This window comes from Mixophyes fleayi, chromosome 4 (assembly GCF_038048845.1).
Source record: "Mixophyes fleayi isolate aMixFle1 chromosome 4, aMixFle1.hap1, whole genome shotgun sequence".
NCBI classification, from domain to species: domain Eukaryota; kingdom Metazoa; phylum Chordata; class Amphibia; order Anura; family Limnodynastidae; genus Mixophyes; species Mixophyes fleayi.
This window is the reverse complement of record NC_134405.1, coordinates 298,823,080-298,895,168: the sequence shown is the minus strand read 5'-3', so window position 1 is coordinate 298,895,168 and position 72,089 is coordinate 298,823,080. Positions and strand designations below refer to the sequence as shown.

Sequence of the window (72,089 nt, the reverse complement as noted above, 5' to 3'; positions counted from 1 at the left end):
TTACATTACCTTTATAAGCAGTGGGGTGCAGAGGAAAATATGTTGTACTGTACCTCTCATGATTAAAAATACAGACAACCATTGCAGCTAGTGAACACAAGGCCTGCAAATGTTACAAAGACTATATGAAATGGTGACAGAGTAGCAGGTGGTCACATAGTGTTAAACTCAATACTGATTAAGCCATCTTAATTTCAATTTTTACAAATATTAGGTTATTTTGTTGTTACATTGAAGTGTAGTACGAATTAACGATGATTTAAACACCGACAGTGTTTATACCTACATAATTATTACAATACTGAACAGAGCGACATGTAAGAAAGACCTATTTAGCTGTAAACAGACACAGGGCAGATCCGATGTGAGGAGATAGACACCCTACACTTCTAGCTAAATATCTAAAGAAATGGACAAAAGCAGTTTGGTTTCTGTCTCTATAGCCCCCCCCGCCCTCCACTTGTAGTTGAATAGAAAAAAAGCAGCCTGCATAGACTGTAGAATTAGAATATAAAAAGAAATGGACAAAGGCAGTTTGGTATCTGTCTGCATCAGCCCCCCCCCCCCCATCCACTTGTAGTAAAATAGAACAAAAGCAGCCTGCATAGACTGTAGAACTAGAATATAAAAATAAATGGACAAAAGCAGTTTGGTATCTGTCTGCATCATCCCCCCATCCCCCCCATCCACTTGTAGTAAAATAGAACAAAAGCAGCCTGCATAGACTGTAGAACTAGAATATAAAAAGAAATGGACAAAGGCAGTTTGGTATCGGTCTGCATCAGCCCCCCCCCATCCACTTGTAGCAAAATAGAAAAAAATCAGCCTGCATAGACTGTAGAATTAGAATATACAAAGAAATGGACAAAAGGCAGTTTGGTATCTGTCTGCATCAGATATCCTCTCCACTAGGAGTAAAATAGAAAACTATTCAGCCGTTATATAATCTAGAATATAAATAGAAATTGAGAAAGGCAATTTGGTATCTGTCTGCATCATAATCATCAACATCATCATTAGCGCCCTTGTTGCTTACACAAATCACCCCCTCATCATCTTCTAATTCCAAAGTGGCATCCTCAATTTGTGTATCACCGGCTACACTCGGGCTGTTCAGGCACATATTAGCAGAACTGCTGAAAGGGCCCCTCTTTATGGGTACACTAACAGAATGCTCACGATTAGACATTGCACTGTTGGATGGACTCTCCACAGGGATTGGTGTCATTTCTGATTCAGAGCAAACATTATCCTCTAATGCCTTACTGTTATCTTGCAGCTCGGCTTTGACGCTTAACAGTAGTTGTGCACCAATTGTAGACTCGGTAACATTTTGGATCTGCCACTAATAGAGAAAGGTGAAGGCCTCATTCTCTCATTGCCACTGCGTATGTAGAATGGCATGTTGGCAATTTTTTTTTTATCAGCACTTAACTTTTCCTCAGTTACATTTCTTTTCGCTTCAACACGGTAATTTTTTTTTGGGTGTGTGTTTTTTTGACTGATTTCAAAAGACTGTGTAGTTTGACATCGCCTTTCCCAGATGACGTACTGGGAACACTACCATCAGGACTGGTTACAGAACCTGGTTGCTCATTCTGCTCATATGTGGACTGCTTTGAATCCATTCTGAGCCCAAAGGACTTGTAGTGCTACAAATTGTTTTAGACACTGCTGACAAATATGACTTTTGACCGCCACAAAAATTAATGCGAAAGATTGGGGGACACCCCAAAAGCACTTGGGAGTGCTAAATATTATTTTTTTAGACTGCTGACAAATATGACTGTTGACCGCCACAAAAATGAATGCCAAAGAATGGGGGGCACCCCAAAAGCACTTGGAGTGCCAGAAACTGCACAAAAAAACCCTCCTCTATCCTCCTCTTACTGCTGGAACAACTGGAATTAATATTACAATGGTATTGCATACAAACAATAATGTGTCCAAATACTGATCTGTCCCTGTGCTGATCTAGCCAGTGTGACCTAACCCTGCTCTCTCCCTCTGTCAAATGGCGATGGATTGCTATGGAGGCGGGTATTTATGCTTTTCAAATCTCGCGAGAACCGAGCTCAGAAATACGAATACGTTACAATGACGTTTTGCCTTGATTTTGAATCTGAATGGGCGGGAGAGTACCGAGCGTGCTCGGCTCGGTAAACGGATAGGCTAAATTCGGATGAATTTGGATCTCGGGGAACCGAGCCCGCCCATCTCTACTTATTAGTAAAAATACTATTTCCAAAAGGGGAGAACACATGTGGTTTGAGCTATCTCGCCTCTCGTAAAGCAAAAAAATAAAGAAGTACAATAAAGAAAGATTAAAAAAATGCCTCCTCCCTTACATTTTTGAGTCTGACATATTCAGCATCTGGCCGGTCCACTGGGGGAACAGGGGTGTGAAAAAACTGATTTAAAATATAATACAAGCTTTTGTTGCACTACCACTGCCAGCATGTACATGGGCTCCAGTGTATACAGTGCATACTTGCATACTTGTTAAAAAATAAATCATGCTCCCTATTCCTCAATAAATCATGCCCACGTTCCTCCATAAATAAATCATACCCTCATTCCGCAATAAATTCTGCAAGGACAAGTATTTCTCAGTGAATGCTGGCACTTGTAGTTCCAAAGAACTTGGACTATATTTTCAGAGTATTTTCTTAAAGACCAATGCCCAGGGACCACAGGAGGACCCAGAAATTGTTTTCAGGCTGCATCGTAGAGGTCTGGGCCCAATGCTGAGTAGGCTTGGCTTGGAAATGATAGGGAGGGGACTTTCTAATCTTATTTATATTTAACACATGACATCTGATTTTACCATGTGGTTTGGCCTGAACTGCAGCACTTTATGGATTTTGTCGAAGTCGTATAATTGGATGAACGAAAGTATACTGGTTAATATTGTTTTATCGTGCGATTGCACTCAGTATGCCACGCTACACGTGGCATGGCGCGATCATGCGGTAAAATACGCACGCACACACTTGCACTACAACATTTAGTTATTTATATCTTTCATATTCATTTTGATATATTCATATTGATTCCATACCACAGTGAATTATGAGCAGAAAATATTTAGTATATTATTAGTTTATATATTTTGATTATATGTACACTTTAGTGTTATTTAAGGTCTAGGTTACAGGAAACGTGTCATGTCTGGTATCATTTTAATCCCCTATTCATCAGCAGTTGTCCGGTTCTTTGCATACTCTAGTTAGTGATGTTAGAGAATAAAACACTTAAAGTGATACGACTATAAAATGCTAATAGACTAGTTGTAACTGGATTCTTGGCGGGAAAGTCAGAGCACGACCTCTGGAGAGATGACCCCCACCTTTGGATATTTTGGTTTGAACTGGCCTATGACCTGCAGCATTCTGGACCTTCCTGATACCTGGACCAATAGAAGCAAGCCACACCATCTGCATTGTTCTCACTGTAACACTGAGTGTATATAATAACAGCTCTCACTGACACTGGCCTCAGTCTTGTCTGACCACAGTATTCTGGAGTGAAGTACTGTGCGCTGGTACCAGTTAGCGCAAGCGAGCTCAGCGGTATGTATTTATCTTTTTGGTATTGGCTGTACTGTATTATAATTATGTATTGAACTGTTAAATTTTACATCTGCTAAAATAAATGTCTTTGTGCTTTGGAAACACTATACAATCGCTTATGCAATGCTTATTTGAAAATGATAGAATTACTTTAATAGTTTCCAAACCGCCACAAATTGGATACGGTTTAGGTTTTCAGCCTCCAAACTGCAAATAGTAAATCTACCGCCTGGTGTTTGTTATTATTACTGGAGCAAGAAGATTGGTAAGTGTGTATGAAATCTATATAGTCATTACGCATGTGGTCGACCTATGCAAATCGTATGGCAGACCCAGCAAAACTTTCTTCTTTAACTTTTTATTAATAAAGATTTTTTTTTAAATTTGGTTGATAATGGCTATCTCATAGCATATTAGCATATTATACCCTTTGCTGACATTTTACACACGTCTTGATGATATAATAACAGAAAGTCATTATAAATTAATTTGAATAAAAGAAGATAATCTCACCTACCTGTGCTCCCTGATCCTCCAAATTGGTGGGTCCCGCGCTGCTTGTACCATTCTCAGCAGCAAGTACTCACTTGTGCTCTGTGTGGGCTATTTCTGAATGTCATTGCATGAATCGCTGGATTAGGTGAGCGCCCGATAAGATATTCTACTTTTATTAATGTCACATAATTCCACCAAGTACTACATTTTTTGTTTTGGGTGGAGCTATCCTTTAATGTTAATGAATAAAAACACAAAGCAAAGAAAAGGAGTAACTTTGCACCTGGGCAAAACCATGTTGCATTAGAGGGGGAGGTAAATTTTAACTGTAGGGACAGATTTATATTTGCCATACGGCATGTTATAGATCAGCTTTAATTTCAGTGTAAAAATAAAGCTATCAAGTATTTGTATTTGTGCGCTACTTGAAAAAACAGCCAATATATCCTTATGTGCAAAAATAAGTCAAATAAGTCCTTGCATGGTAACATGGTTTGTCCGTTTGCAAAGTACATCCACGTAAGATATTGAAAACTAAGGTAAGTTCTGATGCTCCTGGGATGGATGGGCCGAAAATATTATGAGGTTGTCTATATATGTGCTTAATAATGTAAAGAAAGTTGTTCCCTGCAACCAGTTGTGTTGTCCTGGGCTTCTTTACTGATGTATATATTTTACTACACTTTTGTAAAAAAAAAAAAGAGCAAAAATAAATTACTAATAATAACTTTTTTTATTCATTACATTTTATTGATTTTTTAAATAAAGAGAAGGGTACAGCATAAAAAAGTGAGCGAGGAAGAGTGCACCTATTATGCATAATGGGCCGGAGTCATTCAGGAGAGCAAGGCAAAAAAATAAATAATTCTGCACAAACCATGTTACAATGCAAAGGGTACAAATTAGTTTATTATTTTGCATGTAAGGAAAATACTGGCTTCTTGTTCATGTAGCACACAAATACTTGATACTTGAAAGTTGATCTAGGACATGCCCTACCCCAACTATAAATTTGTCCCCATATTTTAAATTTACCTCCCCCTCCAATGCACAATGGTTTTGCCAAGGTGCAGAGTTACTCCTTTTTTTGCTTTGCTCACCTTAATGACTCAATAACTACATTACAATATGAGGTTCTCAGCATACAGTTGTTAAGGTTAACTTAAAATGAATATATGGTATAAATGTATCCAGGGCCTGATTAAGGGTTCTGGCCGCCCTAGGCTAATACGGCCGCAGCGCAATCATGAGATTCTGCCCCCCAAAGCTGCTGTATTTTTTAAATACCCCCTGCAGCCATTTTCCTTAACCACAACCCCCCCCACAGCCATTTTCCTTAACCCCTGCTGCAGCCATTTTCTTTACCTCCCACCCTGCATCCATCCCCCTTGCAGCTATTTTCCTTACCTCCACTCTGCTAGCTAGCTATCCCCCCCGTCACATCAAAACTCCCCCAGTCACATATATCAGCCCCCCTCCTCTGCCCTCCTTCATACATATCAACCTCTCTCCCTCCCTATAGATTTTCATGGCAGCCCCCCCCCTCCCACCCTATAGATTTGTATGACAGTCCCCCTCTCCCTCCCTATACATATGCATGACAGTCCCCCCTCTCCCTCCCTATAGATATGCAGGGTAGTCCCCCCCCTCCCTATAGATATGCAGGATAGTTGCCCCCCCTCTCTATAGATATGCAGGGTAGTTCCCCCCCTCCCAATAGATATGCAGGGTAGTTCCCCCCCTCCCTATAGATATGCAGGGCAGTTCCCCCCCCCTCCCTATAGATATGCAGGGTAGTTCCCCCCCTCTCTATAGATATGCAGGGTAGTCCCCCCCTCCCTATAGATATGCAGGGTAGTTCCCCCCTCCCTATAGATATGCAGGGTAGATCCCCCCTCCCTATAGATATGCAGGGTAGTTCCCTCCCCCCCTTCCTATAGATATGCAGGGCAGTTACCCCTCCCTATAGATATGCAGGGCAGTTCCCCCCCTCCCTATAGATATGCAGGGCAGTTCCCCCCCCTCCCTATAGATATGCAGGGCAGTTCCCCCCCTCCCTATAGATATGCAGGGCAGTTCCCCCCCCTCCCTATAGATATGCAGGGCAGTTCCCCCCCCTCCCTATAGATATGTAGGGCAGTTCCCCCTCCCTATAGATATGCAGGGCAGTTCCCCCCCTCCCTATAGATATGCAGGGTAGTTCCCCCCCTCCCTATAGATATGCAGGGTAGACCCCCCCTCCCTATAGATATGCAGGGTAGTTCCCCCCCTTCCTATAGATATGCAGGGCAGTTACCCCTCCCTATAGATATGCAGGGCAGTTCCCCCCCCCCTCCCTATAGATATGCAGGGCAGTTCCCCCCCCCCTCCCTATAGATATGCAGGGCAGTTCCCCCCCCCTCCCTATAGATATGCAGGGCAGTTCCCCCCCTCCCTATAGATATGCAGGGCAGTTCCCCCCCTCCCTATAGATATGCAGGGCAGCTCCCCCCCCCTCCCTATAGATATGCAGGGCAGTTCCCCCCCTCCCTATAGATATGCAGGGCAGTTCCCCCCCCTCCCTATAGATATGCAGGGCAGTTCCCCCCCCCTCCCTATAGATATGCAGGGCAGTTCCCCCCCTCCCTATAGATATGCAGGGCAGTTCCCCCCCCTCCCTATAGATATGCAGGGCAGTTCCCCCCTTCAATTACCTGTGCCAGCGTTGCTCCTCTCCTCAGATCAGCAGATAGGAAGTGAAGACGTCCTGCTTCCTGTCTGCTACACAGCAACAGGCAGCCTGGCGATTGGCTGTGTGTTGCTAACCACTGACCACCATTGCTTTTGATTGTCGAGCCCTCCACCCCCCCCGCGGCGACCCCCCCTCCCCCACCCCGAAAAAAAAAATGAATGAAGAAAAAAAATGTAAAAAAATACCCACAGGGCAGCGCCCCCCGGGACCCAGCGCCCCAGGCTGCAGCCTGGTCAGCCTAGTGGTTGATCAGGCCCTGAATGTATCCCATATTTCCTAGACTTTAATTATGTGCCATACACCAGCAAATGTGGATTGGTTTTCCATCTCGTGGCAGTACTATACCCAGGGCCGGATTAAGACACTGTAGGCCCCTGGGCTAGGGGTACTGTGAGGCCCCCATTTGTCAAGCGGCTTATGCCTAATCCAATATTTTTGGGGGCTCCCCAGTATTATCGGATTGGGCATAAGTAGTTTGAGCTGTGTTCCTTTTAATATACCAAATCAGTATTTTCAAAATGGCAAAAATAAGTTAAATACAAAATTAAATTTTTCCTTACAGTGCCAGCCATTACCCAGCAATGATCTCCCACCCCACCCTATCCAGCCATGATCTCCCCCAGCAGTGCCAGCCATCACCCTGCTGCAATGCTCTCCCACCCCTCCCTCCCCATTCATGATCTCCCCCAACAGTGCCAGACATCACCCTGCTGCAACGCTCTCCCACCCCTCTCTCCCCAGTCAGGATCTCCCCCAACAGTGCCAGCCATCACCCTGCTGCAATGCTCTCCCACCCCTCTCTCCCCAGTCATGATCTCCCCCAACAGTGCCAGCCATCACCCTGCAATGATCTCCCACCCCTCTTTCTCCAGCCATGATCTACCCCAACAGTGCCAGCCATCACCCTGCAATGATCTCCCACCCCTCCCTCTCCAGCCATGATCTCCCCCAACAGTGCCGCTGTGACAGCCTCCCCCTTCCCCCCACCTTCGGGCGCTTACCTCCGTCTTCAACTGGTGTTCTTCATTCAATCACTCACTCCCTGTTGCCTGTAGTGTCCTTCCGCGGTGCAGAGCAATCTCCTTACTGAGGAGATCTCCTCAGTAAGGAGAATAATAAGCGCTGTGGACGGACAACTGTGCCTGAAGCCTACCATTTGATGTGACGTCACGTTCATTCAATGGGATTCGCCAGCCACGGTACAGGCTGTAGCGCGGCCGACGGCTCGCTACAGCTGACTTGCTGAAAATAATTTTAAAAAAAAATAATTAGTAGTTTCAAGGGCCCCATGGATGTCCGAGGCCCCTGGGCTGTAGCCCAGCTAGACCTCGGGTTAATCAGGCTCTATTTGTACCCTTGATATGATTTTTCTCAATGAAGGCAGGTTGTTCCATTTCCAAGCCTTTACTTTTAGTGCTTTTGTGAAGAGAAATATGTGGCCATTAGGTAGGTGACGTGACCTCCCCAGTTTGCTGGCTATGTGTCCCCTCTAACATGGACTTTTCTTTTAAAGACATTGCTTGGATAAATTTGATCACATTTTGATTGCATTAATATTTGTGGTTTTTTCAAGAACATATTGTCTAATGTAACAGTTGTATCTTAGCAACAAACTCCTTACTACTAATAATAGATTTCTAGAAATATATTGAAATTTGACATGAGGTTTGCTCAGTCCATAATTTCGAGTCCTTGATTAGTTTGAAATGCAGCAAAACAGTTATAGTAAATTATTTATTTCAACTAATTATCTTAATATAATTGAATGACTGTACAAGAGAAACTTAGACACATTGAGGGGGAGGTTCTGTCAACACCTAACCTAATAATAAAACAACCAATCTTTTCATTTCCAGAGAGAGGTTTTTAAATATTTAGAATTATGCATATGTTTATAGCGTCAAACTTTACTGTATTTTGTCATGGATAATTGAAGTGAGTTGGACTCCTTCATGTTGCATTATTTAATGGCATCAGCAAGGATAGATTGAAACTACCGTGTTTCCCCGATAATAAGACACTGTCTTATTTTTTTTTTTGGTCAAAAAAACACCATAGGGCTTATTTTCAGGGTAGGGCTTATTTTAATTAACATTGACAGCAATTTCAATTAAACAAAGGTAAAGGTAAATGCGAACAAAAAAAAATCTACCTTTATTCAAAAATGGTCATGTCATCTTCTTTAACAACATCATCATAAGTGTCCATACCCTGGATTTCTTGCGCCTCCATTTCCTTCAGAAGAAGTGGACCCAATCTGTCATGTCCAGCAATATAGCTCTCCTTAAATGAGCATGTCTTGTCCAGGTAGCCTGCTCGTAGTGCATTGGCGACACAGCTGTCAGTAATTTTATCCCATGACTTCTTCACCCAAGTCACGACCTCTTGCAGACGGGGCTTCACAAAGTTTCCACGCTAATTTCTTTCCATTCTATTTTCAATGTAGTCATTGACTTCCATGCGCAAATGGTCCTTGAATGGCTTGTTTATTGCAATATCAAGGGTCTGGAGATAGGCAGTCATTCCTGCGGGAATCATTACTTGATCTATTCTTCTCTCTGCAAGGAAGTTCTTCATGTCTTTAGCGCGGTGAGTGCTGGCTGAATCCCAGACTATCAGACCTCTTTGGTCACCTCGCATAACAAGTGGCAGCATTAAATCGACCCACTTCCTTATAACGGCTTGTGTGCACCAGGCTTTTTCGGTTTCAAGAACGTAAACGCCTGCAACACGTTCAATCTTATCTTTCTTGCCCTTACTGATGATAAGAGGTGTGGCTTTCTTTCCATCCAAAACGAATTGCCAAAACACAGGTAACCCGTGCAATTTCATAGCCAGTGGTGGGAATGTAGATTGACGTCGCACCCCTGTGATGAACTGTCGTTTGAGATTCTTGACCCATAAACACTGCAGTTTCATCCATAGCAATCATATTGCAGGTTCGGTATTTAGAAAAGTTGATCCTATCAAGAAAGGACTTGAATGCAAGTGCTCGTTTAATAACTTTAACATCTTCCAGCTTAAACAGTGTTGTTGATCTTCTTAGAGACAGTTCATATCGCTGAAGGAAACCGTCCAACCAGTGCTGTGATGCTTTGAATCCTTCTGGGACCATTTGGAACTGTGGTGCCGTCGCAAGGGCAAAAACTTGGATATCAGCCCTGCGCACAACCAACGCCTTTGCTCTCCTGTCTGCAATCCATTCACCAATGAGGTTCTCCAAGTCAGGATATAAGGGTTGCCGGCCTGATCCAGACCTACGCTTTTTACCTTTTCCCTCATCCACCTGTTGATTGAGATTATTATAATCTGCTCTCCATTTTCTGACCATTCGAAGATCCAAAAGTTTTTCTTTATAGAAAACTGAAAGATTATTCCCTTGTGACTCCTCTACAATTGCTTTCTTGTAACCAACAGTATAACTCTTCCGTTTTGTACTCATGTCTGGGGGTCAAAACAGACAGAATAATAAAATGCTGCTTTTATCCTCCATCATGCCCCTCAGTGCTGCTTTTATCCTCCATCATGCCCCTCAGTGCTGCTTTTATCCTCCATCATGCCCCTCAGTGCTGCTTTTATCCTCCATCATGCCCCTCAGTACTGCTATGATCCTCCATCATGCCCCTCAGTGCTGCTTTGATCCTCCATCATGCCCCTCAGTGCTGCTTTTATCCTCCATCATGCCTCTCAGTGCTGCTTTAACCCCATCATGCCCCCTCAGTGCTGCTTTGATCCTCCATCATGCCCCTCAGTGCTGCTTTTATCCTCCATCATGCCCCCTCAGTGCTGCTTTAACCCCATCATGCCCCTCAGTGCTACTTTGATCCTCCATCATGCCCCTCAGTGCTGCTTTTATCCTCCATCATGCCCCTCAGTGCTGCTTTTATCCCCATCATGCCCCCTCAGTGCTGCTTTAACCCCATCATGCCCCCTCAGTGCTGCTTTTATCCTCCATCATGCCCCTCAGTGCTGCTTTTATCCTCCATCATGCCCCTCAGTGCTGCTTTGATCCTCCATCATGCCCCTCAGTGCTGCTTTGATCCTCCATCATGCCCCTCAGTGCTGCTTTGATCCTCAATCATGCCCCCTCAGTGCTGCTTTAACCCCATCATGCCCCTCAGTGCTGCTTTAACCCCACCATGCCCCTCAGTGCTGCTTTGATCCTCCATCATGCCCCTCAGTGCTGCTTTGATCCTCAATCATGCTCCCTCAGTGCTGCTTTAACCCCATCATGCCCCTCAGTGCTGCTTTAACCCCACCATGCCCCTCAGTGCTGCTTTGATCCTCCATCATGCCCCTCAGTGCTGCTTTAACCCCATCATGCCCCTCAGTGCTGCTTTGATCCTCCATCATGCCCCCTCAGTGCTGCTTTAACCCCATCATGACCCTCAGTGCTGCTTTGATCCTCCATTATGCCCCTCAGTGCTGCTTTTATCCCCATCATGCACCCTCAGTGCTGATTTAACCCCATCATGCCCCTCAGTGCTGCTTTGATCCTCCATCATGCCTCTCAGTGCTGCTTTGATCCTCCATCATGCCCCCTCAGTGCTGCTTTAACCCCATCATGCCCCTCAGTGCTCCTTGTATCCCCATCATGCCCCTCAGTGCTCCTTTTATCCCCATCATGCCCCCTCAGTGCTGCATACCTGTTTTTTTCTGTGTCCTGCCTCGCGTCTCAGCTCTCCTCCACGGCTCTCAACAATGGCACTGGCACATCAGGGGGAAGGAAGAGGAGCGCGCTCACTGCTGCAGCCTGTGATTGGATGCCGGCGCAAAATCGCGGCATTAATGTCAGGAAAGGTGGGCGGATAGGGTACCAGTGTGTACCGTAGCAGAGCGCAGGGAAAATGGTGCTTGTGATAGTGCTTAATTTCCAGGTAGGGCTTATTTTAGCCGTTGGAAAGGAATTTAGGGTAGAGCTTATAAAGTGACTAGGTCTTATTATCAGGAAAACACGGTAGGTGCTATGTCACTTGATGTGAGGTGATCACATGACATTCTCAGCCAATACTGACATGCCTTCTTTTGATATATGGATTAATAGCTCCTTAGACATAAAAACATATAAGAGAATTTATATTAATAGAGATCAGCGACCCTTTTAAGATTCGCTTCACAAATTGATTTGCACTCTCAAATTTAAAAGTTTATGGTTCATGTACATGTTTATCCGAAACAAGACACAATCTCTTTTTTTCCTGAGTAAACTTTTTCTACACTACACAGAAAAACAAGGAAAGAGAGAGGATGTTTCTTTAAATCTCCTGTTTGCTTTTTTTATTATTATTTATTATATTGATGCGCTGTTACCACTCTGTGATGACTAAACCTATATTTATATTTTCAATTTGCTGCTTAGTAGAGCAAAATAACTTGCATATATTGCCTATGTAGCATCTTTAGAATGGAGTGCTGAATACACATTGAATACCACTGGACTTACTGAGTATATACCCTTTATCTGCAATATTATGTGGGGAAAATAATTGTACATTGTTTACCTGTCACCAGTGTACATTGAAGTTAAAAAGAAATAATGCATAGGGAGTAAGAAGTTATTTATATCTGAGATTATTATTATTATTATTATTATTATTATTATTATTATTACTATTATTATTATTATTATTATTATTATTATTATACATTTATACAGCAGCAATCATATTATGGAGCGCTGTACAGAAGATTTGTAGTCCGTCCCTGCCCCATTGGAACTTACACTCTAAGTTCCCTACCACACACAATACTCACAGTCTAGGCTCCATTTTTGCTAGAAGCCAATTAACCTACCAGTATGTTTTTGGATTGTGGGAGAAAACTGGAGCACCAGGAGGAACCCCACACAAACATGTGGAGAACATACAGACTCCACACATATAGAGCCCTGGTCAGAATGAAACATGACCCCAGTGCTGTCAGACAGCAATGCTAACCACTGTGCCACATTGCAGTCCATATGATGATACTCTGTATTCTGATTGGTCTTTAAAAAAAAACATTTTCAACTTCCCAAATACAAAATTTTAAACAGTTTATTTAACCATTTTTTGAATCATCTAAAGTTGTATAACTCTAAAAGTCTCAAAATGATTTGACTCATTTCAAAATTTACAGTGTCTACAAAAGCCTTACTTATACCAAATCATAATGCTATTCTTTGTCATGATGAGCTTAACTGTTATAGATGTAATGCTTTCTACTAAAGAACAGTAAGGAACAGTAAAGAAGTGACAATACCAGGATCGGACTGGCCATCTGGCATTTCTGGCAAATGCCAGAAGGGTCAATGGTCAGATGGGCCGGTCCGCATGCCCGCCGAGCAGCAGCACTCTGCACACTGCTCGGCGGACGGAGAGTCAGTGATTGCCGCCTATGCAAGTAATTACCTGGGACGGCACTACGTGGCAAGTGCCATCCCATGTGATTACTTGCATAGGCGGCAGTCAATGACTCTCTGTTCGCTGACCAGCACGCAGGAAGGAGGTGCTGTTGCTCGGGATTGGATGTAGCAAGGTAAGTGTCTGTGTCTATAGTTTATGTCTGTGTGGCTATAGTGTGTGTGTCTGTCTGTCTGTGTGGCTATAGTGTGTGTGTGTGGCTATAGTGTGTGTGTGGCTATAGTGTGTGTGTGTGTGTCTGTGTTGCTATAGTGTGCATGTGTGGCCCCATGTTGCTATAGTGTGCATGTGTGTCCCCATGTTGCTATAGTGTGTGTGTGTGTGTGTGCGCCCCATGTTGCTATAGTGTCTGTGTGTGTGGCCCCATGTTGCTATAGTGTGCGTGTGTGGCCCCATGTTCATATAGTGTGCATGTGTGTGTGTGTGCATGCAGTATTTTATTATAATATGTGAGGGAAGGGAGGATCCTAATATAGTGTGGGAGGTAGGCTATTTAATGGTGGAGTGTAAGTGGGGGCTAATTATTTATGGTGAGGTGAAGGAACCTTTAATTTAATGCTGGGGTGGTTTAGGGCTATCAATTGAATATAGGACTGATTTTGGGGAGGAGGGCTATTTATTAAATATGAATATGAATTATTGCTGGGGATGGTTGTGGAAAATGGCTATATTTTTTAAACTTTAATGCTATTGAATTTATTGCTGGGACTGTTTGGAGGGAGGGAAATATGTTTTGAGTAAATAGGTATACTGTTAATTTAATGTTGAGGCTGGTTGGAGGGAAATAGGTCTACTTATTAAATGTGAATATTATTATTGTGGGGACTGGAGGGAGGACTAATTATAAAATGTGATTGCTATTGTTTTAACACCGGAGCTGGTTGGAGTCTTCTAAATCTCAAGTAATTTTTTCTTCCAAATAGGGCATCCAATATTCCAGGATCAAGACAACGATTAACTGAGCTAAAGAAACCAGTTGCTACAAGTGGTGAAAGTGACCAAGACAGGTAGGAGAGAGCAGGACAGTCTGCCAACTCTCCTGAATCTGGTGGGGCAGTCCTGAATTTGGGTTACTGTCTCACTTAGTCAGGATTTGGTCCGACTGCAAGGACAGTTAGGAAGTATGTCCTGCTTCACAATGTACTGGTTGTGAAGGCAGAGCTGTGTGCTTCTAACAGTAGTGCCTGTGTATATGTCTAAAATGATAACCATGTTACATAATAGGGGCCCTGCTGTCTTAAATACCCTGGGCCCCTGAGCCTTAATCCACCTCTGGTTAGGGGATGGGAACTGATAGCTGCTCCCAATTCCCGGACAGGACACAGACTGCAGAGCAAGTCGAGGAGCTCTAAATTTCACACGATTTGGTAATCTCGTGAGACAAAGAGCTTCCCTGCTCACTCTACAGGAAATTCCCACCCTTATGGATGTCAGTAACACCGGAAGCATAGATAAGTACAGTGGGCTGGGGGTGTCATAATGCGCCTCAGGGGATGGCGGGATCTAGCTGGGAGGGCGTGATAAATGTAATGTTTTATTATAATGTATGTATCAATTCCCAATGTTGGCCACACCCACAACACAATGTGGCCACGCCCTTTTCGGCGGCACCGCCGTGCGGGGGCACATAGTTTCTTTCCTACTGGAACTGAGATGAGCCTGTGTACTTTAAATGCCAGGTCTGATTTTCAGACCCAGTCAGGCCCTGGACAATTCAAAAGACAAAAGTAAGCGGTTTTACCAATTTGTATATGCCATAATATATATATATATACTTTAGATTAATTTGATAATTGCTCATGTGCTTCTTTTTGTTTAGTCATAAATAAATTCTTTTGTTTTCAAGACCCACAATAGTAGTTATCCTGTTTACATCCACTTTGAGATGGTGATTAAATGTTAATTTTGTCTGTTTTCAGATTTACTTTTACTTTTTAGATATCTCAAAATAACACTTAACTAAGCAAATGAAATGCTCTTGACTTTACCACATCTTATAATTTACATGCTGTCAGTGTAAATAAACTGATATATTTAGTTAAGTTTCTGGGAAATACTAATATCTGCTTCATATCTAGATGCTGCTCTGATGCCTATTGACTGTATATCACATTCTCTATTCTCCACAATATCATTTCTAGCTGATTTACTTTAACCCAAGCAGAAGGGCTCTGCATTTTGCATCATTAATTGAGTCAAATGAGAACAAATATTTGTCTGATTTTGCAATGGGCTATATGTAATAACCCAGTTACTGAACTATGTGATACTTAATGATTTAACGCTCATTTATCAAGCCTTACACATCATGACAAATAGACATGATAATTGACAGGGATATGTAATTGATGCAAGTTTTAATCATCTTATATCACTTTACATTGGGTTAATGGCTCCACTTAGTACGGTTTAAGGGATTAGTGCAATGGGAAAAATAATGAATCCATTATTTTATGTTGAATAACATAATGGAACATGCAGACCTTAAACAATATTTTCTGTTTAATTTGCATTCCAACTGCTGAAAATGCTGTAAAAGATCAGAAATGAAAACATTTTTCTTTCTTTTATGTGCAGCTTTGAAAATATAGCATAATAATATTATTATACAAATCTCCTTCAATACACATGACAAGAGCAAGGGCCATTTCTTTATCAGCGAGATACCGTGGCTTGTCCAGATTTCCTAACGGGTCCCTGCTAATTCTATGCCAAAACTAGCTGTGGATGTCTTCCTTTTAATCTCCCATAATGCCTTATTCGATCATTGTCAATGCTCTCCAACCGTGTACTGTCCCTTCAAACATCTAATTCCCTGAGCTGAGCAAGTCAGTAGAGTCTTAACCGTGATAGGGGAATCAAAGAGCAAAAAAAGTGGAGAAAACCTCCATCTGCACTATGCAGCTCCACATCGAATTTTAGATGGATTATTGAGAAAAAAAAAAAAAATACAAAAACCTATGGCATCTGAATCTTACCACGGGTGACTGGGCAAAGGGATTTTACTGGAAATTCTATCAGCACAGAGGCATGGCTTGGATGATCGTCTGGTTATACTACATCGCTTTATGGTAAGTATGCAATTTGATCACATATATAATATATTCCAAATCATGCATCCTGTATAGTCCTTCTTAGCCAACATAAATAAATAAATAATAATTAAATTAAAAATTAAAAAATGAAAGTTTTATGCTTAAAGAAATGGACACATATTTTATGTGTTTACAGGACAAGCAACGGTTTTGGAGTTTATACCGTCTATGACAATGTTTACTCTGAAAATATAACACGCATCTTGGACAGACTACTGGATGGCTATGACAACAGGCTACGTCCTGGATTTGGAGGTAGATATTTTGAGAATGAAAAGTTGCTATTACACTATGCTTCCCATATAAAATGTCGCACTGTTTTTAATATGATAATTATATACTCATTTGTTTTTCCTGCAATGCATGACAACAGAAGGTATTTTGCTTTTCATGATTCATGAATAGATTATTTTTTAAATGTCTGTCAGGTCCTGTAACTGAAGTTAAAACTGACATCTACGTAACGAGCTTTGGTCCAGTTTCAGATGTTGAAATGGTAAGCTTTATATTCAATTGCCTATTTTTCTTTGAAACCATATCTGTGAGACATGAAGTGTTATATGATAATGTATGGTACTTATGGTTCCTGTCAGTGTTGTTTATTTTATTTTATGTTACCTTAGTTGTGTGTAGGCAAACTGATTACAACAGATTACTTAGTATAATCTTCTTGTCAATATATGCTACATAAGATACGTGTGCCCTATTTCTTCCAATGTGCTGTATGTGCTGTAGACACCTGTTAAATCAGAATATAGGAACGTTTTAATGGCTAAAAAACAGTTACAAAGGTAGTAAAGTGAAATAACTAAAATGAATTGCAACCCCTTAAAGCATCTGAGTCACACATGAAATTTGACATCTTACTAACTTATTTCTGAAGATGTAACACAATATATCACTTATAGTGTTACAATCACCTATTCCATTACAAATAATTAATTCATGATTCAACTGCTCAATGAACTAATATCTTGAGACCTAGTAACTAAAATACACTTTTTCCTTCTTTCCTTTTTTATATTATGCATTAATTCTAAGAATAATTGAACATATACAAAACAAAGGAGAAATGTAATCTTTTATATTTAAAATATTTTTTAAATATATATATTTAAATTATTAGCTATACCAACTTTTATTGTAAGCGCCCCAAAACTGTCAAGAAAATGAATAAGAATTCAAACTGGTGCACAAGTCAATGTGCAAACAAGGTGCTGTAACCAATAGCAATCTATCCGACATTTATTTTAATTTTCAAAACTATACTAGGGAAAGCTCATTTATAATCTAATTGTTGTTACTGCGCATTGCACATTTTTTGCAGTAACCTGGGCGCCAAAATGACCGACTTACTGTCAACAAACCATTGTACACCTTCTATGATGACACTTTTAAATTAGAATATTTGCTCTGTCAGCATTTACATAAATTGAGGGACACACACATGTCAATTAGATATGTATGTATAGTTAAATAAGTTAAAGTTATTTAAGTAACATCTTTTTTTTTTTTATGATGAGGATGATAATGATATTGGGGATGGATAAAATGGTTTTGACCAACACCTGTCTTTGTTGTTTATGTTAGCTAAGGTGCCAAAATAAGGTGTCTTGTTTCATAGAAGAATAAAGACCCTTTCAATTAATTATTTGAAAGTTAATGCGGTTTACTAAGGCACACATTCATCAAGTTCACTATTCACTTACTCTCAACACATAAATCCTGCTCCGTCACATGCTCTGTTAATATGTATGGCAGTTTATGCAAATTAAATGTGGTTTATGCAAATGAGACAGAGAAGCTAGATTCAGCAAACATTCTAGTATTTTAAAAATAAAGCTAACCCTGATAATGCATTTTTCCATAGATAGACATAAAGGTAACTGGGATAAGTATTATAGAACACTTTTTTTTTAATCAACTTAATAACATCAAGAAGTAAAAACAGCATCTACTAGTATCTAAAAAAAATACTGCTTATAATCTAGCAAGTCCTTCAAATGTAATGTTATGAGAGTGACTAGTGACAGGGCAGAGATCAGAGAGCGCTACCATAGGCTTCTGTTCAAGACTCCTGTGATGACACACTCCATAATAACATTTATGTTAAAGTTAGGTAATTTGTTGTTCTTTTTTACATACAAGGTAATGCTCAAAATATAATTATATAAGAGAATGCTATATTATATATCGGTTGTACATGTATAGGACATTCATTTCCACCACACTGGGTAATGCTGATTCCCTGTGAATCCTCCATATTATTATGTTGGAAGTGCAGGCAATCTGGATGCCGTAACAAGTTTTGAAGGACATCATAGGATTACAGGCATCTGTTTCTTATTAGTGTTTAACAGAAAGACAAAACAAAATCTGGATAAGCCAGTTTGTTAATCTATTCTGCCTTTTTCAATGCATCCCATGGGTCAGGATGATTCTTATAAATGTATTAATATTTGTGTAATTAATGTTTTAAAATAGTAAGAATTAATAGTAAGGTCCACAGTTTAATGAAATGTAAAGGAAGATTTTGATTGCAATCACTCATTACCATTTCTGAGAGACATGTAAATGTATCCAGTGTACTAAACTAATAACACAACTATATCTAAATGTCAAGAGTGGACATTTTACCAGCTCCAATGCAATAATAAATGTCTGAAATCCACAGCTCAAATTCTGTGTGGTCACTGGACAAGAATGGAAATAAATGTTAGGGGTATATTTACAAAATTGTGTGTATATATATATATATATATATATATATATATATATATATATATATATATATTTATATTTATATCCCCTGTGCTTAACTCTGACGGGTATAGTTACTAAACTGCGGGTTTGAAAAAGTGGATATGTTGCCTATATATATATATATATATATATATACACAAAAACAGACATAGGTCCTCTGCACTCTCCAAGTATAGACTGAGGTGCAAGAGGGAGTTGCCCACATTGTATAGACAAAAGGCAGGGATAATCTACACTCAACCAAACACAGTACTAACTCCTTCTCTATATTAAAACAAGGGATGCTAGTATCACATATTGCAATATATGTTAAGCTGACCAACTCACCCCAAAGTCTTCCCATATATAAATAAATATATATATATATATATATATATATATATATATATGTATCCAAAAACGTAATGAACAATGGCGCTCACAGCAGTATTGTATTAAGTTAGTATAGAGAAAGTCCACACATACACCTCTTCCACATATGGAGGCAGCCTTCCTTATAATAGGTGGGTAAGTCCAGAGTCAAATGGAAAGTCAAACAAGGATACGGCGCACAATGGTGTGTTACTAGGAATTTATCCCAGGTTCAGTGGGTAAATAATGATATAGTCAATGAATCAAAGTTCCACGTTTGCTGGACGGTCTTATAGGACCAAGGGTATGAGTCCAGTTTGCACATATAAAAGACAGAATGATATAGGCATAGGATTAGTAGAAGCAGTGTGTTAGTGATAGCCCATCACCATAGTATTACACACCCAAAGGAAATTATATCGCTTATCTGTATGATTAATCCAAAGACTGGAACACAGCTTAACAACCACTTCACTTTCAATATTATGTGGTCAGCATACTCAGCAACTGCAAGTCTGGTCTCCAGTCAAAAACATCAGCATACTGTAAACATATCTCTCTTCCACTAAAAATCAGCTTTAACAAAACAAACGTCTTCATCCAAGAAGGAAACCAGAATCCGCGCTCTTTCCCTGAACTCACGCGATAACGTACACAGGAAATTGAACTCTGGCCTCATGGGACATGTAGTCATCTCTGTTAAGGCATGCCTTAACAGAGATGACTACATGTCCCATGAGGCCAGAGTTCAATTTCCTGTGTACGTTATCGCGTGAGTTCAGGGAAAGAGCGCGGATTCTGGTTTCCTTCTTGGATGAAGACGTTTGTTTTGTTAAAGCTGATTTTTAGTGGAAGAGAGATATGTTTACAGTATGCTGATGTTTTTGACTGGAGACCAGACTTGCAGTTGCTGAGTATGCTGACCACATAATATTGAAAGTGAAGTGGTTGTTAAGCTGTGTTCCAGTCTTTGGATTAATCATACAGATAAGCGATATAATTTCCTTTGGGTGTGTAATACTATGGTGATGGGCTATCACTAACACACTGCTTCTACTAATCCTATGCCTATATCATTCTGTCTTTTATATGTGCAAACTGGACTCATACCCTTGGTCCTATAAGACCGTCCAGCAAACGTGGAACTTTGATTTATTGACTATATCATTATTTACCCACTGAACCTGGGATAAATTCCTAGTAACACACCATTGTGCGCCGTATCCTTGTTTGACTTTCCATATATATATATGTGTATATATACATATATATATATATACTGTATATATGGAAGCATCAACTTGTCTTTTATTACACTGGTCAGGTGTACAGAGAATCTGTGAAGTGGAAATAAGTGTTAAAATAATGATTCTGAGGTATACAGGCACAACCCTTGTTTCCAAAAATCTCATATTATATTGAGTTTATTTAACCAAGCAATCAATATAGCACCTTACCGTTTTAGCGTGGAACTCCTCGCTCCATCACATGTGTATGTATAATAAGCATGGAGGGGAAGGGATCAAACTGACTTCCTTATACATGTAACACATTCAATCAATGTCTACCAAAGCAAACAATGTCAGTCAATGTCTACACATGCCTAAGAATCACAGCATTAATGTAACATACAAAGATAATATAACAAAATTCATAATGAAACACATTGTGGGAATAAAACATAATTATTAGTAAACAATTACAAAGTGTTAACTGTACAATATGATTTATTATCACTGTATCCACATGTCTGTGATTTACCAATACTTATACAGGATACATTATTGCATATGTAACACATTTGAGCAACAATGTACTATAAGTCAATCTTTAATTTTGCGTTTATTATGTGTTAACCATAGAGAAAAAGTCATTGTTGGTGTGGTTTGTCCTGCAGGATGCAATGTTTGCAAGCCATATATCTAAGAATGTTTGTGCTGTACTGCTCCAAAATTTTCCCCCATAGTGTGGAGTCTCATGATCAATTGTCATCTGACATATTCTTATGTGCATCTGTATAAGAATGAAAAAATATTTTCTTGTAAACTTGTGCTTACTTAATCTTAGTTTTATGCATCTGCTAGTTTATGCGGCATAGCAAAGGCAACATGGATACTTAAAGAGATATATTACTCACTTCATGTGTGTAATTGTGTGACCTTTATTTTAATGCCATGTTTAGGATGAGTCACAAAAAGTGTTTTATAGCCCATACGGACAAGTTGGTAATGTAGATATGGGCAAGTACTTATTTTCGGGTCACTATTCTGGTGGTCCTTTGCGAGATGCACCATAATACACATTTATTGTCTATTAGATACATGGCTTTAATACTTGCACCATATTAATCTAATTAACAAATAGCCCACAAACTGGGGCAGGCTGGGCTAGGGGGCACGGGGGCATCTGCCCCCCAGGCCAGCCTCATAGCGGGCTAACTTGGACTTGGTCACCTGCAATTTTTTTTCTTTAAAATGTTCCTAATAGGCTGCTGAGTCGAGTCTTGCCCCCTGATCCAAAACTTGCCAGCCCTCCCCTACCCACAAATACAGTTAGACATGTCCCCGTAACTGTCATTCTATGTCTCACAGTAGATACAAGCAGTCACTATTTACCTGTGTACATCTAGACATTTACATTCCGTAAATGCCAAAAAGGAGACACAGCTTGGGAGAAATAGATGGGGTGGAAGAGACACTGGCAGGAGCAGGGCGTAAACATGTTAATTGAAGAAGAAAGGGAAGCAGAGTGTTTTATTATTATTATTATTATTATTATTATTATTATAATACACAAGTTATGTTAATATATGTAAATACTCCTGCAAATAAAATCAGTGTAGAAAAGTGACCTCTTATATCACAGCTTATATAATTGAGTACTGATGTCATCACTTCACTGCTTCATTAGGGAAACTTTTGTATCATAAGGAGTATAACCTACACCTTTGTGCTTTTACATGCTTATAGAACTCCTCTGCGGCTTCTTATAGCCACATTATCAGATCCTGATTATCCAATAGGCGGACTAGGTTTCAGCCAAGGGCACAAGGCTTTTAGGGGGTGCAAAAGTGTGAGAAGGAGAGGTATAAACTGAAAACCGCGTATTAGCCTTGTGTGGAATGCGAGGGCCCTGCATTGTATTTACTTTGGGAAGTGGAATATCCCCTATGTTATTGTTGTTATCATTATTATTACTACTATTATTATTATTTTTATTTATATTATTATTACTTCCTACCACGGTATTAATGACGTTTCTTGACAGTCCATGTGGGACAATAATTTGAAACACTGTCAGCTAGATAAGAACTAAAATAGCAAATAGTCTAACTAAAGTCATGGCCGAAAGTTTTGAGAATGACAAAAATATTGGTTTTCACAAAGTCTGCTGCCTCAGTTTTTATGATGGAAATTTGCATATACTCCAGATTGTTATGAAAAATGATCAGATGAATTGCAGTTAATTTTAAAGACCCTTTTTGCCATGACAATGAACTACCCCAAAAATAACATTTCCACTGCATCTCAACCCTGCCACAAAAAGACCAGCTGACATCAGATCAGTGATTCTCTCGTTAACACAGGTGAAAGTGTTAATGAGGACAAGGCCAGAGATCACTCTGTCATGCTGATTGAGTTAGAATAACAGACTGGAAGCTTTAAAAGTAGGGTGGTGCTTGAAATCATTGTTCATCCTCTGTTAAACATGGTTATCTGCAATCAAACACGTGCAGTCATCATTGCTTTACACAAAAAAGGGTGTCACAGGCAAGGATATTGCTGCTAGTAAGATTGCAACTAAATCAACCATTTATCAGACCATTAGGAACTTCAAGGAGAGAGGTTGAATACTCGTGAAGAAGGCTTCAGGGCGCCCAAAAACATCTAGCAAGCGCCAATCTCCTAAAGTTGATTCAGCTGTTGGATTGGGGCACCACCAATGAGAGCTTGTTCAAGAATGGCAACAGGCAGGTGTGAGTGCATCTGCATGCACGGTGAGGCAAAGAATTTTGGTGGATGGCCCGGTATCAAGAAGGCCAGCAAAGAAGCCACTTTTCTCCAGGAAAAACATCAGTGACAGACTGATATTTTGCAAAAGGTACAGGGATTGGACTGCTGAGGACTGGGGTAAAGTCATTTGCTCTGATGAATCCCCTTTCAGACTGTTTGGGCATCTGGAAAAATGCTTGTCCAGAGAAGGAAAGGTGTCATGCCAACAGTAAAGCACCCTGAGACCATTCATGTGTGGAGTTGCTTCTCAGCCAAGGGAGTGGGCTTACTCACAATTTTGCCTAAGAACACAGCCATGAATAAAGAATGGTACCAAAACATCCTCCAAGAGCAACTTCTCCCAACCATCCAAGAACAGTTTGGCGACAAACAATGCCTTTCCCAGTATAATGGAGCACCTTGCCATAAGGCAAAAGTGATAGCTAAGTGGCTTGGGGATCACAACTTCGAAATTTTGGGTCCAAGACCAGGAAACTCCCCAGACCTTAATCCCATTGAGAACTTGTGGTCAATCCTCAAGAGTTGGGTAGACAAACAAAAACCCACAAATTATGACAAAAACTCCAAGCTTTGATTAAGCAAGAATGGACGGCCATCAGTCAGTATGTGGCCCAGAAGTTGATTGACAGCATGCCAGGGCGAATTGCAGAGGTCTTCAAAAAGAAGGGTCAACACTGCAGATATTGACTCTGCATAAACTTAATGTAATTGTCAATAAAAGCCTTTTACATGTATGAGAAGCTTATAATTTTACTTTTGGCTATAACTATGTTTGTAGACACAATGTGTATATATATATATATATATATATATATATATATATATATATATGTGTGTGTACATATATATTAAATGCAAAATTCCCAAGATGTTCCATATTCTACTCCACTCTTTTCAAATTGGCGCTTTAAAAGGAGTATGGAGTAGAACATTATTCACTTGTTAACTAAGCATGAATATTATCATATGGATCAATGCATGTTTAAAATAGATCCATTATCATTAGCATCTTTACAAGATATAAGACACATGTCCTATAGCATGTAAATAGTTACAAGAGGATAGATACAATAGGAATCAATTGCTTACACTTTTTAGCAGGGGGATATTTACTCTGTGCACTCGGCACTTTGAAGTAATTTTTTGAAACAGCATTTTTTATTAAAGACAAAGCCCATCAGGGTTTATCTTTAATAAACTGCAGTTTGAAGAAAATGACTTCGAAACGCTGGGAATCTGTGGTTCTACAGGACTGCCGCATACTAAATATACTAAATATACCTTTGATACTGTTATTATTATTGTTGTTGTTGTTGTTGGTTGTAGTAGTAGTAGTAGTACCCTTTATTTACATAAATGTTACTTTTATGGCACTGTTCTAAAGTGTGGTAATATATTAATATAATATATTACTTTTCAGACTGTACTGTACATTAGAAGGAAAAACCTCTTTCACACCTAATCTATTAAACTGACACAAAATCATTAGTCTGCTACTGTGCATAACATTGATATTAATTAAAAGTAATGTCATTTAGCTTCCTAATTCCATCTTCTTAGTATTTTTTTTCTTTACCCAAATTATTTTCAAAGTATTTGCATATAATTTTTCTAGAGGTTTCAGCTAATTTAACACAGAACACGCAAGCCATTTCATACTGCATGATTAAGTTCTTGTTCAACGAGACGTTAAGTAAAAGGCCCTTTCCCCCTCCCCCTATAGTAGCTTTTTTAAGTAACTGCTTAATGGTAATAGGATTAAAATCATTAAGCAGTGACAGAAGTGTGGCTAACATGCTAGTTAAAATGTCTATTAAATTACTGGGTCTGGTGTTTTGGCCTGAAACCTTTAATGGTCTTAATTTTCCTACAGGAATACACAATGGATGTTTTTTTCCGGCAGACATGGATTGATGAGCGGCTGAAATTTGACGGCCCTACAGAAATACTTAGGTTAAACAACTTAATGGTCAGTAAGATCTGGACTCCGGATACCTTTTTCAGAAATGGGAAAAGGTCAATCTCTCATAATATGACAACCCCCAATAAACTTTTCAGAATCATGCAGAATGGAACAATCCTCTACACTATGAGGTGAGCGAAATGGGAATTGTTCTAAGCAATAAATTCCAAACAGCTTTACAGACCTGTGTTATAAATCATTTCTAAATACTTACACATTTTTGTCTATTTTTATTTGACATTTTCACATGGTAAATACCAAATCACCCTTAAATGTCATAGCCTAACAGGATTTTAAACTTTAGTTGACCCTGATAATTAGTGTAATAAGGGAGAGCAAAAATAGGTCAACTGGAATTGCTTTGGATATTGCGGACCTACTGGTTAATTATTGTTGCAACCAAGAGTTTTAGTGCATTTTGTGGGACTAAATAATAGTGATAGCTAGTAATAATCACTGCCATAATTGCAGTGCTGCTGCATTGAATCCTGTCATTCAAACTCTATATTTAGTATATAGTTTATATTCAGTATAAGTACTTAAGGAATCTAATTTTAAATAACAATTATTTTTAAGGCCACCTATTTCTATGACCAGTTTCATTATGTTGAATACATAAGGTCAACTAACACAAAACTAGAGAAGTATGTCCTAAATACATGCATAAGTAAAAAATATGTTAAGGCCAACTCCACTTCAAAATTTCTACTGCACACAGCAATATATTGCTTCCCATTGGGGAACCAGGAAATCTGTAACAGAGAGCAAAAACAAATACTTTGGTTTATTGCCTTGTGAAGGGACACCAAGGGTACTGGATATTAAACGTCATCAAGGAGTAACCATACATAAGCACAAGGACACAGGTTAGGTGCTTTTATGCAGGTGCTGCTTTATTCCTCATAATACACATGTTTTCCTAATGAAGACTGAATTGATTGCCATCACTTCAGTCTTCATTGACTGAAACAATGGCATCATAAATTCACCAGCTATAAGCAAAGATATCAGAAGTCACTGATTGTACTGATATTATTTATAAGAGGTAGTTTTGCTGTTGAAACATAACTTCAAGATGAAAAAATCTTGTGCAACAAAAAATTTATATCTTGGTTTCTGGCTCTTATAACTTTGTCAGACCTTTTAAAAGGTATATATATATATATATATATATATATATATATATATATATATATACATACCTACATACAGTATGTGGACAAAAGTATTCGGACACTTGACGATAGATATATATATATATATATATATATATATATATATATATCTATCGTCAAGCGTCCGTATACTTTTGTCCACATACTGTATGTAGGGGTATATATATATATATATATATATATTAGCGTATTTCCCCATGTATAAGACAAACCTTTTTCCCAAAAATTTTGGGTCCAAAACCTGGGTGCGTCTTATACAGGGGTAGCGATACAGGGGTAGCATTACAGGGGCAGCGGGGGGGTAATACAGGAGGAGGGGGGCAGGCAGCATGTCAGCGGGGATGCAGCTGGCAGAGTGTCAGCGGGGATTTAGCAGGCGGGGACAGGCAGCGTGTCAGCGGGGATGCAGTAGCCAGCAGGCAGAGTGTCAGCAGGGATCCAGCAGGCAGAGACAGGCAACGTGTCAGCGGGGATGCAGTAGCCAGCAGGCAGAGTATTAGCGGGGATCCAGCAGGCGGAGACAGGCAGCGTGTCAGCGGGGATGCAGTAGCCAGCAGGCAGAGTGTCAGCAGGGATCCAGCAGGCGGAGACAGGCAGCGTGTCAGCGGGGATGCAGTAGCCAGCAGGCAGAGTGTCAGCGGGGATGCAGTAGCCAGCAGGCAGAGTGTCAGCGGGGATCCAGCAGGCGGAGACAGGCAGCGTGTCAGCGGGTATGCAGTAGCCAGCAGGCAGAGTGTCAGCGGGGATCCAGCAGGCGGAGACAGGCAGAGACAGAGGCACAGTGGCAGCGATTGCAGGGAGAGTGTGCTGCCCGGCTGCTCTGATCACTATCAAAGCAGCCAGCCATTACACTCTCCCTGCCTCTTTTGACAACTACCGTAATATTTTTTTTCCAAATTCCGGGCCAAAAGTAAGGTGCGTCTTATACATGGGAGCGCCTTATACATGGGGAAATACGGTATATATATATATACCTACATGCAGTATGTGGACAAAAGTATTCAGACACTTGACCATTACACCAACTGGTACTGTGATGAAATTGTATTCAGGTACATATACTTTAATATGGAGTTGATCTCCCTTTTGTAGCCATAAAAATCTTCCACTATAACTAATCCCGATGAAGGAAGGAGCTGGCGCCACTTCATGACGTCACTGACAAAGGCGACGGTATTATTGCTGCTGTTAAGGGGTAATGTAAGTATGCGGAAATGTACAATGTAGTTTACAAAGCCTTCTATATTGCACATGGGCGCATACTTTCATTACCCCCTTAACAGCAGCGATAATACTGTCTCTTTTGCCAGTGACGTCATGAAGTGGCGCTGGCTTTTTCCTTCATCATGATTGGTTCAAGTCGCTTTGCAAAACATTCGGCATCCATACTCATGGAAGGAGGCGTTCGTATCGATATGCTGCACCCCACCCTTCTGGAGATGAGGGGCCAATCCCAAACCCTGAAGAACAGCCCCATACCATTATCCCTCCTCCACCAAACTTCACAGTTGGCATAATGCAGTCAGGCAGGTAACGTTCTCCCGGCATCCGCCAAACTGAGAAGCATTTATCTGAGTGCCAAACAGAGAAGCGTGATTCGTCACTTCCAGTGTCGATGGGCTTTACACCACTTCATCCGATGCTTGGCATTGGTCTAAGTGAAGTGAGGCTTGCATGCAGCTTCTCGGCCATGGAAACCCATTCCATTAAGCTCACGCTGCACAGTTTTTGTGTTTACATTAATGCCAGTGGATGTTCGGAACTCTTCAGCTATGGAATCAGCAGAGCATTGGTGACCTTTACGCACCATGCACCTTAGCAGTCGTTGACCCCGCTCTGTGATTTTACGTGATCTTCCACTTCGCGGCTAAAATTCATGAACCGTCTTATTGCAAAGGTGGCATCCTATCATAGTACCACGCTTTAAGTCATTCAGCTCTTCATAATGACCCATTTTGTATCACAAATGTTTGCAAATGGAGATTGCATGGCTAGGTGCTTAATTGTATACACCTCTGACAAGGGGTCTGATTGAAACAGCTCAATTGAATAATTAACAGGTATGGCCAAATACTTCTCTCTCTCTCTCTCTCTATATATATATATATATATATATGTATATGTGTATAAAGTACATATATATATACTTGTGTCTGGTCATGAGAAATCGAAAAAATATATGTGCTGGAAAGGTAAAAGGAAGAGATACTCCAATATGTACCCTTAAACCTAATACAAAATAAGGTATTATGAAGTTGCCGGAACCTGAAAAAACACCCTTCACATCAACCACTGAATTCAGCGTCGGCAACTGCACTAGGAATTTAAGTGTGAAGTACAAGAGTAAATTAAGTTGGAAAGGACATTTTGTACTGGATTTAATGGGTAATGTTAAACGGTTTGATGTACTCACTATTTGTAGGTATGTTTTGCCAAAGACCAAAAGACCCTTTTAGCTTGCCTAATGCTGTTTGTAGTTTGAAATAAAAAAACATGCTCCCTTGTGTCATGTGGCTCATTTAACAAATGAGTGTCAGGAAGGAATAACACCTAGATGAGGATCAACAAAGCAGCTATAGAGTGAAGTGATTATTGTACAAGTTGAACAATTAGTGTTGTTATCACTTTAGTAATCAGTTTGTGGGTTTATATTTTGCTTTTGTTTTGTCTAGAGCTGGGTGCCCAGAAGGCTAGAGTGGCATTTCCAGGGCCCTGCCCTAATTATGTTATGCAGCCCAGCACTGTTCCACCTCTAGTGGCGTATGTGTTATTTGTTTACAGTTTTCTCTGCAAATACTATGTACAGTATACAGTATATACAACTTGTCCATGCTAAAATTAATCCAGCTTTTTTTAAAATCAGCGCCTTTCAAAATATACTTGCAGGAGTACAAATTAACATAGAAATATTCTTTAATGTCTGTTCTACAGTTGAAAGCAATGGAATATCAATAGTAATTATAATAGTTAGATTATTAATAATAACAATAATAATAGTAGTGTTATTTTTATTCCAGACTGACAATTAAAGCAGAATGCCCAATGAGGTTGATGAATTTTCCTATGGATGGACATGCATGCCCTCTGAAATTTGGCAGCTGTATGTAAAATTATAACTTCATCTTTTGGTTTGATGGGATATACTGTGATATCACTAAATGCTCCATATATGCATGCTCTGATGATGGGTGAATGGGGAAGAATCAGGACTATCTAAATTCTGGTCTGCTCACTGAAACTGAAAAAACAAGATTTAGTTGTGAAAAAAGTTGGGCAGGAAAAGTGAATATTAAAAGTGTCAATGTGTGGTCAAAAAAAACTTTACTTAGAATAGTAATACATTGCCTGGGGATTTTTACTAATAATGACAAGTACAAAAACAATTTGATTTTATATTTACTACAGTCCTGACCTAAGTAAAAGAAGAGGAGGTAAAGTCTAATAATAGAAAAAAAGCATACATCTATACCAAGTTAATTGCTAATAGCCTAAACATTGCTAACCTGGTAATGTCACGTAAAACAACTGGACATGATTTACCTGCTAGACTGACTCAACTGAACCACATGGCACGTTGTCTATCATGCCCCAGGGCTCCTGGCAAGGATGTTCAGGCCTGGTTGCATGGAGTTTGCAGGTTGCGGCCCTCGTATACCAGTTCTAGCAAGGTAGCTGGTGGTAAATCGGGGAGGAGAGTGGTCCAGGCCAGTCAAAACCAGAGCGGACAGAGCAGGTATCAAGAAATAAGCAAAAGTGTAGTCAGGAATAGCCGAGGTCAAAACCATTAGATGACAATTTTTCAAATCATAAGGAGATAACGTTGTCAGGGCAGAAGCATGGGTCAAAACCAGAAGACAATCCAAGAATAACAGTAGTACTGAAATGTAGGTGCAAAACCTAAGCACTGGACAATAGATACTCCGGCACTGGAGAAGTGCCAGAGTGAAGTTTAAATTGGCTTGCTATTGGGAAGGAACACGGTCACCGGAGTGCCCTACTTGAATCTGTGTGGAAGTGTCCCTTTGTCTAGTTTGCCTTTGAAGATCCTAGAATCCAAATTGCAGGTGGATGTGATGGTTCCTTACAGAACTTATTAAGGACCAGAGGTTTTAGTAAAGAAATGTGAAACACATTCTGGATCTTGAGGGAAGGTGGTAACATGAGTTTAAAAGTTACCGGATGGATGACTTGCAAAATGGATAATGGAGCATTGTAGCAAGGTGCAATTTTCATGGAGGGTACCCAAAGAAGAATATTTCTAGTGGAAAGCAAAATCTTGCCTCCCCCTTTCAAAATCGGAACTGGTCATCTCCTATTGTCAGCTCTTCAGCTCTGTCAGTTGTTCCCTTACAATGTTAAGAAGCCTGAGATAAGTTAGACTTGGTTTAGGACCAGATCAGAGAAAAGTTATGAACTAAAGTGTTTACGGCTAGCATTTCGAGGTGACAAGGAGAGTGGAAATTAGAAAGTAAAGGATAGAAGCCAGAAACCACATTAAAAGGAATGGCACCACTGGACACGTGTAGGTGGATTTGGTGGGCAAATTCAGTCCAGGAAACTAAATCATTCCAATTATCTTGATTTACAGAGCCATGCATTCTTAGGAAAAGCTTTAAAGGAGGGTGTATCATGTAAAGTCCTGGTTCACCCTCTCAGTCTGGCCAATAATCTGAGGGTGGTAATCCGAGGAGAAATTTAAGTTAATACCTAATTGTTTGTAGAAGGCTCTCCAAAAAGTGAAATAAATTGGGTAACACACTCAGATATTAGCTCCTCCGGACAGGCATGGAGACAAAAGAACTCCCTGATAAATAAGGAGGCCAGAACTGAGGTGTAAGGTGTTGCCTTTCCCGTGTACAATGTGCGCCATCTTGAAAAAGCATCATCTTTCACCCAAATGGTATTGAATCCTTTACTAAGTGGCAGGTCAGTGATAAAATCCATAGAAATATTGGACCAAGGTGTATCAGAGATTGGTAAAGGTAGTAAATGACCTAAGGGTGCTTTGCGCATGTGATGCGCAAGGTATGCCCGGCACAGACCGGGCATGCCTTGCACATCACGTGGGAGAAAAGCCACCAATAATATCTACCAGACATAGTGTATTTTTAACTCCAACATAACCAGCTAATTTAGTCAACTGCAGTATCTTGGGGCAGAATCAGGGATTTGGGAAAGAATATCCCAATGGAAGATTTTTAGGAGTGGTGGTGGCCTGAGCCAAAATATTCATGGGGTGCATAGTAGATTTGGCCTTTTTGAGGACTTGGAGGTTCATGGGATCAAAAGACCAAGCTAAAGTGTCTGCTCATTTATTCTTGGAGCCTGGTCAAGAAAGTACAGACATTCCGCCAGGGCCAGCTTGATACCAAAAAGTTCTTGACCTCCGATTCCATAATTCTTTCTGCAGGGGAGAATTTATTGGAGAAGAAACTACATGGGAGTAATCTCCCTGAAGTTTCCTTTTGGGACAGAATTGACCCAACATCCTTAGGTGACATTGACCTCTACATAAAATGGTTTATATGTGTCTGGCTGAAACAGAACAGGAAAAGATGAGAAGGCTTGTTTTAATGCCTGCAGGGCATGATGTAGCCTCTGGGGACCATTAATTGTAAGGAGTATTCTTGTTGGTAAGGATACTGATGTTGGTAATAAGAGTGAAAAAGTTCTTTATAAACTGGCGGTAATAGTTTGCAAAGCCAATAAAACTGGCCACCGTAGGATTGAGGCCATCTTCTCAGGATCCATCTGCAGACCCTGTCCAGATACAATATAACCCAAGCATGGCATCTTCTCCAGCTCAAAGGAAAAATAAAAAAATCAACTATATGTGTCTACCAATAACAGAAGGAGGTTTAGTATTCTCCAGTTTGAAACATTATCAATTATCTTTCCTATTAGGCCATCTAAAAGATTGGTACTCGCCACATTCCCAAAAATGTGGTTTAGATTGGAAGAGGACATGAACACAATGTTCCTGATATAAGACATTTTATGCTTATCCCCAAAAGACAAGTGAAGATACTTCCAAAGCTACCATAGACTACTCTAAGCCTGGAGGAAAATGATTGCCAATACAAAGAAATTATCAATATCTTCACTTAATCTCTGCATATCTCTCCTTATTGGATTTGGCTATAGTGATCCAGAACTTAAACATAAATTATTGTCATAAATATGGCATTATAACTCTTAAGTACTTAATTGATTGTAGAAATCTCATGTCATTCACTCAAATCCTGGACAAATTTAAAATTCCACCACAGGATTTTTACAAATATTTTCAAGTATGGCACTGGAGCCAAAGTCATTCCACTCTTACTATATAAATTAATTTGGCCCCACTTTTAATAATGTTCAAACTTCTCTCCCAAAATCATAAGTGGCAACTTACATTTTGGTACAGCTTTATTTAAACATTGAAGCACCCCAGGAAATTTTCTTTACAAATAAAATACCTCTACAAAATAAATATTCAGAAATAACCACTGAGTATGAAAATATATTAATCTCTAAGAAGTGTTAATAAAAATGATTTATGGAATGTGCTTAATGCAAAGTAAACTCCATAAGATCTGACATAATCAGTCGAAATTCTGTTGGAGAAATTGTGGATTTATATTTGTTCATGTATTTTGGGACTGCCCATTCAAAAACTTCTTTGGACATAACTATCCAATTTAATTACACAAGTAACAGGGAATGATGTTGTGCTTATTTCCAATACTGCTCTTTTACAAAGCTTTCCTGTAACTTCCCCTCTCAGGATATATATGTAGTAAGTGGATGCTTATTGTCACTCGAGCATCTATAGCGCAACAGTGGAAAGATCTCTTTCCTCCTCACTTAGCCAAAATAATAGCAGACATACCAAATAGTTTTGAGAAGGAAGCTGTAGGACTTGAATATTCAACTTCAGCCGTATCACCCCAAGTTAATTAGCACAAATGGCTTGTCCACAGTACTGATTTAGATTACTAAAAGAGACAGACAATAAGTTTGTAGTTTGTTTTATTAAGCACACCTTTAATAGGCTATTCAAAATTAAATTTTATGTGTGGTCATTCAACCCTGGTCTTTGTTCTTCATCAGAAGTAATTCACAATGTATCTGAACTGAAGCCATTGATCCTCTCTTGGTATAACAAAGTCCGTTGGGATTTGAAAAACAATCCAGAAACCTTATCCTCCTATCCTGTCTATCTGAGGCAACATGAATGCTTTTAGAGAGATTCTAAGAAGAGAGAGAATATATAGACTCCTCTCTGATCTTTGAGAGCTTCAACAAGACCAAAGTGTTAAAAACATATGTGATAAGATTTTTTTGCCATCACATGGAGTTATTTATATTTATTTTTAACCATACTGCACAACTTTAGCAACTGGATGACTTGGTTGAATTCTAAAATTTGTTACATTCCTAATTTTGTGGCTGTTACTCTCTTTTGTCTCCTGTTTTCTAAAAGAACCATTGATAACACTTTTGTAGGTTAATGTGTACTGTTCAAACTCACACTATCTGTTTTCATTATCTTACCTGCACAGATGCATACCCCAAAAGTGAAATTGTTTATACCTGGAAAAAAGGACCGTTATACTCAGTTGAAGTACCAGAAGAATCTTCAAGTCTGCTCCAATATGATCTGATTGGACAAACAGTTTCCAGTGAAACATTGAAGTCTAATACAGGTAGTGTATGTTCACTAAAGTATATCGTAAACTTAGAGTTCGCGTGATGTTTACCAAAATTGAAAATGTATTTATGTAATGCTATGTTTGTTAAAACAAATAGACTATTTTCAAATTGGATTTCCTTAAACTTATTAATTAAGAGGTTAGGCAAAATTAGGACATGCATACAGTACATATTAAAATCCACTATCATGTAGATTGTTTATTTTGCTTTTGGTATGTAATGTAGGGTTGTTTTTTCTGTATAGTTGATTTGGAGTTGCTATATATGCATTATCAAATAATTATCAATGTAAGTCTTCCTAGCAGTCAGGTCTAGATTAGGTGATATATCTTTATTCACTCAAGGAATCTGTCACAGACTCTGAGCTTTAGTCATCACTAACACTAGTAGTGGAACAGCTAACTAATGTTTTGCAACATGGTAATTGTACATACTAGCAAGTAGTATCAGAGTCTCCAGTGATATGTTGCCCTGTGTTCACCAGGAGATTAATACAGTGGTAGCAGACCTAATAATCGTGATGCCTTTATTATCATGAGGATCACACTGTCAATAATCACAGTGCTAACTTTAAATGCTAGATGGACCAAATATATAGTCTGCTACATGCAGGTTCTGTATGACAAGTAAAGTCAGTACTATGAGTCAATAGACCACTATTTTGAGGTCCACTACCTGTGCATTCACCTTTGTTGAGTCCATTGATGAACAGCATGCCACAGGTGACTCTACACGCACACATGTGTATGAGCCTTAATACGTGGCATGGCATTAAGCAGAGGGTGAAAAGTTACAGGCAAACTTCATCTCTAACAGGGAATGTTTTTCAAATAATACAACTGAGTAAAGGTTAATAGAAAATAGACTATATCTTAATTAAATTTATGAACAACATTCATAGAAGCAATCAATGCAATCAATACAAATCTATATACTCCACTCACTAAAGGTTACAATTCAAAAAATTGTAACCCAGAGATTGATTTCAGTATTTTTGCTGTGACGCCAATGGGTGTAAATTAGATCACAGTTAGTTTTAAATATAAGCATTTGATTACAATAAATGAATAAAACAGTGAAAATATTGTAATAAATCTTTTTTTTTTCCAGTGGTGTTACTTTATTTAGTTATTGCAACAAAATCATTATAACTAAAGCAAATTGTATTCAATTAACTCATTAATTTCCTCCATGTATGACTGTCGGTTACACAGCAACTTCAAATATCCCATTGACTTCAAAGTTTTTATCCGCTGGTTATTAACATATGTTATTTCTGACATTTACCAAAATAATTACTGACATATCTAACTATCAGCACTTTTAAGTGTTCGTTTAAGTTCACTCAAACTTATATTTATTCTTCTTACATACTCTGACCTCAGAACCAACACTGCTGTGTGAATGGATCACATAGCCCCAATTTATCTTGACCAATATGCAATCTGTGGCACTTAACCTCCTATTTTCTATAGATTATAAACAGGACCCTTTTTGTCTGTTGCCCAGTCTTGTTTTATTGCCATTATTGTTCCCAATTGTAAAGCACTGCAGAGTATGCTGGTACTATATAAGTAATTGTAGATAATAATAATAATAATAATAATAATAATAATTAATAATAATATATGTGCCTTATGTACACTTAATATACATTATACTTTCATATTACCAATTTATAGGTGTTAACTATTTTGCTAATATTTGTATACTAGTAGTATATTTTGTATGATAGTCTTACTATGAATTTAATAATGAACAAAATGATTTTGATAGATTTGCACTAAATCCATTTGCCTCACTGCTTGCAAATATATTTGTTAACACAAACTGTTTTATCACAGTATCGCTTTATGCAAAATATGCTATTAGTAATGTGAAACATCAGTTCTAAAGCAAAGAAAAATATTTATTTTGCGAAATGATTTGACAAAATCAGCACAAAACAATAAAACTTTTTTAAAAACATACTTCATTTGATGGTAAAATGATGGTTTAATAAATTAGTTTGTACATGTGAAATTGATTTAGAATTCCTGATAATACTGTTCTTACTAGGTAAAATAATAGAAACATAGCATTTTATAGCAGAAAATGAGCAACTGAGCCTTATAGTTTGCTGATTTCAGTGGCTGGATGACTGTGTATGTCCCCCACCTCTGCTGGAGATCAGGGCCATCTTTTCCATTGGGCATGATGGGCAGCTGCCCGGGGGCCCCATGAGCATGGGGGCCCCATAGGCACAGCTCTTAATGAGAATAAATAATCCTGCAAAAGAAAAAACCTGCAAAGAAAAACCTTCAAGGGTCACTAAGCAAGTACATCTATCTATCTCTATATATCTATATCTATATCTATATCTGTATCTGTATATATCTATATATCTATATCTATATCTATATCTATATCTATATCTAGGGGCCCCGTTGCACTGCTTTGCCCGGGGGCCCATAATGTTGTTAAGATGGCCCTGCTGGAGATTGTTACATGGATCTATCACTCTTAATGTATAAAATGTGTACAGTACTTCCTCATGTCACCTATTATTCTCTTTCTAGTGTGCTCTTGCTTTTCTGAACTTAAATAAAACTATGCACTTCTCATCCAATACACAAACTACCAACAACATTTAGACACGAGTGTGATCTACTAACAAGCGACATTATTTGCATCCCTAAAACAAGCATTTTTAATATTTTCCTTCATTTTGGTGCCCCTCAGCTTGTTGCCTCAGGTTGCTTTATTATAGGTATTTTCCCATGTGTTTAATACCCCATTCATACTGCACCAAAATCCCGGGTTTTTGCCGGGGCGAGCTCAAACGACCCGAGTCTTGGTGCAGTATGAATGGTACGAGTCAAAAATCCCGGGTCTAAAAACCCGGGTCTTCAACCCGGGATTTATCGAGGGGTAATTCCCGGGTCGGACCCGGGTTGCCTGCACTATGAATGGTGCAATCCGGGTTTTTCAACCCGGGTTGCACAGAAAACAAGCTGATTGGCTGTCTGCCTGTTTCTGGAGGATGATGTCATCGGTGGGAGCCCGTGGAAGATTCGAGAAGGAGTTTAGGAGTCGGCCATGATGAAAAGTAATGTGGTAAACAATCACCACCCACTTTTGCATCATCTTTATGCGTCAAAAAACAGTCACCTTTCAATGACATCACCATTTTTCAGCCAATGAAAACTGCTCTGGTGATGACTCCCACAAATTGCCAGAGCTCAGACTTGTGCAGTATGAATGGGGTCAACCCGGGAAATTTCCGGGTCCGAGGTGCAGTATGAATGGTGTTTCTGAGCTGGGACGCTCCGAGCCCCGGCAAAAACCCGGGATATTGCCGGGGCGGCAGTATGAAAGCGGTATTAGAAGTTGCGTTATGTAAAATATAAGTAAATGATATTTGATAGCTTTACAGTCAAAGCAATAGGAGAAGTGGTGGTAGGGCATACCACTATATTCTGGCGGGTTAGGGGGACGACGACACGTAACAGAAATGGGTGAAGTTCTGACCATGAATGATTCGCAGTTAGAGAAAACATCCCATATCAATTCTATCTCTTTTAGTTTCAGTGGTAATTTCTTCCATTAGGAAGTGGCGTTTCAGGGATTGACATACTATATACAGCATGCTACTTCAGTTCTTGCAGATTTTAGTATTTAGTATTTAGTATCGGTATTCAAAACATTCACTGTAACATAATTTTGTTTCTATGCTTCTTGCCAACAGGTGAATACATAGTAATGACGGTACATTTCCATCTGCAAAGGAAAATGGGCTATTTTGTGATACAGACGTATATCCCATGCATAATGACGGTCATTCTTTCTCAGGTTTCTTTTTGGATCAACAAGGAATCTGTTCCAGCTAGAACAGTTTTTGGTATGGCCTGTGTCTAGTGTTTGCCACATAATTTCCATTTCATCACTCATTTATCATCCCATTGTTTATTTGTTGTAGGTGAATATTCACAGCAAGTTGTCCAGTTCTACCTACGAAGAAAAATAGGCTATTACATCATCCATACATACATCCCATGCAGCATGACTGTTGTATTGTCCCAAGTTGTGTTTTGGATCAACAAAGAATCAGTTCCAGCAAGGACTGTTGCTGGTATGGATAAGTATAACTATATATCTAGACTGTCCCTTCACACCATCCCTTCTTCCTTTATCTGTTGTCCATATGTTGGGTCTAGTATGGAGATACTGCTGATCAATATGCTTACCTATTCATTGTCTTGATAGTACATGGAACATAATCCACTATATGTACCACTATGTGCTTTATGAACTGTTACATTACTGTAAACCTATTCAAAATGCTGGTAAATATAGTGATGCTTTAAAGAATTATTATGTTTGTGTTTTTAACTCTATTTTGGCACTACATTTTTTACACGTTTGTGTGCTCTGTATATGGAGTTTAGTTCCTCTGCTCTTGAGGTGAGTCAGTTGGGCAGTTTCTTCTTTTCCATTTTAATCTGATATTTTATGTGTTTCAAAACAGCATTGGATTTGCACTTTTTTGATATAACCCTTTTAACAGTTTAGTTTTAATTTATATTTTAAGTAGTTGGAATACAAAATTTTACCTTATACATCCTCTTCAAACTATGCAGCCTACAGACCAAATTTAGTTCTATGTGTCAACATGAAAATAAAATACAGTTTCTTTTTGCACATGTAAATATTATTTTCTGAGATGTTGTCTAATTTAACATATGTATATATACTTGTACATGCTTTGTAGTATTCATGAGTTTATATAGCATTCCATTTTATGTTAATGCTTATTTAGACTTATGTGGTGTACACTTCTGAACCTGTAGCCAAAATTAAAGCAAAAATGTGTTTGTTCACACTTAAGTTGGCCAAATGAATTACTAAATGAAAACCTGTTTATCAGAGTTCTCAATGTATTTATCTTCCCGCTGATTGGGCATGTATGATGTACATAGGCCCTAGTTTGAATGAGGACATCTTTAGGGTGATGTTGTGTGTGGACTGTGTCACCCACTGAGAATATTGGCCTGCACAATCTCATTTGGTCCATAAATCTTTTTGATTTGCTACCACCATCTTCAGCCACTCCTGCAGCCACTTCCGCAGTCCCTGGAAATCCTTTACATGCCTGTCTGCAGAAGGTACCCCAGAGGGAGAATGGGAAGATTGGATGTCCAGCTGGTGGAAACCTAGGTTAAGGCAAAATGGGGATTATTAATTTTATTATTATTATTCATTTTTATTTATAGGGCGCCACAAGGTGTCCGTGACGCCGTACAGGGACAAAAATGAATTACAATACAAGGTGAGACAGCACAGTACAGTAAACGTAAACATAAAGCACAGTAACTCAGTAAGCTCAATGCACAGCTAGTGAGGGCGGGGGGAGTATCCGCAAATGACGGGGCCCAAAATGAGGGCGCGGAAGACAGGGAGACCCCAGAGGGGGAGGAGGGCACTCGAGGAGGAGGGCAAAGTAGCTGGAGAGCAGAGTTAGAAGTGGTGGAAACAGGAGGAGAGATGGTCCTGCTCAGAGGAGAGTACAATCTAAGGGGAGGGGTGGACAGACGGAGAAACGCAGGGGAGAGAGGGAGAGTAGAGGGATGGAGGCAGGGAAGGGGAAAGAAGGGGGAGAGGCAGAGGATAAGGTAGGTAGTTAAGTGGGAGACTGGAAGGCTTTAATAAAAAGGTGGGTTTTTAAAGCCCGTTTGAAACTGGACAGGTTAGGGGAAGTCCTGATGGAGGGAGGGAGCTTGTTCCAGTGGAGGGGGGCAGCGTGGGCAAAGTCTTGGATACGCGCGTGGGAGGAGGTGATGAGGGGGGAAGATAGGCGACGGTCATTGGCAGATCGGAGAGGACAGGATGGAGCGTGAATAGATAGGAGTGTGGAGATGTAGGGTGCAGTGGTGTTGACGAGGGCCTTGTATGTAAGAGTGAGGAGCTTGAACAGAGTTCTGTAGGGGAAGAAGAGCCAGTGGAGGGATTGGTAGAGGGGGGAGACAGAAGAGGAGCGGCGAAAAAAGGAAGATAGGCCTAGCGGCTGCGTTAAGTACAGATCGAAGGGGAGCGAGATGAGAGAGGGGGAGGCCAGTAAGGAGGAGGTTGCAGTAGTCCAAGCGGGAGATGATCAGAGAGTGAATAAGGCATTTGGTGGCATCTTGGGAGAGGAAGGGCCGGATGCGAGCGATGTTACGCAGCTGGAAGCGGCAGGATTAAGCAAGAGAGAGGATATGGGGGCCAAAGGAGAGAGAGGAGTCGAGGGTGACACCAAGGCAGCGAAGTTGGGGGACAGAGGAGATAGAGGAGTTGTCGACAGTGATGGAGAGGTCGACAGGGGATGAGGTATGGGGGGGAGGAAAAACTATCAGCTAGGTTTTGGCGAGGTTGAGTTTGAGGAATCGAGAGGACATCCAGGAGGAGATGGCAGAGAGGCAGGCGGACACCCTAGAGAGGAGGGAGGGAGAGAGATCAGGAGAGGAGAGGTATAGTTGAGTGTCATCAGCGTAAAGGTGGTAGTTGAAGCCGAAGGAGCTGATGAGTTCACCCAGGGAGGAGGTGTATAGAGAGAAGAGTAAGGGGCCCAGAACAGAGCCCTGGGGGACCCCAACTTGAAGTGTGGACGGGGGGAGAGAGACTCAGTGGTGGTGACAGAGAAGGAACGGTCAGCGAGGTAAGAGGTGAACCAGGACAGGACAGGGCCAGAGAGGCAGAGAGACTGGAGGGTGTGGAGGAGGAGGGGGTGGTCAACGGTGTTGAAGGCTGCAGAGAGGTCAAGGAGGATGAGAAGGGAGAAGTGGCCCCTGGCTTTAGCAGAGAGGAGGTCATTGGTGACTTTAGCCAGGGCAGTTTCAGTGGAGTGAAGGGGGCGGAAACCAGACTGGAGAGTATCAAGGAGGGAGTGTTCAGAAAGGTAGGAGGTGAGATGGCTGCAGACGAGCCTCTCGAGAATTTTGGAGTCAAAGGGGAGAAGAGATATGGGGCGATAGTTCGAGAGAGAAGTGGGGTCGAGATTAGGCTTCGATTCCCACAAAGAGCCATAGAGTCCTGTACCAGGTTTTTCCATGAGAACTCTGCCCATGCAAACAATTGGGACCAATAATTCTGGGCAACCAAGGCAAAGCACCGTAGAAATTGCTTGAGGGATTGGTTACAGTGATCTGTCTGCCGTTCGACTGGGGGTGCTACTCAGCCAAGAATTGGAGTGAAAGTCCCAGCACCTTGTAAAAGTCTCTCCAAAATGTCATGAACCAGACCCCTCTATCAGAGATGATCCCCAAGGGAAGCCCAAGCAGCTAGAAAACCTCTTTGATGAAGACCTGGGAGAGTTGGAATGACAACGCCAGTTTTTTCATGGCCACATGGCCATAACGTGAAAAGGTATTTACTAGCACTTGTCACAGTAACAAATAAATTAAACTCCAATACCTTACTCCAACGGATAAATTATGATGGCTGGAATCAGGTTGACCAGAGAGGAGTTCCTGATGAAGATGGCTGGGAAGTGATCTGAGAAGCTGCTGAGACAGTGTTAGTAGGAAAGGAGTTTCTAATATAGTAGAAGGTCAGTCAGGAGATTTTCATGTGGTAACACCTGTAGCAAGTCAAATTATCCAGAGCTAGGTCGGTGCACGGTGTAGCAAAGTCATTAAGCAAGGTTCCAAGCGGTTAAACAATAGCGAGTCCAAATTTCCAGAGCCAGCTCAGTACACGGTTTAGCAAAAGTTAGTAAGCAAAGTTCCAGAGGTTTAATCTGTTGCAAGTCCAATCATTCAGAGCCAGGTCTAGCAAATCACTAAGCAAGGTTCCAATGGGTTAAACAGTAGCTGGTCCAAGAAGTTCAAAAGCAAGGTCAAAACACAGAAGTATCAGATACAGAGGCTGGATAGTAACACAATTACCTAGCAATGCCTACATAATATAGGGTGCCTTTTACAGTACCCATAGGCGCTTCTTGATGAACTCAGCAGGAAACTTCCACTATGTGCCAGGGACGTCTGCCTGTCTCTTCGGTGTGCTTGCATCTCGTTGCTAGGCAATGAGTTACTTCCTTGAGATTCATCACAATGCACTGGGCCCACATGCGCAGTAGGAGTCGCCTCCCATTGCTGCAGTAGGAGTCACATCATGTTGCTAGACAACGGGACACTTCCTGACCCATCTGTCGGCTATATTGTGACAGAATGAAAATTGATGGAAGGTTCTTCACATGCTCAGAACTACTGTCAATTGTTGCTCGGCAATACAGGGAGCGGGATGTAACTCCCGACAGAAGAGAGCCTGAGCAAGACAAGCGAATGCTGAAAATTTGTAGTGGTGGGCAAACTGTAGCAAGAGGTTTGCCCTAACAGGCAAGGATTTGAATATCCGGACACGGGATGTACATGTCGCTACTGTAGTCTCCGTCCCCATTGACAGCACTGGGATTGGTGGTATTACCATGGAAGCTGGGAAGGTCAGTGATGGAATCCATAGCCTTCTTGGAATTAGCAGGAGTATCAGGAGACCAGAGTGCAGTGTCCCCATGCACAAGTAGTGCAGGATTTTCTAAAAGAAATTACATCCTTTCTTACAGTTGGCCACCAGAATTCCTTGAGTGCCAAATCAACTTTTTTCATGATGTCGGAAGACCTGCCAAGGTAGGTTGTGTCCCCATTGCAGAACCTCTAATTAAAAGCCCCAAGGGATTAGCAGAGAACTGCTGGGAGACTGCTTCGCTTTTGATGTTGCTAGATTCAGGCCAGGATGTTATGCTGAAGTCAAACCTAGTTAGGAATAGCATTCACTGTGCCCGCAAAGAGGTTGAACTCTCAGCCCCCTGAGGGTACTATAGATTTTTTTGATCAGTGAGAATAGAAAGAGGGACTCTATTACCCTACAGAAGGTGCCTTGTGCCTTACTCAGTCCGGGCATTATGATGGCCAGCAACTCCTGGTTTACCACATTGTAGTTTGCCTCAACGGAGTTGAACATCTATGGAAAGGAGGCATAAGTGTGAAGGATGTCCTTGTCTTCTGGGAGATAACGACTCTTGTCCTAGTCTCAGATGTATCATTTTCCAGTATATAGTCCCATACTGGGCTATGGAAGCAAAGGTGAAGAGACATTCAAGCCTGTTGTGTCTGGGGAGTCCATGTTTCCTTAGGAGTACCCTGTTTAGCCAAGGAATTTATAAGGATACCAGTTTTTGTGAAATCTCTGATAAAACATTAATAATAGTTGCTTAACTCCACATACCTTTGGATCACCTTAATTCTTCAGGGCTCTGGCCAATCAAGCACAGAGGAGAGCTTCTCAGGTTTCATTTCTATGCACTGTGCTGAAATGATGTGTCCCAGGAAGCTCACTTTGGACTGGTTGAATGAATACTTCTCCATGTTGGCAAATAGTTGACTATCCAGGAGCCTCTGTAATACCTCTCACATGTGGTCATGATATTTCTCAAGCATTCTGGAGGAAATTAGGTTCTCTCCCAAGTAGATAATGACTGATGTCTCCATTAAACCCCCAAACAGGGAATTCATATATGTTTGGAAGATGGTTTAGACATTGCACTATTCGTAGTAGCCATCCTTTGTGATGAAGGCCTTCTTCCATTCATCCCCTCCTGGTCATGGATCAGGTTATAGGACCCTTGCAGGTTCATTTGGTCAAGAATGTGGACTGACAGAGCCTCTCAATGACATCAGAAATCAGTGAGAAGCTGTACCAATTCTTGATAGTGATTTTGTTGAGCCGCAAATAGAAAATACAGGGTCTTAAGGAACTATCTTTTTTCACCATGAGAAGGAACTCTGCATCAGCTGGGAACTTGGATTATGCGATGAACCTCACTCCAAGTTTACCTGTAAGTAGTTGGTCGTGGCCCTTGTCTTAGTCTCTGACTTTGGGTATTTCCTGCCTCTTGGTTGCATGGTGCCAGGTAGGGTATATATTGGACAATCCCATTCTCTGTGTGGTAGTAATGTCTTTGCCTGCTTTTTTGGCAAAGACCCTACTGAGACCTAAGAACTCCTCGAGCAGTCCAACTGATCCACACAGAGTCTTCTCTCTTTGGGTAGTAGCACATACAGTTGTCACTTTAGCTAGTTGTAGGCAAGTGGTAGAACATGACTCTTCCCACTCCCATATCGTTTTAGCCCTCCAATCAATCACTGGGTTGTTGTCTGTAGAACCAGAGGTAACCCAGGATTATTGGGCTCACACACACACACACACACACACTATGGCCATTTTAATTAGATGTCAATTAACCTAATAATGTTTAGGCTGTGGAAGAAAGCGGAGCACACATACTTAGGGAAACATGCAATCTCAACACACAAAACTCCTGGGGGTAAATGTATGAATCTCCGGATTCTTAATCTCCGGCGTGTTCAGCCTCTTCAGCGCTTAAATGTAAAGCGGCGCTGCATTGTAAAGGGAAACTTCCCTTTACAATGCAGCGCCGCTTTAAATTTAAGCGCTGAAGAGGCTGAACACGCCGGAGATTAAGAATCCGGAGATTCATACATTTACCCCCTGGTGCTTTGAGCTAACATTGCTATAACAACAGTGTAATCTGCATTGTAAAATACATTTCTGGTGTGTTGGCAAGAGTCTTGTTAGTGTTTTATTGTCTTCTGTTTTATTTTTAACCTTTTTTTGTAGGTATGATTTAATAAATACTTTTTAAAATGATTGTACTGGACTTAGCTTTTTCTACTATCTAAAAACTTTTAGATTTGAATTTGAGGCAGCATAGATGTTTAAAGGATAACTTCCATTTAAAGATCATGTTTTTCCTCCTCCATACTCTTTAGAGACTGTAATTATTATAAAACTAATTGTGTCCTCATACAGACCGATCTTGCCTCCTCCCCACCACCCAGGTTTGTCCACAATATGTAAGAGAATGGGCAGAGCACAGGACTTTTGGTTCTCTCTGCCTCACAACCATTTGTTGAATATTAAGACTTGCAAGGGGCTATCTGGCTGTCCATGACTGATTCTTATGTAGTATTTCTGATAGCCCACTGTGGTACTGCAATCTACAACAAGTGTGATGTAGCATATTAGACAAGGACAGCCATGCAGCATGTTGGAGATGGAACTGTACAGATCATTTATTTCACTGGTAGGAAGAACATTTCTTACATTTGTTATTGCTAATGTTTTAATCAAATTAGCTTAAAAAAATAAATTTTTAAAGACATTTTTATCAAGATGATTTGGTTCTTAATTTGGAAAAAACTTCACCTTTTTGACAATTACCAAACAACCTAGATACCTAGAAGTTTTAAATTTACAAAACATATTTTATTGTCACTAGTATTACTGATTAGTTGCAACTGGATATCTGATAATAAACCGTGATTAACGAACGCTTACAAAATATATATACTGTAATAATCTGGAAAGACAAATTGGACATAGGTCGGATTGATCAGTGCTGAGGCCAAATGATCAGACCTTTCCATGCCTGGGACACAATATCACAGATCTAACTTCAGATGTGTCTTTATTGCTGACAAATTAGTTTGATATACCAAAGCTATAAAGAATCTCCCTGCTATATGTATATTTTCACAACTAATAAAAGTCACTGTTTGTCCTAAAGAGGTTTATGTTTTGAGTAAAAGCTTACCACATTAGCACAGTACCATCTAAATGTAATCATAAGCAATGAATAAAAATTACACTGTTCAATGTTTATAATTGTTTATGCATAATACATTCATCATCATCAGCTATCTATATAGCGCCACTTATTTCGCATCGCTGTACAGAAAACACATTCACATCAGTTCTTGCCTCATTGGAGCTTACAGTCTAAATTCCCTAACATACACACACAGACAGAGAGAGAGAGATTAAGGTCAATTTGATCGCAGCCATATAACCTGCTGGTATATTTTTGGAGTGTGGGAGGAAACCGGAGCACCGAGAGGAAACCCACGCAAACACGGGGAGAACATGTAAGAACATATAAACTCCACACACCTAAGACTATGGCCGGGAATTGAACTCATGACCCCAGTGCTGTTACATTAAAATAATTATACTTTGATGATACATTTAAATTAGGTTTTCATATATTGTAGTGTGTCTACTGTAATACAACTCTATAGGCTTATGGCAGTGACTGTTACTATGGCAGTTTTGTTCTTTAAATAGAAGCTATTCACATGTTCTTTCTTAGTGTAGAACAATTAGCAGTATCCCACAAAACCAGAGAAATATGATTTAAGCGTGGAGACATGCAAATTCTCCTTTACTTGCCACCGTCAGCTAACTGTATACTGAAATATATTTGTAATAGATATAGCCTAATATACAGAGCAATATGTCCAAACTGCTTTTTAACTTTTTAAAACTTAACAGTCCAAGATGTGGAACAAAAGTTTCTTTCTGCAGTGTAAGGTTTGCAGAGAACCATACAGGTTTATTGCTGTAGCTACTGATAAGATTGCAAGAAGAGTATATGTTTCTGTGGTTTATGGTTTTAAGGACAAAACCACTCAGTCTCATATGCTGAATTATAATGCTGGTTATAAAAAGCATATGAATACCTTTCATTTTAATAAGACTCTTACCGAATTATTTAGAACGGAGTGCTCTTATCCTCCATTTAGACTACTTCACTATAGCCGTTAATGCACCAAATCAATCTTTTTCACATATGACCAAATCCTTACTTTTCCCAAAGTAGATTTGGCCTTAGAATGATTTTTTTTTATTAATAGATGTTCTTGATATAAAATCCTAATATACTTCTATTTTGCTATTTCCAAGGAATCACAACTGTTCTAACAATGACCACTTTGAGCATCAGCGCAAGACACTCCTTCCCAAAAGTATCCTATGCAACTGCCATGGATTGGTTCATAGCTGTCTGCTTTGCCTTTGTCTTCTCTGCACTTATTGAGTTTGCTGCAGTTAATTACTTTACCAACCTACAGACTCAACAAGCATTGTTAAAAGTAGCAAAAGAATCTGCATTAGCAGCAGTGGCTGTAACAGTAACAGCGGAGGAGGAGATTGTTACGGTAAGGATTGCATACAATCGGAATGATAGTAGCTAAATCTGAAAAGTACATTGTTTCACATGATAAATATAATTGTAACATTCTGTTGTTTCCAAAATTTTAATTCACTTGCCCAGGATATTTTACTACTGAGCATTTAGGCATATGTTCACTTTAAACAAAGGTATAGGGCATTACGTGCGTAGCAAGATTTGACTACTGAACATGATCCCATTACATTGCTTTGTGTTATGCATTTATTTTTTTAAATACTATAATAAAGATTAAACAGGTCGCTCACCAAAGTGACTTGCGTTTTTATTTAATAAATATTACATGATAGTAAGGAGCACAGAGAGCAGGTGTAACTACACTGGGTGGCATGTAGCAACTGTGTGGCCTGTAGGTAAGGAGGACTAACAATGAAGCTGTCCCTCTCCCTAACATACCCGCACCTTCACCATGAGCCCCACGCATCCCTCCTCTAGACCCCTGTTCTGAGCAGTGCTTGCACATGCACCGGACCTTACATGCTCAGAAGTGGCCCCCTCAGTGCTCTTTTCAGACCAGAGTGGTGTGTCTTGTAGCCTACAACATCACTACCATATGCATACCCTAATTCTTGTCTTGTGGCCCGACTATGGACTGTTTCACCCCTGGCTGAGACCTGTGATGTGGAGGAGGGATGCAATGGTAGAAAGACACAGCTCTGACATCTCTTATAGCAATTTAGGCAGAGCTGTGTCTCTATGTTGCTCCTGGACATCATAGCTCTCAGTGCTCCATACTTGTATACAAAGCCAGATGTGGTGACATACAGGCAGGATGGGATGCTAAGCAGGCAGAACATAGACCAGTTGTGTGGTTGTTATTGAACATGGTCAGTCCTGTATGCACCATGTAATAAATAAATAAATAAATCTCTCACTCTAGTTATAGGTCAATTTAAAGTTTAAAAACAAATGATTAATTAAAGAAAGTCACAGATAAACGGAAGCAGTACCATGCAATTGGCAAATGTTAAATAGAGACATTGTATGGCCAACCACGATACCTTTAAAAAGAAAGAATGAACAGCGCAGAAATGAATACAACTGATAAAAATGAAATAAACATAAATAAATATAAACCCAAAGAAAAATACCCTATATTAGCTCATACATTTTCGCTTGATATTATAAGTGAGAGATCCAATGATAAAAGAATACATTTAATTGCAATCAATCATTAAATAATACATAAGATACACCCAAGAAAAGAGGAAATACCACAATCAAGTGACAACAGTACCGATCTAATGGCAATTAAAACTTTGTATATAAACACACAAAGTAATAAAGAGTCAGACACAGCATATACAGGATCAATAAATTGAGCAGCCAAGGACTAGATAACCATAGAAAAACACAACTGTTCACATAAAACCTTCATGAACCTCTGTCCCTTAATGGCACTGAAAAAGGCTGTATTCATTGCCATTATACAGTCTTATTAATTGCTCTAAAGGGACAGAGGATCATGGAGGTTTTATGGGAACAGTTGTGTTTTGTATGGTTATATAGTCCTTGGCATTAGCTGCTCAATTTATTGATCCTGTATATGCTGTGTCTGACTATTTATTACTTGTGTGTGCTTATATACTTATATACTTTTTGATTGTCATTAGAACAGTACTGTTGTCACTTGATTGTTGTATTTCCCTTTTTCTTATGTGAATCTTATATATTATTTTATGATTGATTGCAATTAAATATGTTATTTTATCATTGGATCTCTCACTTATAATATTCAGCTAAAATATATGAGCTAATATAAACTATTCTTATTTAATTTATATTTATTCAGATTTTTTTTTTATTTGTATTAGTGGGATTCATTTCTGTGCTGTTCATATTTTCTTTTTGAGTGTTTCATTGTACAGAGGTTGACATTCCTCTTAAGGACAGCTGCGATCAGGATCCAAACTTTATTATTTAGTCTAGATTTACTTTCTAGCACCAGATATTTTTCTTTGTTTAACCATGATACCTTGGCTTTACTTTTCACACATCACATTTAGCTAGTTATGGATGCATCTGTCATGAGTAGATTAGAATGAACTGCTCCAGTGCTTTATCAGCATAATTATGGCAAATAACATTAAACTTTTAATTTTCAGTATTATTGCACCAAAGAACTTCAGCTATCTCTTTGCTTTCCCTAATCCTTCTCATAATTCCCAAAATTCTTAATACATAAATACTATAAATAGGTAGCAAAAAAAACACTTACTGGACTGCCAAAACATAAATCATAAAAATGAGTAAATAGATACACAAACCCAAAACTGTTGCAGAGTCAATTATGACCAGGAGGAGGTGGCCTAAATAATGTTCTCAGCATTTCATTGGCTACAGTATTTATTGTGCATAATAGCTTGCAGAATTGTCTTGTTGCGGGTTTAGGTGTTTTATTTCCATTTGTATGTTTAAATGCAGGACATGGATACATGGTCCCAAAAATTATATGGTCTTGTTTAACAAAAATATTATCCCTTGTAAAAACACTGTTTTCCCTGAATACAATGGTAGGAATTATGCTTAAAGTCCTGTGACTTAGCTAATTTGTTTAAAGTTTCAGTCTGATTATTAGTTTTACTGATCACGCCAATTACTCCATCCATGTAATAGTCCATCAAAAAGTAATAGATCTATGGACCACAGATGTTTGCGGTATGGAGCATAGCAAATAATAATAATAGTAAATAAAAAACAAGGTAAAGGAAACACTATCTTTGCTTGCCAAACAGCCTGATTAATCATGATCAGTCATATTAGAACATTGCAGCTAGACCTGGAACAACTGTGACCATATAACTATGAAGCATTTGTTTACTTGATGAACAATTTATTGGTAACTAGCAATTGGCTTTAAAGACATGTTTTAAACAGTTTTCCATTATAGTACAATATTAGAAAATTAGCTTTTTAATTTGATGAGAAATTATGCTCCTTAAAAAATCAACTGCTGTTTCTATCCTTTTATCTGCTATCGTTAATATAGCAAAACACATTTATGCAGTGCTTTCCAAATACTTTTTAGGCAACATTTCCTTGCCAAACTTAGCTTAGAATCTCTATTTTGCCCCTAACACACACAGACACATGCATACAAGCACACATTCATGTACATATCAACAGTGGTTTACAAATGTTTAGACTTACATCATCCCTCCCAACTGTCCCGACTTCAGTGGGACAGTCTTGATTTTAGAGCTCTGCTCAGCTATCCCACGGGAATGTAAGGGAAGGGAGGCCATGCTCCCTTTCTGAAGTGGTCACGACCTTGCCCCTCTGCCCGGGACAGTCATGTTGGGAGGCATGTTCCATTAAGATATTACTATTATATGTGTTATTAGAGTATAGTTCTGACCCCTCAATCTTTAAAATACATAAATTGACATTTTTTTCCTATCAAATTAATTATTTTCTCAAATACAATTAAACATTATTGAAAAAACACTATACTGCTCAGGGCCATCTTAACAACATTATGGGCAAAGCAGTGCACCGGGGCCCCTAGATATAGATATAGATATAGATATATAGATGTATACAGATACACATATAGATATAGATATATAGAAATAGAGATAGATAGATGTACTTGCTCAGTGACCCTTGTAGGTTTTTTTGCAGGTTTTTTTCTTTTGCAGGATTATGTATTCTCATTAAGAGCCGTGCCTATGGGGCCCCCTTGCCCGTGGGGCCCCCGGGCAGCTGCCCATCATGCCCAATGGAAAAGATGGCCCTGACGGTGCTACTTGTGGCCAGAAGGTGGTTTAAAAGGGCTGTATAGCTTGCCAGCACCTTCTTCCTTGCTTCTAAAAATGTTTACAGTCACTATAAAAATCTTTCACTATAAATCAAAAAAACAAAATAACTTTGAAGTATTGAGTTGCTAGAATTAGGTTCCTTTCTGTGAAGGGAATACAAAGGTTGAAGTGTTTACAGTTGACTCCGAAGGGAAATGAATAGATGGCATAGGAGGTTATACTGAGTTATGCACACTTTCTCCAGGAAATAATATGAAGTGGGTAAAAAGATTTGCATAGTGAAATTGGACACAGTAGTCACATATATTACTGGGTCTATAACCCTCATATGCTCAAGGTCCTATAATACCCGGCTTGCTCTCAGAACCCATTCCTCCCCTAGACTTCTCTGCCCATTCCACTTTTTTGTAGCCTGAAAGTCTCCATATGTAATCATTGATTATTGCAAGATTCCACTAGCAAAATTACTTCAGGAACTATTTTCAGAGTGGCAGTTATAGCCAAAAACCTACTAGTACAAATATAAAAAGTTAATGTTCATCATCTTAAGTGCCTTACTCCAGGACAGTGGTAAGGTTCTAGGGGTAAAAAGCATTTTATTATTTATTAGTAAAGCATAATAAACTACTGCTACCTAGTGATACACTGCACATATACAACTAATCACCATACTTTATGTCCTGTTTAAAACTATTTTCTTTTGTGTCTATAGCATTCTGATTCCAACTGCAACTTAAAGAAAAGAATTAACTCCATGGTTTCTCAAGGCAATGTATCACTTGAAGACAACATATCACCCTATAAAGCACAATATTGTCAACAAAGTGAAGTACCCACTGCAGACCTTACACAACTAGGGATCTCATCAATTCCCCACAGTGGAACCAGTAAAATAGACCAGTATGCCAGAATACTCTTTCCAGTGGCGTTTGCAGGATTCAATTTAGTGTACTGGGTTGTTTATCTTTCAAAAGACACAATGGATATGAATCACAATATTTGAACTTTTAGGGAGAAAAAGGTAAGTAACTGGTAATATATAATAAGCTATTTAACATGAAATATTTTATGGCAATTTCAATAATTGTAACACTGAGCGGTATATTTACTAATAATCAGGTTTGGTGCACCTCAACAATTTCTGGCAATTTAGTGCTCCAAACTGTCACATTTACTTGAGACTAGTAAAATGGCATGGTTTTTTAGACCTGCTTCTGATAGGTCACATACATGCTGCTCCTTGTAGAGCCACATGCTGTATAATTGATGCCCCATCATGAAATAATCAATACCCCCTTTAACAATCAAATATTATTGCACCTTTAATATAAATTAATATCCATATCACCCTTATAATATAGTAATACAGTAATATTGTATAATATTGTACCCGTAATATAATGAAAAATGAAATTACCCCCATAAGTTAATTATAAATTATTTTGCCCCATAATGCATATGTAAATGGTGCCTCATCTTATCTAAACAGTAATATAGCTCAAACAGCATGCTCTTTGTGCAATAACACCTCTCACAGCTGTTTCCTATTATTGGCTGTTTTTCTAGCGGTTTAGCAAACCGCAGCTTAGTAAAAAGTAAAAATTTTATATTTTTATTATGCTAAAAATCTGGATAGCGATAGAGCTTTGCTAAACTATGGTTTTCTAGTGGTTTGGCCTTTAGTAAATCCAGCTTTATTGAAAACACAGGAAAAAAACACAGAAAACCAGAAGCTCCATCAAACCTCTTTTAAGAAGATCTAGCCCTGAGAGCTAAATTTACTAAATTGTGACATTATATGCCATTATGACATGACATTAACAAGTACTTTCATTAAATTGAAAAACTAAAAATGAATTAATTGCAGCAATATAACACATTTTTAGATGTGGACATTTAATGTAACTATTTAATATCACAAATAGAAAAAGGTATGAACCAGACTTTGCTATAAACCCCTATATTTGTTTAAACCATACCTGTCTTTAGAATTCTCAGACATCAGTAACAGCTTAGTCATTATAAAGAAAAATGTGCTGTGATTATAAGTGGTTTTTACATATTTTTCAATTTATGATATTAAATAATTTCCAAATAGAAAATAAGATTTTTTTTGGCTCTAATAAAACTGCAATCACTTTTTTGATTTTGTTTGATTCACTTTCATTTTCCTCAGAGAATTGTAGCAAATTGCAGTGACATTCAGTTTTCAACCATGCAATTTACAAAATTTGTACACTAAACAAACAAAACAGTAGTTTCTACACAATTCAGGTTTTGGAAGTTACCAAATTGGTCAATTTTGTTATGAATTTGAGTGACATTTGGACATTTTTTGTTTATGTAATGGGAATTGATATTTCATCCTGGAGAAATTAATTTGAAGCTTTGCAAAACTGGGAAACTATTGCTTTATCCATTAAAAGATTGAGACAGACAAATCTGAAACAGGTTATAATCACTTAGGGAGAGCCCACTTCATTGTGTTGTACAGTTGGCTCAGGGAGAAATTTAAAAAATCAGAGGCATTCTTGGGCATTTTCCTGAAGGACAGCAATATTCACTTTTTAAATCTGTGTTTGTCTTTAAGGCCAGCTGTCTCTTATTGGGAAAATGTAACCTCTTAACAGACACATTTTGGAGATATATGGTCAAAAATTAGAGGCCTCACAATTCTCATTATATTACAATAATGTGGAGAGAGATAAAGTTGGCATGGTGGGTGAGGCAGAGACCCAGTGGAGTTATTCAAGAAGAGTCTGTACCTTTACTGTGCTGAAACAGAAGTTAGAAGAGGATGAACAAGGTAAAATTAAAAAAGTGACCAATTAAGGGAAAACTATGAAGGAAATGGAGCTCCAATGAACGGTCAATCACAGTGGAGGGAAATTATTTTCGCACCTGATGTGCACTGTGGCACTTTACGAATCAGTAATAATGAAAATAAAAACAAACTAATTATTTTAGGAATGTTAACATATTTGTTACTCAACAAAACATGTTTATCTCAAAAAATGTTTTGTGAAAGGTATTAGTTGTAAAAAATTTTATTTAAGCACATTGGAAAAAAATGTTAATATTGGTTACTAGCTTACTAGAGATTGGTTGTAATTTGATTATTCCCACATGAATAGGAATTGCAAGTAGTGAGAAAAACATTTAATTAATTTTCTTGATTGGATGAATTTGAAGTGATTGGAGGTCTCAAATTAATTTAATGTGAGTGATGGTGAGAACCTCTTCTCAAGTGATATCATTTTGCATAGACAAGTTTCTCACCTCACCTCCTGGCCCCATGTGCTCCTGCTTCTGCTCCCATTTGTGCGCTATTCACCACATTCCTGTATCACTGATTGCAAAAGGATACTCAGCATAGCACCAATCATTTGGACTTTCACAGGCCTTGTGTTCGTAGCATGACTAGAGGAGGTACAGATGTCAAGGATGCTCCGTCTCCATCCCAATACTTTTATTCCAGCAGTTAATCACTGCAGTGCTAATATTACAATTGCAGGAGGAAGGAATTAATGATTCAGGAGTGTGGGGCTTTGTAATTTGTGGTTTGAAATTCAGGAGGTCTGCATATAGTTATCAACATTAAAATATTTTGAAGGGTTTACATTTGTTCCTGGAGGTTTCATATTATTTCATGGTTTAAATATGCACTGAGCACTTCCCAGAATCCCTGTATAATGAATTGCAAGAATTTAAACTTTAGGCATTTCGGGCTAAGGATCTTAACTTAAGAAACTTCTTATGTCAGTCTCCTGGACAAAACCATGTTACAATGCAAGGGGTGCAAATTAGTATTCTGTTTTGCACATACCGTATTTCCCCATGTATAGGACGCTCCACTGTATAAGACGCACCTATATAAATCTGTGAAAAAATTAAGGATAATGTTTATCTTCAATTTTTTCACAGAGTATTTGTGCAGCTTATACAGAGGAGAGACAACACTATAGTGAATTCTGACTTACCCTGTCAGATGATTCCTCTGTCTGGTAAAGTATTCTGTCTTGTCTCTGTCTGATCCGGATGCTGGAAACCCGATTAAGGTCCTCTCTGCGATGTCCGGATGTCCTTTCAGGACCTTGACAATCCTTTCAGGACCTCGTCAAGGTCCTGAATGGACATCCGGACATCGCAGAGAGGACCTTAATCGGATTTACAGCATCAGGATCAGACAGAGAAAAGACCGGACAGAGGAGTCATCTGACAGGGTAAGTGCTACTACCCCTGTATAAGATGCACCCAGTTATTAGACCTAAAATTTTGGGGGAAAAGGTGCGTCTTATACATGGGGAAATACGGTAAGTTAAATACTGACTGTTGTTTCATGTAGCACACAAATATCAACTTTAAATTTCAGTGTACAAATAAGCTATCAAGTATTTGTGTGGTACATGAAAAAACAGTCAGTATTTAACTTATGTGCAAAACAGAATGCTAATTTGCAGCCCTTGCATTGTAACATGGTTTTGTCTAGGAGACTGAAATAAGAAGTTTCTTAAATTAAGATCCTTAATGAATCAGGCCCTTCATTACTAATTTGACCAGTGGCTCAAATTAATTAAAAAAATAAATTGCTGAAAGTTCACTCATCTCTAATTTTGTATTGTGATGTGTATTTTATGTTTATATTTATTTAGATAATGTGAAATAAATTACATTTTTGTAGAAATACATTTTTGCGTTAAGCAGTACTTGTTTCTCTCAAATCCACTATATTTTTGGTACATGTACTATATTTTTTAGGAATCCATAGGAAATTTTTGGTGAATCCTTAGGAAAAAAAATGCACTGCACAATACGAGTCTCTCCCTGGTTATTTTTGGCTTCTCAAACCAAATAATACAAATACAAATATTTCTTAACATAAATATATTTATGTTTAAATAATAATATTAGAGGAATTATGTTACCTAATTTAAACTGTAACAAGTCAACTGTCACATGGCAAACATTTTTTTTCAAATTTTCAAATCATCAATTCAATTTTCAATAAAAAAATAAATACTCTATCAGCATTCATTGTCTGCAAGATTTCTAAACATTAATTTCAAATAAAATACTTTAAACCATATACTTTAATTTTCTTGATGTAGAATCATATTTTTTGTTTATTATTTTAGTAGAAAAGATCGATTTAGCAACATATTCTCAAACATATATGTAATAATTGTCCTTTCGACCTTTTAACTATTTAAAAATTGTCAGAAAAAGTGACATATGATGGGTTGTCTGCAGTTCACAAATTACTCCAATGCTGAAAAATAGTTTGAAAAAATAGCTTAAGTCAATATGTTATCAAACATTTACCAGTTGAGATGCGAATGTATTACCTGGGTATTTGTACACTAAGCTAATGACACTTATGACAAGTGGAGGGTATATTTGTTTTTTTTTGTACCAGTAAAGGTGTAAAAAGGGGGGATAAATATATAGGCAAGTTGTACAATGAAACAATCTATTGTACTCCAATAAATTGTGTCTCATTATAAGGCTAACTAAGTAAGGTGGGTAAAATAGGCATATTGGGAAATGCTGCTATGTACTAAGTGTGCACAGAACAGAAGTGAATATTAGAATAGTTAGAAGCAAGACCACTAATAAATCGCAGCTCATGTCAAGAGTCACATTTACAAGTGGTAGCATTTACAAATGTTTTAATGTAATTCATGGATTTATTTACACATCACTTATCAAATTAAATTTAATTTTAGAATCGACCAAAACAATTCTCTCATCTTATACCTCTGCAACACACTAATTTTTCTGGTTTGAGCTGTCAGAAATTACATTTTAATTTCTTCATCTACCCAAATAAATGCTATTTTGTTTTATCAAGCTACTGTGGTTTTCTTGGTAACATAATAAAATATCTTTTTAGCTTTGAGCGATCACCATAAAATATCCTGAAATGTCTTTGTCTTTTTCTCCTAAGTAGAGAAAAACATATATGTAGTTTTTAATAAGCCAGGAAGACCTTTAGGAATCATCACAAACTGAAATACTGTAGGTTTCTCATATATGTATTACTAGTACAACCAAGGCAAATTGGATCTATATATAACTATAATAGCAGTTACTATTATATCGATCTCAACATGAGTCTAATGTAGTATAGTCTCCTTCAATTATCCTATGCAAGATACTAGGTTTAGTTACCAGGAGGATCTCTAGTGACTTTTGATAAAGTGGGAACAGACCAGTGCTCTCACACCATATAACAGTGTTCAGTTTTGAATGCTATTTTTACACAATACAGTGCTAGAAACCTGGATGTCATTGACAGCAATGGTCAGGAAATGGGATAATCATGTAGGAGCGTAATTCTCCTATCTCCATATTGTTGTTTAAAACTTCAAACTGTGGTATGACACAGCCAGATATCATGTTTATAAATGTCACTTTGCATTAACTAATAACTTAATTCTTATCTTCATGGTAAGATAATTCTGCATCCATTTAAGACCAAAATAGTACAATTTAGTAATCAATAATAATTTTCTTAAAGATAAAGGGCCTGATTCATTAGTGATCTTATCTGCCGTTTTTTGCTTATCGTAAGCAAATCCACTCTGTGCATGCTCAGAAAAGGGAGATAAGAAGTAAAATCCACTGCGTAAGTCCAGAATTTCTTAAGTTAAGATGAAAATCCATCTTCCAGTTTCTTCTTAAAAATAAGCATCTTAACTTTAGCACAAGATAAGATCACTAATGAATCAGGCCCAAAGTCTTCAGAAGAATATTACATAGTACATTAGCCCATATATGCCACTACTAATGACCATTTGTAAGTAAACTTTTATACATTAAACATTTATCAACCACCCTCTTAACCTCCTTTGGGTACCCTATTACCATCCTTTCCACAGTTCACACAACACAACTGCCCTCTGACCAACATTGCTGTGTGACTGGATCATATAGCCACCTAAGCACTATTTACCTGTCAATCTTACTGGACCAACATGTAATATGTAGCACTAAACCTCATGTATCAAACTCCCATTGTACAATTTTTTTTAGCTTTCAAGAAGGGCCCTCTTACCTCTCTGTCTGTCTGTATTGTCCAGTATTGTTTTATTATTGTTTTTGTTTCCAATTGTAAAATACTATGGAATTTGTTAGTGCTATTTAATTAAATGTTGTTGTTGAAGATGATGATGACATTTCAGTTATAAAGAGTAATGTTTTTAAAGATTATATATTGTTTGAGCTTTATGATTTTAAATATAGGGTAATCAATACTTTGCTCACTTTGGATGTGGCGCTTGGGCAGTTCGACTGTGTCGCTATAAGACCCAACCTTTATTCATTGAAGTAATCTGCTGCCGACTCTTTGATGGATACACATCCTGCAGTATTGCAGATGATTTCAGTGCATGTGTGGTCCCAAAATGACCACTATGCTCAATAACAATCATATTGGTCAGGAATGTTGGGAAAAGTGGAAGATGACCACTATTATCCTGACAAGACTCATTGACATGCAAGTGCTGAATGGCTAGATTTTGTCTTATTTGACCACCCAGCTTGAGAGGCCAAATTAAACAATGATCATGTTGCTCTGTTATTGGCCCGAGTAGCAGCATTACTACATGTATTAAAATGTATTATTTTCCAAAATAAAAGGCTAACTATAAATTGCTGAACCACACAGTAAAAAAAACATACCTGTACACTACATAGAGGACAGACATGAAGCACCCCCCAGCGTGCTCTGCTAATCCCCACATTGCCCAGCTGGTATATGTATGTAGAACAGTGATTCAATATAGTGGGTCTGCATAGGCCACATTTTAAGTATCAGTGTTTTACAGGTCAAGTGGGTGTCATAAACAGTATAGTAGTTCAACTAATTTGTGCTTAAGAGTGGCATCACATGGAAATAAACACTTATTTTCATAGAAAAGTAGATTGCTTATATTGAGTTGAATTGCTCTAGTAATGATGCATAGACAGTGACAAGTAATATGCAAAATCCTTTCTAGTCTTTTATCAGCTAATTTCTAGCATCATGCAAATCATTTATCACCACTTTCCACAATTCAGCACTAAAACTAGCTCATTGTCTACACCCACTACCACACTTCAGTAACACATTATCTCAGCCCCAGCCAACCATCAGTTCAATTATCTCAAACCTATATCACCCCATTACTTTTCCCAATTCCTGCTTTTCTCATAGATCATTGCATCCTGCTCAGCCTGCTCTTTCAGTCTGCTGGAAGAGAATAGAAGCAGCCATTCATAATTGCTGCACTGCATATGTCTTAAAATATTGTGTGCGCCCACAGTATATACACCATTGTTGCCAGGTTGACTAGTTTCCTTAACTTTTGGCCCAGTTTGAAAACTATGAGTTTTGCATGTGAATCTAACTCAACTACTTGTCATATTATTGCCCTTTGCACCAGTTTTTTCCTGCACAAAACAAACTCAACACGCTGCACAATAGCTGAAGAAAGGTAGACTGATTGGACGCTTTTGTGGAAATTGAAATACATTTTCATGCAGTTTGAGCTTTTAAAATATTGTTTATTCTCAGGCATTTATTTTACCGGTGTTAGTAGAAAATACACGTGGTAACCAAGCTCTTCCCATTGTATGAGTGTAAACCTGCCAGTGAAACAGTGTGGGAGGCTGAGGAGTAATTTCCCCACCCACCCAATACTACCGGGCCCAATTATTTAAGAATGTCATAATAGTTTTTCAGATGACTATTAAGATACTCAAAATTTCCATCTGTTGTTATAGCAGTTACATGGTCTGCTATGTCAACTGTTATGTCACTAAGCATAGTGTAAAATGACAAAAGATGTGCCTCTATCTACAGGACTTTGTCACAACAATCATAAAATTCCTAAATAAAAAAGGGATAGAGTAGACTTTGGAGCAGAAATAAGGCAGACAAAAAAATAGACAAGGGACAAGCAGGACAGACATAAGACAAAGTTATTGGTGTGGAGCAGCGGTCCATATTTTACATCATGGCCTACGCAACTATGTTTAAACATGAATACAAATAACATACAACTGTGATGACAATGTTTCTTTAATATATTTTTAAATTATTTGTATACAGTATATATCTAATTCTTTCTTTCCTATAATTTTCAATATAGATGTATTAAAGCAATAATGAAGACATCAACTATGAAAGTAGACCAGCAATATGATATGCCTTAATAGGGATGAAATATAGAATACTTGTATAAACAAATAGATTTGTTCTAGTATTTACATAATTGCATTTATAACTGGACAAAGTACATCACTGTTATGTACCAAAGTTTGCTATGACTTGCATCTTAATAAATTATTTATCACACTCTTATGTATTTCTATAATGAGTTTATTTATAAATGGTATTGTAAAGCACAGACAAGTGCACAAATGTATTTAATAATCAAATAAAAAATTAGCAACTTTTAGCTCAACAGAGTTAAGACATGTTCTTCAAGAAAAGCTTGGTAAATACCACTTAGAAAACTAAATCTAAGAGAATAAAAATCATTCAACTTGGTTAAACATACAATACATATCTACAAAAATGTACTGTCCAATACATTATATTGGGATACTTGAAAGCAGCCAAGGAGCCTTCACTGAAGCACATAGGTGCTGGGTTCAAAGCCCCAGCTGAATCTTACACCACCAGAGAATTGGGTTTGTATTGTCCACTATCCAGTAGACAATGAGATATATATTGTTAAGAAGCCAACCTATAATATCAGAAAATAGCCTACAGAAAATTGGGGTCTTTAATGTCTACTAGCCAATAAATAATTGTCTATTAGCCACCAGAGAATAAGGTCTATATTTAACAATGGCACCAGCAAATAGGGTAAATATTATTAACTAATCAGAGAAAGGGCTCTGAATTACATACTTGTTACTAGAATGCACTCAACAATTTGTGGGCTAACTGCATAGTTTAATATGTGAGTATATTATTGGGTACAATTTGTGAATAATAACAAATGGGTTCACATAAAGCAGTGTGACAATTTTGGCCAATCTAGTCTTGAGTGCCAATATAATGAGCATAATTGTCCACTATCCATTAATAGTATGGGTGCAATAGAAGATCCTTGAGATGCCATTCAATGTCACCTTAGTACAGTGTTGGCTACCCTGTTACACTCCAGGTGTTGTGACCCAGCATGCTTTGCCAATATATAGCAGCTTATTGCTGGAAGTGTATGCTGGGACTTGTAGTTTCACAACACCTGGAGTGTCACAGGTTAGCCGACACTGCCTTAGTAGTTACTTTTAATACACACTTTGTGGTAGATTTACTGAAAATCATGTTTGGTAGTGGTTTTAAACTGCCACACATCGCCAGTGGTTTAGTGCTCCAAACCGCCACATTTGCTATAGAGAGGCTGCAATGTAAAATGCCAGGCGATGTGTGAAGGATTAAAAATAGCTAAACTGCCATCAAAAATGTCATAAAAAAAAGACAGTTGTGTTTGTATCTGCTTCTAATTGGCTTGATAGCTCAAACATGCTGTTTGAGTCATCTTACCATACAGACGATAAGAGGAAGCACCATTGACATATACATGATGGGGGTAATAATTATTTATTGATTAAGGGGCAAAATTAATTTATAATTAACTTACTGTGCAAACTTTATTTTTCATTATATTAAGGGGACAAAAGTATTATTATACTATGGGGGCACTATGTAATTGCACATTGTGCATCATAAATAATTATATCCCCCATTAACAATCAAATAGTAATGCCTAGTTAATGTAATTATATATTCATAGTTTCCACTTAATTCAATGCAATGATATTGTCCCCTTAATATAATGAATTTGCCCCATGAGTTAATTAGAAATTACTTTTATCCCTTAATCAATAAGGCCCTGATTCATTAAGGTACTTCAATTAGGAAGTTTCTTATTTAAATCTCCTGGACAAAACCATGTTACAATGCAAGGGGTGCAAATTAGTTTTCAGTTTTGCACATAAGTTAAATACTGACTGTTTTTTCATGTAGCACACAAATATCAACTTTAAATTTCAGTGTACAAATAAGCTATCAAGTAATTGTGTGCTACATGAAAAAACAGTCAGTATTTAACTTATGTGCAAAACAGAAAATTAATTTTCACCCCTTGCATTGTAACATGTGTCGAAGTCGTATAATTGGATGAATGAAAGTATATTGGCTAATATTGTTTTATTGGTCGCTACACGTGGCATACGGCGATCGCACGGTGAAATACGCACGCACACACTCGCATTACAACATTTAGTTATTTATATAATTCATATTCATATTGGTTCCGTTACACAGTAATTTATGAGCAGATAGTATTTAGTTTATTATTAATTTATATATTATGATTGTATGTACACTTCAGTGTTATTTAAGGTTCAGGTTATAGGAAATGTGTCATGTCTGATATCATTTTATTCCCCTATTCATCAGCAGCTGTCCGGTTCCATCGCCGAAGAGATCGCATATTGCATACTCTAGTTATTGATGTTAGGGAATAAATAGCCAAATTGATATGAGACTGTAAAATGCTAATGGGATAGTTGTAACTGGTTTCTGGGTGGGAGAATCATCTGGAATGTTGTCCCTCAGCCTTTGAGGGGGTTGTTTGAACTAGCCTATGACCTGTTTACCCTGGACCCACCCGAAGTCTGAACCTATGGAAGCAAGCCACGTCATCTGCATTGTTCTCTGTAACACTGAATGTATATATAATCATAGCTACGCTCCCAGTAGTTTCAGTCTACACTGACCACAGTATTCAAGGGTGAACACTACTGTGCACTGGTGCTCGTGGTAGCGCAGCGGTATGTATGTATCTTTTGGTATTGGCTGTACTGTACTGTATTATATAATAATAATGTATTGAATTGTTAACTTTTTACATCTGCTAAAATAAATCACTTTGTGCTTCGGAAACACAATACAATCGCTTGGGCAATGCTTATTTGAAAACGATAGAATTACTTTAATACATGGTTTTGTCCAGGAGACTTAAAAAAGAAACTTCTTAATTTAAGTACCTTAATGAATCAGGCCCTAAATAATGATTCCCCCCATAAGTTATATGTCAATGGTGCTTCCTCCTATGTTCTGAATGTCAATATAGCTCAAACAACATGCAGTTTGTTCTCTTGCTGTTTTTCTGACAGTTTTCCCAGCAGTATGTCAAACAGCAGCCTAGTAAATATGACTGTTTGTATTTTGATCATGGTAAAAATCAGGGTGGCGATTTGTAAAGTGGGGCTTTGTAAAACTGTGATTTTCAACTTTTTAACTGGTGGTTTGGCCTTTTGTAAATCCAGCTGTTTTAAAGCTGCAAGAAAAAACACAGAAAATGGAAAGCTTTGTAAAATTACCATTTAGTAAAACTAGCCCTTGGTCTCACTGCATCAAGGGACCAGGTTAGGGCTCACAGGCCTCACTTGGGTGACATATCATGGCCCCAGCTATCAAGTTTTTAAACCTGTCCTTTTCAGCTTCCTGATGCAGGTGAAGTCCATTCAGGTGACAAGTAACTCCTTGAAGTCAAGCTTGGAGATATTACATGTATACATATTTCTTATGGTGTCTGTTGGTAATAGAAAACCGGATGACGTTGAGCAGTATTGGATTCTGCTAAAGTTTATGATTTCTAAACTTAAATGGAATACCAAATCTAAAATGTTTAGTGGTGTAGGATGAAATAGCTTGTATGGCGCACAAACCATTTATAGTATAAAGAACATCTTGCACCAAACTGATAGAAGTTATTAACCAAAGCACAGAAGTCACCAAACATGAAGCCATATGAGTGTGCTGGAGTAGTTGCTGTCAGAATTTATGCTCTAAATCATTCTCTGTTTCACAATATATCTATGTTCTTGCATTTGTCTTTTGAAGCAACTGCATGTGGTAGTTACTGTACCCTCTATGGCCATTTCTCTCTGTCTATTTTGCAGGCGCTCATTCTAAATTATTATTAAATGTTTGGGCTGCATAGGGACACTACAGTGAAACATATATGCGTCCATTTGTATTTGCTGAAGTTGCTCATTTGTGCTCAGCATCGGCTGATAGATTGTCTCTCAGAGGGAAATCTATGTTTTTTATTTATGTTTAGAGCAAACTAGGTTCAACTTTTAACAAATAGGGACAGGAACTAACAGGGGAGTTTTATAAAAATAGACCTGCAATACATACTGTGCTGCAGACATTCCATTTAGATTTCTTGGGAAGTTATGTTTTCTTATTTTACTGTACTTTGTACTTCAACACTAAGATAAGTATTATATAACATATGCAAATTTAGCATACTTATTTAAGAAAATAGATAACACAACTAAATATAAAAATAAATGACTGTATCTGTTTTAATTTTCAGATTAATTATGGTAATAATTTATTTCATTGCACTACTATAAATACCTTAAATATTTTAATAATATGTTAAAATGTAATTTTCTTTATTTACAAGAACAATAAGTACACTATGTAAATATGTAATGTACCATTACCATGGAGACTGTGTTTGGTTTCTACCTGAAATGGGACGCACTTTGCACTGTCCATTTGCATTTTGACCAATGTATTAAAAAAATGTAAAACACTCACAAATGCCACATTATCACACTCTTATGATTAATTTGAATCTTAATGAAGCTAAATCAAATGTTTTTTAAAGTAAACATGTGTAGCACCCCCTTTCCTGTAGATCAGCTGGGTGTCTATGTAAAGTGTATTGTGTATATCACAAGTGAAGCGCTCATTGACTATTGTAGTGTATTTCAGTGTAATGTCAATATCATAATTCATTTTGTCCTATAGCTTATATTGGAGTAAAACCATGCGGCTGAATACAATCAATGGACTAAAATCTATTGATACAGTTTATGAAATACTTGAATAAAACCCCCAAATATAAAAATCATAAAATCATAAAATATTCCTATTTAAGAGAACATACATACCTATTGTAAAATACAGCATTAACTTCACATGCATACAATTGAATATTAGTAGCAATAATGCTTATATATATATATATATATATATATATATTGTGGCAAGAGCCCGCTACTGCTGAAGCACACGCGAACAACTTCTTCCTTTTTATGTAGTTTTATTGTCAGGATGGTAAATGTTTTGACACCGTACAGAATTCACAGCAATACTTGGAGACCCTAAACGCTAGCTAGACATAGCTCAGCTCTCTCAAGACCAGCCAGCTTACCCAGCATTGATTTCCGTGCACAAATGATATAAACAAGCTTTTATACCTGATACTCCTCCCGCAGCCTTAGCTTGATGGACAGGTGACACACCCACCTTCTCTTTAAAAGGAAACGCCCATCACTGGCTCTGTAATTCAAACAGACACACCCTGTCTGTTTGCTGAGAGGAAGGATTTCAAGTCATGTAAGTTAAACCAAATTTAAACTATTGCTTTTCATACATAGGTCTTTACATTCAATCTAGGTGCATTACTGCACAAATGTTTTACTCTACTTCCCTGCTTTCTCTGCATATTGCCAGCTAAATGCCTCCTTTTCTTACTATATATATATATATATATATATATATATATATACATACATAATTTAGGGGCATTTGCCCCCCTACATTTTTATATATATATATATTAGAATATAAATGGTAAAGGGCGGCGCCTTCAGGCATATACATTGTATACACCTGAAGGCGCCGCCCTTTACCATTTATATTCTACTATGTTATCGGACTAACCATCCGCTTTTAAGGTTGGCTGCCACACGCACATTGTGGAGGTGTTGCTTTTACTATTATATATTCATCTATTTATTTATTTATTGCTTTATACACGCACATGCAATTTTGTACTTGTGTTATCTTCCATATATTTGGTAAGCGCCATCTGTAGATATCTTGTTTGTTCTCTCTACCATATATATATATATATATATATATATATATATATATATATATGGGAGGCAAATGCCCATAAATTGTATAGATCTAAATATCTAAATATAGGTTGGTAATCTTTAGGGTGACCATCATACCCACCCCCATCTGACATATGGTTATACCGGTGTATATGAAGAGGAAATGCTCCTACTGTACCATGTGTTGGATGGGTATGATGGTCATCCCAGAGATTACCAAAACCCTCTCTATATATAATGTAACCAAGGATTTATAGGTATTATATGTACCTTTACTTGTAGAAAGTACAATAACCAATAACATTGGATATATATATACAAACAAGATAGATACGGATTCATCCTAATGTGATATTGTTATTGTTAGGCTTATTATGGACACTTTAGTTTCCTCCATATCTGGGTTACAATTTATACATAGTTGAATGAAGTAGGAATTCCAGGTTTCTCAATTAATATTAATTGCTATGTTACAATTGGGTTCATTGGATCTGTACACTATTCACACACTAATTCTAATGTGTGTTAATAGGTAGGTGATAGTTGAAGAATATAGAGCTCATCACTAATCGATTTCTATACCAATGTGTAACACAGATATCTATAAATGCAAACATTAGAACTGCATTAGTTAGGATGGACATGAGTGTTGAATTTTAATTTACATAATATTAGATGATGTATCACTATATTATGTATAATATTGATGCTGGAGAACATAGTGCTGTTGTATGCACTAATGGTTGTTGTCAGCGTATCAGCTGTATCAACTGTATTACATAGACTAGAACGTGAATTCAAACTAGCTAATTAGGCAAATGAGAGCACTCTATATAGTGACATATGATCCACTTATTCATCTTCCCTTGAGAAAGTCCTCCTCGGATGAAGCACGTTGGGTCACGCCCCTAATTCACCCACACACGGAAGACCCGGAAGTGACAGATGCGTTTCACAGTGGAATGCAGGTGCCTCCCCTCTCCAGCCACACCAAAGTAACGATCAACGACATACATCTTCATTTCAGCTTGCTGGGTACTGAACTGAATCAATAGATTTTAATCCATTGATTGCATCCAGCCACATGGTTTTAGTCTAATATAAGCTATAGGACAATACGAATTATGATATTGATATTACACTGAAAAACACTACAATAGTTAATGAGCACTTAACGTGTGATATATATCAAGATTTCTTAGGTAGGGATACCCTCTGTTGATGCTGCTCTTTTAACAATAGGAGTAGAGCACAAATTTTCCTCCCCCCATCTTGAAGTGTATTGTGACCTGTGGTGCTTCCTTTACTTCTATTCTCATTTAGTGCAGTGCCTCCACCTTGTTCTGAGTGCAGTAGGTTCTTCATTGGGTAGTGTTCTTAACAAGCAACACCAGAAGGAGACCAGAGAAGCCTACTAACAAAACCACAGGCACACACAGAAAGAGACAGCAATAGGCAAATTTGTCTTTGAAATGCCACGCTGACACTTTTATTGATTGGCCGCTTGCTCTCAAAGGATTTTCATGTCTAATTAGACTTTATATATACCAAAATAGAATATCTCTTATATAAACTGTGTTTTAAAAGTATCCCTTTAAACAGATGAAATATAGTGAATGTACAAGAATACAATGGAATAACTTAACCTTTCTTACCCTAGTCAAGAGGTACCTCTACCTTAAATGCTCACTTGCAATTATTCTCAAACTGTAATAATGTCTAACAATAGCACAATCTAAACTCAACACATATCCACTAACTCAATATGCTATGCATATTTAGCAATAAAATGCAGTTAAGTGGTCTAATGAGGAAATTAATAACCAGCAAATGTCTCTCCATTTTTCTATCCTAGAAAGAGTAGACTATGGTAAAAAAAGGCCCCAGAATAAAGTCGCTAGTGTCAGTTTTCCATAGCTTTGCCAAACATAAATCTCTTTTATTGGTGACACTCTGCAGTTTCCCTCACTTTTCTAGTAAGCACAATCTTTTTTTCAGTCTTTATTCCCTCAGAATATGACTTGAAGAAGTTAGAGGTGTACACACATTCCTCCTTGTCTCGTCCTATTACACAGACCCAGTCCTGCAGTGAGCTATCTCTCCTCTGTACTTCACTGCAACACGTGTCACTAGTCTAAGGTAAATTTTATTGTTTAGTGCAGATTTTCACAATATATCTCAGTCTCTGATCCCTAACTGTCTTTCCCTTACCCTACCCCTGATAGTTTATCACAGTCCTGCAAAGTGGTGTACAAATTATCTTTGGGCTTTCCCACTAAGTCTCTTTCTACCTAATAAAAAGATTCACAATACACAGTCCCATCAAATAATAAACAAACAGGGGTTACTTATCCATTTAGATTCTGTTTTCTCCTCAGACCTCTCACAGGAAATTTCAGCTGACAGTTCAAGGTTGACAAATCTGAAAAAAATAATGAAACAATGAACATGCTTTAAAATTCACTTTCAACATATAATTAGGTTGTGTACAATTTTGCACATGAGTGGACACATGAGTGGACACATTTGTAAATTTTTAAGCCAAAAGCAAAGTTTAAGAAATGCACTATTTCTACATTATTAAAACCTTACACTACAGAATACGTAGTTACTTGATCTTGCCTGGAAATAAACCTTTTGTTACCTTTCACTGTACATTGTCTGGAAGGAAGCTAAGCAATATAATAGTATGCATTTATATTTTAAGAGTCCTTTTTCATCACGGCTAACATAAAAAGCTTGCATATGGAGACAGCATGGTTGTATCACAGATCTAAAAACAGAAACACTCATAATTTAGAAATGGGAAGACTGCATGCAGCCTAATCTACTGTTAAAATTTGACTCACACTGTTCACATCAACTAACAGTTTTTTGTACACTGAAGTTTCAGCTAACAAGGTTTGGCCTTTGTAAATGTAGGGCTCAGATAGATGTTCCCCCACTCCCCATCCCAGGATATGTGTCTATTGCTATCGGCTATGTCTAGACTTACAGGGGGCTAGTGTCTAATATGCTTTGCCCCCCCCCCCCCCCCCCGACCCCTTCAGTCAACTCTTCTCTTAAATGTTGCACACATTCCATTCTCCTTAGGGAACTGCAGGCTGAAGCAATTTTTCAAGGGTTCCTCTTCTCCCATATTCCAGTGTCCCTGCTTATTTGGCTCCTTAAATTTGTTAACCAGTTGAAAAAAAATGTCTGCCGAACTGGCATGTGACCTTGTGGACTAGCATTCTGCTTTTAGTATCCTATGAAGGTTTGATCGCATGGACCAATATGATGCTGCAAGCATTTTGCTTTCAGTATCCTATTGGTCCATGCGGTCACACCTCCATAGGGTATGTTTGCAGCATAGGGTTTTACAAATAGTGACCTGCATGTGCACCACCATTGCTCAGTATATATAAAACAAAAAGTTCAGAAGAAGGGCATTCAGCATGGAGCTCCATTCAAGCTAGAGACATTGTAAGATGGCACCAACATCACTCCTCAAAATTCCGTCCTGACAGGTGAGCATACGACAAATTATTCTGTGCCAGGGCAAAATAACTGAAACTTATAATGGATATACTGTATTTATTTTATATAATAAACTATTTAACTTTTACAATACATCATCTCCTTTTGAATATTGTAATTTATTTTTGCAGTAAAGTCACAGAGAGAATTAATGAGTGACAGGTCAGACTTTTATTATGTAATTTATAATAATAATAATAATAATAATAATAATAATAATAATACAATTTGAATTAAGTTATACAATTTTACCAACTCACCTGAACACATAACCTTTTTTAATAACTAATCCTCTGCCAGCCACCTTCCATTCACCTGAAGAAACTTCTTCTCATTATGGCTGATCCTTTGAGTTCCAGGGTCACTGTAGCTCAAAAGACAAAAAAAAATGTAAATGTAGACAGCTTTGCCTGAGGCACATTTTAAGACAGATTTTGCTAGGGGTATTAACACTTTCTGTGTTTGCCATTTTCATCTTTTAGTCCTTATGAGGAAATAAAGTCAAAGTAACTGGAGTGCTGATTATAAGTAAATGTGCTTGCCATGATCTCTTTCACACCTCTGCAGTAGGATGCCTTGTTAGGAGGGAAGTGTAACTAGTCAGGCAGACAATTACTGACAGCTCAGCAGTCATGCTTTGCAGCATTGCGCAGTGTAGATTGGTTGATTGGTACATAGGGACAGAGACAGTGATGTAACAGTAACTCAGTCTTTCCTTTGTAACATATATAAGATGCCATCAGGACACTTTCCCTCAAGATGTAGGGAGACTTGCAACTGTCTGTAATGAAGTTAGAAAGTAATACTTCATTTATTTTAACAGAGCTGGAGTGGGAAGTCATGTTAACACCGAACAAAATATTTTCTTTTCCATGGCTCATGCCAGTAAATTAAATTGTTGAGGCTTTGCTATCCTTTAAAGCAGGGGTGTCCAACCTTTTAGCTTCCCTGGGCCACATTGGAAGACGACGAGTTGGTTTGGGCCGCACATAAAATACACTAACACTAACGATAGCTGATCATCGAAAAAACCATAGAAAACATAGTTAACATATTAAACTTACTTGGAAATGAAGTTAGTAAGAGTTAGGAAACCTGTTGCAGAATCATGATTAAAGCAGTAGTCCCATTACCAGCTACAATTTAACTTGCCTGCATCTGTCCCTTAGTGGGGTTTGGGGAATTAAATGCCAAAAACGTTTTTTTCCTCTCTTTCTGCACCCATGAATCATTTTTTTTATTGACCAGTTTGAAATGGTCACGGATATAGGTAGCATTAGGAGGACTAATAGAAATCTACAGAGATTTAAAGATAGGGTGGTGGGAAAAATGGCTCATGGAGCAGCCTCCGATGAGGGTAACAGTGGGTGATATTTTCACCCTACTCTGCACTGCACATTTAAAATGGTTTAAAATATATAAAATACAATTATCTCTTAATATTTATATAAGATACATACAGAGAACACAGCTAGTTCATAATTGCATGGTGCAGAAAGTCCAAATTCAGAGTAACAACAATAAGATACTGGATAATCTTTCACTGCTGCTGATAGTTCGCGCGGGTGACTCCTCTGTGCTGCGCTACGCAATGGATGTAGGGTGTGATGACGTCACCCCCGGCATTCACTGCGAGTGCCACATGGAGGAGGAGACCAGGGAGGGAGCCGGAGCGCCAGCTGACGTGACCGCAAGGTATTTTTTTTTTATTTTTTTTGCAGGATTTTTTTTTTCAGCGCTGGCCCCTTGCCACAACCAAAACTCCTGCTGGGCCACATTTACAGGCATGCTGGGCCGCATATATTCATTGTTGTTAACCAAACACATCTGGTCATGTGTGCGCTAAATGTTTAAAGTGGCTAGAGAAATTAATTTTGATATCTGCGAAATGCTAGACTAAAATTGCTGTGTATGTGCTGATTGTTGGCTCCGGATATATAGTGGAATGAGTAAGACATCAGATTGTACATGCAAAAATAAGAAAATGTGCCATTGTGTGGCCACATTATGTAGGAAATGCACCTTCAGACAAAATTATCTTCTTGACAGATTTCTCTATTTTTATTGCACTGAAATACAACAGGTTTACTGTTACACTTCATATACTGCATGGATGTCCGGCTAACCTTCAAAAGGGCTACACCTTTAGTTAAACACTACATTTAATCAACTAAATAGACATACACAGATCAGCCTCAACTTTAAAATCACTGACAAGTAAAGTGAATAACATTAATCATCTCATTACTATGGCATATGTCAAAGAGTAGGATTTACTAGGCAGCAAGTGAACAGTCAGTTCTTCAAGTTGATGTGTTGGAAGCAGGAAACATAGGCAAGCATAAGGATCTGAGTGACTTTGACAAGAGCCAAATTGTGATGGCTAGACAGCATCTCCAAAATGCCAGGTCTTGCACTGTGTTCTCAGTATAAAGTGGTTAACACCTAACAAAAGTGGTCCAAGGACAACCGAAGAACTGGTGACAGGATCCTGGGTGTCCAAGGTTCATTAATGCGCATTTATAGCGAAGGCTAGACCATCTGGTCCAATCACACAGAAGCTG

General features: G+C 38.4%; 1 protein-coding gene across 2 annotated transcripts; it reads left to right on the top strand.

The window, feature by feature from the left end:
• Positions 1-15,991: 15,991 nt before the first annotated feature.
• Positions 15,992-60,374, top strand: GABRA6 (gamma-aminobutyric acid type A receptor subunit alpha6). 2 transcript variants are annotated; one of them, XM_075209874.1, is made up of 11 exons: positions 15,992-16,270; positions 16,431-16,549; positions 16,723-16,790; positions 25,295-25,515; positions 29,577-29,659; positions 34,107-34,250; positions 37,985-38,137; positions 38,216-38,368; positions 47,032-47,285; positions 51,791-52,099; positions 60,213-60,374. In XM_075209874.1, the coding sequence occupies exons 1-10, from the start codon at positions 16,230-16,232 to the stop codon at positions 52,079-52,081; spliced, it is 1,527 nt and encodes a 508-aa protein (XP_075065975.1). In that variant the 5' UTR covers positions 15,992-16,229; the 3' UTR covers positions 52,082-52,099; positions 60,213-60,374. The 2 variants fall into 2 exon arrangements, with proteins under 2 accessions (XP_075065975.1, XP_075065976.1); XM_075209875.1 differs by lacking the exon at positions 37,985-38,137 and having other exon boundaries at positions 15,994-16,270.
• The last annotated feature ends 11,715 nt before the right edge of the window (positions 60,375-72,089 follow it).

Coding starts and splice junctions, on each gene's coding strand:
- GABRA6 (XM_075209874.1), top strand. CDS start 16,230: ATGGCTTGGATGATCGTCTGGTTATACTACATCGCTTTATG. Junction 25,516..29,576: donor ACAATCCTCTACACTATGAG/GTGAGCGAAATG, acceptor TTTTTATTCCAG/ACTGACAATTAAAGCAGAAT. Junction 38,138..38,215: donor TCCAGCTAGAACAGTTTTTG/GTATGGCCTGTG, acceptor TATTTGTTGTAG/GTGAATATTCACAGCAAGTT.